Source organism: Muscardinus avellanarius (genome assembly GCF_963383645.1).
Source record: "Muscardinus avellanarius genome assembly, chromosome: 8".
NCBI lineage: Eukaryota > Metazoa > Chordata > Mammalia > Rodentia > Gliridae > Muscardinus > Muscardinus avellanarius.
The window spans coordinates 50960203-51032291 of NC_137794.1; the positions used below are offsets into that span (position 1 = coordinate 50960203).

Genomic DNA, 72089 nt, shown 5'->3' on the forward strand with positions numbered 1-72089 from the left:
CCCAGATCCAAGTGATCTCTATTAAAAAAAAAAAAAAAAGTATTTGTAAGTGGATCATCTTGTCAAAGTTACTCACCTTCTGGGTTTCAGGATTTCATTAAGTGGGAATAAGTGTGAAAATTAAAAGAAGGACTTACAAGGAAGAAAGAAACTGTAATTGATTGGATGTGTAGAAATAGAAGCTCTAATACATTGTTGGTGGGAGTACAAGTTGGTGAAACCACTTTGGAAAACAGTATGGAAGGTCACCAGAAAAAAGAAAATGATCTTATCATATGATCCAGCAATACCACCTCTGGGTATCTACCAGAAAGAATGAAAACCAAAATACCAAACTAATGCATGAGCAACCATGTTCATAGCTGCACAGTTCACCATTGCCAAACTGTGGAACCGGCCAAGATGTCCTTTAACAGATGAGCAGATTACAAAACTATGGGATATGTACACAATGTAATTCTGCCCAGCTATAAGGGAGAACAAAATTAAAACATTTACAGTAGCCAGGCGTGGTGGCGCATGCTTATAATCCCCGCACTTTGGAGGCTGAGACAGGAGGATCATGCAGGTTCGAAGCCAGCCTCAGCTACTTAGTGAGGCTCTCAGCAACTTAGTGAGACCCTGTTTCTAAATAAAATAAAATAGGTCTGGAAGTGTAGCCCATAGGTAAAGGGCCCCTGGGTTCCATCCCCAGTACCACCAAAAAAAAAAAAAAAATTTACAGTAAAATGTCACAAAAAATAAGAAATCAGATGCTTTTCCTAATGTGTGAAAACTAGGGAGAATGGGTAGCAGGAGGAACTCTAGATGAAGAAAGGATCCTATAGAGGAGTAATTAAGTTGATCTTTCTGAGGGGATGAGAGGGGGAAGACGGAAACTCTTTAATGCACATGATGTACTTAAACATATCAAAGTTAATCAGGAAACCAAGCATGGGAAGGAGGGAGGGGGAGGGAAGGGGTTGAGGATTGAGTAAGGGCTGACTGGGTGATGTGTGAATGTATATCTCTACAACTTTTTTTTTTACCTCATTAAGATGTATGATTATAATGCACCAATAAAAATTTATTAAAAAAATAACAGAGTTCTAATAAAAAAAATTAAAAGCTAAGAGTAAGTAGAAAATAATTTACAGACCTAAAAAATGGAAAAACAAAAACTATCTGGCCAAGAAAGTGTAAAGACCTACAGAATGGTTTAAGAACCAGAAGGTCAAATATCTGTTAATGGAGATGTAAAGTTGTTCATGGAAAGAGTGAATGTCAGTCTATGTAAAATGAGTTTCCTCCTTCTCCACTGAACCTATGCCAAACACACAGATCTACTGAACACTAACAGAAGATGGGTAGAGCCCAGAGACTCTAAAGAATCTGAGACAGAGAGGCTTGAGATTTGGCCATAATCTCACAGATGAGGGCGAGAGGTAAGATGTGGTATTTGAAAGAATAAAAGCAGCAAAAGTCTTCATTGTGAATGGTGAAACCCTAGTACCATTTCCCATCTTAGATATGAGAAAACTGGTAATCTAGATCACATCCACCATCAGTTGATAGCCCAGCCTACACATGAAGAGAGAACTTCTGGTCAGCTTTTTCTGCCTCACTCTGGAGTGTGAGCATCAAAATGAGTTAAGTAGGTCTTAAATATTTTCTAATTGATGTGCTTGAGAACCAGTCGAACAGCTCTGAAACCCACATGGAGAGTACTGATGGGTACGTAGTGGGTTAGGAGAAAGGGATTAGGAAGGGAATTCTTTGGAAAGAGTTGCATGGTGGCGCATGTTTGTAATCCCAGCATTTGGGAGGCTGAAACCAGAAGCTCACCGTTCACAGATAGCCTCAGCTACTTAGTGAGGCCCTCTGCAACTTAGTGAGACCCTATTTCAAAATAAAGAATAAGCCCAGCGTGGTGGCGCACACTTGTAATCCCCACACATGGGAGGCAGAGACAGGAGGATTGTGCAGGTTTGAAGCCAGCCTGGTTTAAAAGACCCTGTTTCCAAATAAAAATATAAAATAGGTCTGGGAATGCAGCTTGGAGGTAGAAGGGTTTCCAGGAAACCCAGTACCACCAAAAAATTTTTAAAAAGAATACATAATAGGGCAGGGAGTGTGGCTCGAAGGTCAAATGCCCTGGGTTCCATTCCCAGACCCACTAAAAAAAAAAAAAAAAAAAAATGGAGTCCCTGGGATGCTTTAAGAAACAAGCCATGAGAGCCACACCAAAGGTTTGGTCTCCAAAGAACCCACTGAACTGCTCAAAAAGGGAATAAAATCAATATTAACCCATTCCAGGCCTACCAATATGAAGTCATGTTGGGGCATGACTAGTAATAAAATGATCACTCAGTTTCACAGAGATTACAGGCAAGATGCTGATACCTTTAGTGTTGATATGACTGTATGCTACTCTTCCTATCATGTAAATTTCTCCAAAGGATGATTAAATTTCTCTTTCAGACAGCATTCCCACTGCTATGATTCAAAAAAACAGGTGGCAACACTTTAGAGAAAGATTTATTTTTTCACAGTTCTGGAGACTTCAGGAGATTAGTCCATGTTAAGTCAAGTAAAATCTTCGGAGCTCAAGATATGACTTCAGGAACAGAGAGAGAAAATACAAGGGCTCTGCTCTCACACGAGGGAGACCAGAAGCATAAAAGAGATAGTGGAGGGGTTTCATGGACACATGCATAGTCCTCAAGGCCACACCCCATTGACATCTCCTCAGCAACCAAGCCCAACCTCCAACATGCTGTCTTGTCTCCATGAGGTCTTGAGAATATTCTAAACTCAAAATTTAGAATATCAAGATTTGTGTATCTTTATGAGAAAGGATGGAAGACCAAAACCTAATCTAGTGTTTCTTATATTCCGGCACTTTCTATGAACTGCATATTAATTCATTTCATCTTTACAATCCTATGAAATAGATAATATTATGACTATCATTTTACAAACAAGGAATCTGAGGTCCTGACAGGTGAAGTACTATCACAGTCACATAGCTGATGAGTGGCAGAGGTAGAACCTTATTCTGGCTTCAGAGTCCATTCTCATAACTAATGTATTTATAGTTCGCTTTCTCATTCTGTAAGGATAATTTATTCCCTGGAATATTTTTTATTACAACAAATAGTGCTAATAATATTCTGACATGTTTTCAACCTCATCTGAAACCATGTTTTAAGAAAGTAAGGCTTTGTTGTTTCCACTGCCTTTATATTCATTGACTTCCCTTCAGAAGCAGAAACAAAAGAAATCTATGCTGCTCAAGGACAATTGCTATCATTGAGATCAGCCTCTGGGATACAGAAATGCCAGCTTTGTCATGTTATGTTGAATTAAGCCAATAAATCAATTCTTACTTTGGTCAACAAGATTTTGCTTGAGACCATATATAGGTCAAGTCCATCATCATTTCCAATTAAGTTTGATAAGGACTGTGTTTTAAACATGTAGGTTACTTTTAAAAGTAAAACGTGGCTTAAGAAGCCCATACAAGGAAATTGATCTTCTTAAAGGTCACTATTTCAAACGTGGCTGAAAAGGTCTTTTGTTTCTGTTTGCTTGTTTTTGTGGTGTTGGGGACCAGACTTAGGGCCTTGAGGATGTTAGGCTAGAGCTCCACCAGTGAGCTTCACCTCTAGTCCTGAGTTTGTTTTTGATCTAAGTAGTTGCCAATATTCTCAGTTAGAAATTTTACAGTTTAGATCATGCAGGCAGAGTTGGCAAACCTGGGGAAGGGTGGAAGGGGAATGGACCTCCACTCCAATTATCTCTAAAAGGCTCTTCTAGCATCATGGCTAAGTCTTTTCAGGATTCAGAATGTATATATATATATTACAACATAGACTAAACCTAGATTTCCTGATCACTCAGAATTTATTTCCTATAAAGCAGGCAGGATTTATGATAAAAAGTCTAAACACTGAGATGTTCATTTTCCTTTCTCTTCAAGCTATTTTTTTTTTTTTTTTTGGTAGTACTGAGGATGAAACCCAGGGGCATTTTTCCTTCAAGCTACACCCCAACCCTATTTTTTATTCTTTATTTTGAAACATGGTCTCACTGATTTGCAAAGGGCCTAAGTAGCTGAGGTTGTCCTCGAACCATGATCCTCCTGTCTCAGCCTCCCCAATGCTAGTATTACAAACGTGCACCACCATGCCTGGCTCATACTATTTTTATTTATGTCTGTACCATTTTTAGGAAACAGTAACCTTTGACACACCCATCAGTAAAAATAAAGCATCTTAGGTCCCAAAACCATATTTTGGATGAGTTTGTCTGTCAATTTTCAGTTACCCCTTTTCAGGTACTTTTGTTTTTCTCATGAGGTAGAATCTGAAGCAAGGGCTAGAAGAAGCCGGCAGCAGCTTGCTTTCATAGGATTAGCATCTCACAACTGAGAGGCTGGGAAACGAGTGGCTTCCTTGAACTGCCTAGAGCCCACTTAAGCTAAAGAGTCCTGAGAAATTTCAAGTGAGAAAAAACAAAAACAAAAAAAAACCCAAATCTCTTGGCCCTGATAACATTTTAGCTGGAGCTAAAATCTAACTCATTCTAATTCTCTCTTTCTTTCAAAACAAATACTGCAATGATAAAATAGCAAAAAGAAAATATTGGCAATCTATGAAATCCTCAGTACCAAAATTAAATGCAGCCACAGAGTTAAATCAGGCTCTATATTACCTAATGTTCTTCATAAACTCCCCCGGAGGGGCACTAAGCAGTTTGCAGCCTCCAGAGGAGCTTCGTCTGCCAAAGGGCTACGAGAGATGCCAAGAGCTCTGGATCCAAACCCGGGCCTGCTTCCTTTAGCTCTGGGCACTTCTCAATTCTAACTCCCTTACCAACCCTTTCTGGAGATTCTTTCTCCTTATAATCTTTGAATTTTTCAATGTGTAAGACTATTTTCCTATCTTGTTTACTTTTTCCACTCATTTTACTTTGTATTGGTGTAAATCCTCATCATTTCTCTTTATTTTCTGTCTTATTTCAGGATCTCCTGAACCAAAGTATTTTTTTTCCCCCATGTGCAACCTGCTGTGAGTGAAATCAACAAAGACCGCTCATCCATACTTAATTTTCTTCACAGCAGGTGCCGTGGTGCAGCAGAGATTCTGGACAGAAACATGATAGGGCTCTTGCCGCAGCTGCCATGCTACTTACTGGAAGATCGATAAATGATTAGGACACTGAAGGCAGTGAGTGATTCCAGTGGCACGGAAATGATGGTATAGGAAACCGCTTGAAATTCATACAAGCTCTTCTTCTTTGGCTGTCAAGGCTTCAAATTTAACAAGCACCATACCTAACTAGTTTCAGAATATTTTGTCTGGGTTTTAAGTCTGATTTTGTTGTTGTGGTTGTTCTTGTTGTTTATACGTACACATAGAGAAAAAACAATTTAAATCTTGACAATAAGTTTATTGCTATAATAAAGCTATAAAGGAAAATAAATTTAGCAAGAGTTAATTTGCCTAGTGATTATCAATATAATTTTCTGGACAACTAATATTTACTATTTCTGACATAAAAACTTTAAAATATTTAATCATTCAACTTTACAAGAGCTTTCAAAGCCCCTATTTATACATAATACTATTCTTTCTTAAATTCTGTTTTTTTTTTTTTTAAACTTAGGACTTAAGCCAGGGGTATTCTACTTCTCAGCTATACCCTGAGCCCTAGTTTTTTAAGGTCTAAACAAGGTCTCATGAGTTGCTGAAGGTTTTGCTAAGTTGCTGAAGCTGGTTTCATACCTGTGATCCTCTTCTCTCAGCCTCCCATGTCCTGAGATTGCAGGCATGTACCACCCTGCTAACTTAAACTTTCAATACTGATCAGTATTTATTGTCTTTTAAAAAAATTTTTTTGATGCAAGAATTTCAGTCACTTATTTGCTTTTGCTTTAAAATTGCCTTCTGTTAGCCGGGCATGGTGGCGCACACTTGTAATCCCCGCACTTGGGAGGCGGAGACAGGAGGATCGTGCAGGTTCGAAGCCAGCCATGCTGGCTTAAGAGACCCTGTTTCCAAAATATATTTTAAAAAAAAGTATAAAATAGGTCTGGGAGTGTAGCCCGGAGGTAGAAGGGCTTCCAGGAACCCCAGTACCACAAAAAAAAGAAAGAAGGAAAGAAAGAAAGAAAGAAAGAAAGAAAGAAAGAAAGAAAGAAAGAAAGAAAGAAAGAAAGAAAGAAAGAAAGAAAGAAAGAAAGAAGAAAATTGCCTTCTGTTAGCCAGGCGTGGTGGCGTATGCTTGTAATCCCCGCACTTGGGAGACTGAGACAGGAGAATCAGGCAGGTTTGAAGCCAGCCTCAGCTACTTAGTGAGGCTCTCAGCAACTTAGTGAGACCTTGTTTCCAAATAAAATAGAAAATAGGTCTGGGAGTATAACCTGGAGGTAGAAAGCCCCCGTGGGTTCCACCCTCAGTACCACCAAAACAAACAAACAAACAAACAAACAAAAATTGCCTTCAGTTGAATTGTTTTATAGTTTCTTCATCTTCCCATGGCTGATAGAAATTCCACAACCTCACAGAATAAATGTTATTCAAATTTGCATGTCTATATTGCTCTTAACACTGGTCAGCTATCCATGTACCTTTTCTTGTTTATTTTCTTAGGTTCTCCATGAAGAACCCAAAATTTGAGCCATGTCCTCAAGGTTAAAATTCATCTACCCCTCTCACCTCCTTCACATTTCTTATTCTATTGAGAAAAATAAATACAATTCTTTGAAATTGTAATACATTCCTCTTTAGCATTCTGACATCACAACTAGAGATAATTAGGCCTTTTCTCTTGAATCTTTGGTCCTCATCTTCTCTCTCCTGTTCAACTCCAGGATTCCCATCAATTGTTCCCCTGACTCTTCCTTCTTAAATCTGTTTTTCTCTCAACTTATAAACATCCTTAAATATACTCCATCTTTAAAAAAAAAAAGCTGTCACTGATGCTGCATAGCATTTCTAATTCTAATGTTTGCTGTTTATGCTGATTCCTACTAATGAGGCTTGTTTGATCATTTTGAATTTTAAGTTCAATCTAAAACTATTCAAGTAATTAAGGAACTGAGTTAAATGTGGTTGTTTCTAGATTTAAAAAAATTATTGGTTTCTGACAGACACCTTTGGCCACATTAAACTATGTTCTAGTTTGAAATTAAATACATTCAAATACTAATTTCACATAAAGTTAGAGTTTTAGGTTTCTTAAAACATACCGTATTTTTATGCAATCTACTTTGTCATGTCTCTTTGCTACTGGGAGACTTTTTTTTTCTTTGCATGACCTTTTACTGAGAAAATGTCCTTTGGAAGGTACTAACTAGATTTACCATCTTTTTCATAGGCACAAGATATTACTGAGCAATGAAAACACAAGTTTTCATGTATGAGAAATCATCTGAAGGGACCCACAATATATTATTGACTTATGAGCCAGATCTTAAATTTTTCTTTATTTCCGGACAATATGATGTCCATTTGTAAAATTTAAAAGTTGCTGTATTGTATACATCATGTTTTAATATAGGGGATGTAGTCCTCTACATTGCTGAAAGTAGAAATCTCCAGGTTTTTCTACCAGTGAATATTAGAGTCTTGTTTGTCAAAGCAATATCAAAATGAATCACTATGATTACAGAATTCTGAAATATCAAGTTCTATACCTACAAAACAAGAAATGCATATTTGAACTCATTTCCTGGCAGAAAGAAAAAAAACAATCCAAGCTCACTCACCAATCATATTAAAAGAACAGGTTTTCAAACACTATGTTGCAGTTAACTATGGAAATAATATTTACTATAATTTTTATTTCAAAAGAATGAGAAAATTAAACCATACAATATACTCAAATTGTCACATGAGCTGGGTGTGGTGACACCTGTCTGTAATCTCTGTACTTGGGAGGCTGAGGCAGGAGGATTGCAGGTTTGAGGACAGCCTCTGCAAGACCTGAGACTTCCATCCACCTAGCAAGACCCTATGAATAATATCAGGCCAGGGGTGTAGTTCAAAGGTATAATGCCTCTGGTTTCAATCCCCCATACCACCAAAAGAATAAAATAAAATTGTAACATAAAAATTAAGGGAAAGTCTAATATATAAACTTAGCACTTTCTTCTAAAATCTCACAATAAACAATAGGATGACATCTGCCCAAAACATATAATAATAAAATTAATTGAGTAGACAGTATAAAATAACTTTCTAATATATTCTTTTTTCTAAATATCTTCTTTTCTAATATCTTCTTTTTCTAAAAGCCTGACAGGCTTGAATTAAAGTGATCTGAGCTGTATATCCACCTACAAGAAGATAATATAAGTCTTCTCTGGTAGAAGATAGTAGTTTCATATACCTACTAAGTTATCCTTAGTACTGTATGTGAAATATGTTGTTTATATTAAAAATAAGCAAGATAACAAGGATATAACACGGGATGATCACAATCAAGAAAAAGAGGAAAGAGACAAATAAACAAGAGATAGTTAATAGAAAAATATATATTAAAATAAACAAAAAGCACAACTAAAATATTGATGACAATTAAACTTTTTAAGAAATCATATAGAAAATGCAATAACTGAAGTCAATAACTCAATATGTGACTTTACAGTAAATTAGTTTCAGATGAAAAGAGAATGTTATATAAAAACACATTAGAAGAAAATGCAATAAAGTTTAGAGAGATAAAAAGAACAGTAGAGATTACTATTTATATAGGAGAATAAGGGATACAGGGAAAGGTTCTAACAAATGTGTAACTGAAGTCTCAAAAGAAGGGGAGAGGAAACTCGAGTAGAAACTGCTCCAGCTATGGATTTTCCAAAACTGGCCAAAGATTTAGCCACAGATTCAGGTAGCATTAGAAATCCCAAAAAGTATAAATATAAAGAAAGCTATAAGTAGGCAAATAAGTGCAAAATCAATGAAGAATAAAGAAAAACTTTATAAATGATAAAATCATCTATAGAGAAAGAAAAGGGTGTGAATCAGAGAGGGACTCACCAAAGACTTTTCTCTAAGAACAATGAAGCTGTAAGACGTTGAAATGTGTTTGCTAGATACCAAAGCAAGATAACAGTCAACCTTCAATTCTACTATCAATAAAAAAATGTCCTGAAGAAAGAAAGTTAAATTAGGACATTTGAAAACCAAAACAAGAGAATCTGTCATCAATAGACCCATTGAAAATTCTAGTGGATTTCCTAGAAAATGTTAAAGAAATAATGGTTACCTTCCTCAGCCAGATGTGGTGACTCACACCTGTAATCCCAGTACTTGAGAGACTGACATAAAAAGGATCTCAGTTTTGAGGCTCACAGTTCGGTAGTATCTCGTGCTCTGAGGATTAAGATGTGGACATGTTTAGAAAGCCATTATTCAGCCTAGCACAAAATATGCATTTCTGTTGCATTTTACCTTAGTGTGAAATTATCAGAGTAAAAGATATTATGTTCAGCATTAGTTGATAATGGGTTTCTAAACTGCTGTACCTACTTACATTTTCACCAGCAGTGTTTAACATACTTGTCAACACTTGGTGCTGCCAGGCTTAGCTGGAGCTATTCCGGTGGATTTGAATGTGGGCAAATAAAGACTCTGACCATTTTACGACTAATAGAGTTTTGCAGAAAGAACTACAAATAAGTAAGTTTTGTAATAAAGGAAATAGGTACAAAAACAAAAATAGAGATGAAAGATAAAACTCAGAGGAAAGAAAATGTTGAAACATTGATAAGTCATAATTAATCTGGGAAATAAAAATAGTGAGATGGATTGTTAAAATCAAGTAATTGAGAAAATTAAAATTTTCTAAGTTCTTTGTATTGTTCAAGAGGAAAGCAAATAAAAGCTGTTGGGAAAAAAAGGAGGGAGGGAGAAACTTTGGCTGGGTAAAGAAAAGGGAGTATTTCAGAAAGGGAGACCATCCTGTATAAATAAGCAGAACTCTGGAGGAATCTGGCACATCTCTAGAAGGGCAGCAGTGTGGTGTGTCTCTGAATCTCAGCCTTCATAGGCAGTGCTGAGGAAATTTAGACTGTAGCTTAGGCAGTGATTTGGAAAAATACTGTGTAGACCAACTACAGGAGATTTTTAGGAGTATGTACTTCAGGGATGTTTATGGCAAGGAAAGAGCCATTAACAAGTTGAAACACATAAAACATTTTAAATGCTTTTAAAAGCACAACTGGGAGAACTTGAATTATGTTTTTAATGTAATTAGGCTTTTATTTTTTGAGGTACCAGGGACATTCTACATTCGAGCTACACCCCCAGCCCCCTATTTTTTACTCTTTATTTTTTGAAACAGTGTCTCACTAAGTTGCGAAGGGCCTCCCTAAGTAGCTGAGGCTGTCCACTAACCACGATCCTCTGGTCTTAGCCTCCCGAATGCTGAGATTACAAGCGTGCACCACCATGCCCTGCTATATAATTAGGCTTTTTAGTATAAATATATTGTAGAAATATAAATGAATCAGCAAACCTTACTTACCAGATAACTATTGTAATAATCAGTGTGTAGATTGGCAATTTAGTTCTTCACTTTAGGTAGTGGTCATGTTCATATGTCAGTGTACAGTTGACGCTACCAGTGAACTTATAATTCAGGTGTCCACGGTTGTTGAAAGGAGGGAAAGGAAGAAAAGTATATCAGATGTTAGAGGCAAACACTCTTTGGGGATCAAAATAATGCTAGAAATGCTCCTGGTAGTTGGTTCTTTTGCACTACCTAGCCTCTCCTCCACACAAGTACACACAATGTCCCTTTTCATTACTGGCTTGTGTGTTGTTGTTGAACAAATGTTACCAGGGGCAAAAAAACAAAAACAAAAACTAAACTAAAAAACAAGAAAACATTTTGTGCTTAGAGCATGATTTCATGCTGACTGTTCAAAGCATTTCTTGTTTGTTTAAAATGTCAACTTATCAAATTTCTGAAACCATTCTCATAAAAAATTAGCAAAGCTTTAAGTACTTCTAAACATGCATTTTTCTTTTGTATGGTTTTCTACCAAATTATCTGAAGTAAAGCTATTATAGATAGAAATAAAATGTGTCAAGCCCCTATATGATTTTAATGGCTTACCCCGGTATTGTTATAGACTCAAATATCAATTCTGCCTTTATTGTTGGCATCACAACCCCAAACAGAGCCCCTGAATCTTTTTTCTTTTCTATCCTTATCTGCTCTAGTGTGTATCATTTGCTTGAAAGATGAGTGCCTCATATTGCAAGGAAAGCAGATCTCTCTCTCTCTCTCTCTCTCTCTCTCTCTCTCTCTCTCTCTCTCTCTCTCTCTCTCTCTCATCTATAATGATGAAAAACTCCAGTAAGCAATTATTTTTTGGATGGATGCCATAGAATGCCAACTCATGCATCCTTCTGTTAACAGTAAACATCACCCAAAATATGCCCCCCCCTCCAGAATAAGTATGAGGACAAAAAACATATTTAGAAATACAATGCATTTACCAAGTCCTGAGGCAGTATTTAATCATTGCAATTTCAGAGATTTTTAGAAGGAAAATACATTAGAATTCAATATATTTCAGTATATCACAATCTGGAACACTGTACTGTTCCAGCATTTCAAAGAAACAATCTTGTTATGGAAGTTGTTTTGACCTCAGGAAAAACAACTGGAAATTTCTAAAAACCCCCAAACACTATGCATACCTCAAGGAGCTGGGTATGCCATTACCAGACTCTGTTCACTGTCTGATTCATTATATGTAACAAAATACTTAGAGATGCAAAACAAGAGACTTTGCTATTCCTTGGAGTAAATGGTCAAAATTAAAAAAAAAAAACCTCAATGCTTTCTACTATATTTGAGGTCTAATCTATAAGTTATCTGCCAAATAGAAAAGTCAGAAAAGTTCCCGAGGCATTATTATCTATAAAATGAATAGTCTCTATTTACTCAACTGTTGCATCACCACCTTCTCCAAGATGATCAGTGTCTAAACATTCTTACTTTTGTACACCATATCTGAAAGGAAGATATTTCCCTTATGACATCGAAGCTTAGTTCGCTTATACTCTCTGTCACTCCTATTTTTTAAAAAAAAATTAACACAAACTTTGTGTCTTAGAACAAGAGAAACTTGTTCTCTCTTTATCTCTTCCATCTTCGGGTGACTCCACATCTCCTTGGCTCGAGGACATATCATCACAGAAGCTGCTCACCCTTTATTTGTCTTTTCTCTGTGCATCTGTCTCAAACTGCCTCTACCTCTCTTACCAGGGTATGTGCAATTGGGTGATTTGGCCCATCCAGATAGTCCAGGATAAACTGTTCTTCCTAAACAAGGGCGTGGTGACACATTTCAGTACTCCTGGTACTTGGTAGGCTGAAACAGGAGGATCACACGTTCAGAACAATCTCAGAAAGCTAATGAGACTGTCAGCAGCCTAGCAAATTATTGTTTCAAACAACAGAAAAGAATTAAAAATTGCTGGAGGTATAGCACAGAGGAATAAATCTCCTGGGTTTAATTCCCAACAAAACATACATACACACACACAACACACACACACACACACACACACACACACACACACACACACACACACACATGCCCACACACACACAAGCTTGATTTATTTTACTTTATTATTATTATTATTATTATTATTATTATTATTATTATTTTGGTGGTACTTGGGGTGGACCCCAGGGCTGTTTTCTACCTCCGGGCTATATTCCCAGACCTATTTTATACTTTATTTGGAAACAGGGTCTCACTAAGTTGCTGAGAGCCTCACTTAAGTAGCTGAGTGAGAGCCTCACTTAAGTAGCTGAGGCTGGCTTCAAACCTGTGCAATCCTTCTGTTTCAGCCTCCCAAGCGCTGGGATTACAAGCATGCGCCACCACGCCCGGCTCTTTATTTTACTTTAAAAACTGCATAAACTGGACAGGGTGGCACACACTTCTAATCCCAGTATTTGGGAGGCTGAGACAGGAGGACAGCAGGTTCAAGGCCAGTCTCAGCAATTTAGCAAGACCCTCAGCAATTGAGACCCTGCCTCAAAATAAAAAATAAGAAAGGCTGGGTTAGCTCAGATACACAATGTGCCTGGTATCACAACACAAGAAAAAAAAAACCAACAAACTTTTCCTCCCAAGAGCCTTGAATTTATCACAGTTTCCAGGAATTCGACATGGATAGTTTGGTGCTATGTTTCAACCCACCATAACATCTCTCTGTGATTTTATCCCATATTTTTCTGCCCTCCTGAACTTTTCTCCTTCTGTTTCTCTTCTCTCCTCCTTCTTCCTTCTCCCTTCCTCTTGGGTGTTTGCTCTTCCTTCAGTGGTTTTCTGTCCTCTCTGTTGTCAGATTGCTAGGACTGTCACAGCAAAGTACCACAGCTAGGTGGCTTTCACAACAGGCATTTATTTTGCCTTTCCTTTCCTTTCCTTTCCTTTCCTTTCCTTTCCTTTTCCTTTCCTTTCCTTTCCTTTCCTTTCCTTTCCTTTCCTTTCCTTTTTTATGGTACTGGAGATCGGACCAGGGCATTCTATCTCCAAGCTACACCCCCAGCCCTATTTATTCTGAAACAGGATCTCACTAGGTTGATGAGATTCTCACTACTTATTGTGGCTGTCCTTGACCCTGCGATTCTCCTCTCTTACTCTCCCAAGTACTGGGATAACAGGCATGCACCACCGCACCCGGCTTAGTTACTCATAGAACAGGTGTCCAGTAAACATTTATTACATAAATCAATGAAGCTGGGCATGGTGGAGTACTCTGTGCTATACAAGTGTTTTTTCTTGTAATCACACTACTTGGGAGGCTGAGACAGGAGGATTGAAAGCTCGTGGCCAGCCTCAACTACTTAGCGAGGCCTTCTGCAGCTGTTTCAAAATTAAAAATAAAATAGGGCTGGAGGCTGTAGCTCTGCGGAAGAATGCCCCTAAATTCAATTCACAAGATCACAAAAAATATAAATAAATGGACAACTTTATAGGTCAAATATCTTCATTGATATTCTTGCCTAATAATTCACTCTTCTTGCTTTTCTCTTTACCCATTTATTTTCGATTTATGTTTGATATAATAATTCATGCTATATCAATCAGTGTTTTCTATACATTATGAATGTTTATGTTGAGAAAAGTTATTAAAATACCTCTACAAACATTTATACTTTAATAAATTATCTTAGCTATATAGTTCTTGATACTTTTTGAATGAGGTAATGCCAGGGACAGCCCAAGAAAAAGACTTTTTTGCCTTAATTTACAAGTCACCGGTCATTACAGAATGAGTCAGAGCAACAGTTTTCAGTGTGTTGCTCAAGAATCTTTGATTATCTAATATCTTTTAGGAGGTCTGTGAGGTCGAACTATATTCAAAATTATGCCAAGTATTCTTTGCATATTACTTCCTCCACCTCCTCCTCCTCCTCCTCCTCCTCCTCCTCCTCCTCCTCCTCCTCCTCCTTCATACTTCTCCTTCTTCTCCTTCTTCTCTTTCTTCTTCTCCTTCTTCTTCTTTGCAGTTCTAGGGGTGGAACCCAGGAGCATTCTACCTCCGAGCTACACCCCCAGCCCTATTTTTTATTCTTTATTTTGAAACCGGGTCTCACTGAGTTGCAAGGGGCCTCACTAAGTAGCTGAGGCTGTCCACGAACTTGATCCTCCTGTCTCAGCCTCCCAAATGCTGGGATTACAAGCATGTGCCATCACGCCCGACTTGCATATTGCTTTCTTATTTTCTCATGAGTATGTAATTTTCCGGTGGCTAGATGATATGTGACATCATAAATTAAGTGAAGCAGCTACCAGTCTTCTGTTAAGCCAAATATTAAACCTATTTCAAAGAACACAAAAAGCCATACTCTTCATTCATTTTTTATTCTAGAATAAAATTTTATTCTAATCTTTTGCAAACATATTTATATGAATAGGTACTTAATGTCATTTTCAATAGATATCTTTAACTTTTTTTTGGGGGGGGTACTGAGGTTCCTGGAAGCCCTTCTACCTCTGGGCTACACTCCCAGACCTATTTTTTTATATTTTTATTTGGAAACAGGGTGTCTTAAACCAGTGCGACTGGTTACGAACCTGCACCATCCTCCTGTCTCCTCCTCCCAAGCGCAGGGATTACAAGTGTGCGCCACCACGCCTGGAAAACATTTTCATTTTTAATGTTTATCATGATAAATATTGGTAGATATCACCTATATAAACAAAATCTTTTTTGGGATATCCTCACAGTGAGCAGCTTTCTTGAGATAAAAAAGTGAGAATCACTGGATTTAAAAAGGGATCTTCCAGGGCATGGTGGTGCAGGCCTGTAATCGCAGTACTTGAGAGGCTGAGACAGGGGGATCACAGGTTTGAGAACAGTCTCAGCAAGTAGTGAGATTCTCTTCAACCTAGTGAGACTTTATTTAAAAAAATTTTTTTTAAATGGCTGAGAGTGTAGCTCAGAGGTAGAATGTCCCTGGGTTTAATCCCTAGTATCACAAAAAAAGGGGAGGGGAGGAGCTTCTTTTTCTCTGTGTTGGAAAACAAAACCAAAAACTAACACTTCCCCTTTCACTATTCCATTGGATTATTAGTCACAGAGAATATCCATGATATCACAATTACACATCACCTTAGAAAACACAAAAACCCACTCAGCAGGATGAGAGGACTGTGAACGAGGGCTGCCGAGAAAGACAACCTATAGACCAACAAACATGGCTTAAGGTATATTTTTTCTTTTTCACATTCATCCTACTTCTACTCCCAGTCCAAACCAGAGTTATCATCTCTCAACTCCTTGCTTCTGAGAAAATAGGGTATTTTTGTCCGACTTTCGTGAAATTGTTCCCTCTACAGCGATCCCTGACATACTCGTCAGTAAGCCTTATGTTTGCGATGCCAGTGCCCAGAGTGGGCTCACCTTATGCCTCTATTTCTCAGCGGCATGACCTTATTGTGGAAAAACAAATATATTTCATCCCAAGTGCCAACTCTGATATATTGTTAGCATCTGGCTGGAGCATTGTTTGAGAAGGATTCTGAAGCTGTTTCCTGACTTAGCAAGACAAATGCCATAACTGATTAGTGGCCTATCCTAGATGCTAGGAGAAAGAATGCTAGCTTCTGTGTTACGAATTGGCTGGCCCTGTGAAATCAGTTTAAATTACTAAGGTCAAACAGATGTAGAGCAAGACAATTAATGTCTAGTCCAAATAAAAATTAAACAAATGCAACTACAGTGTTGTTTAATAACAGACACTGGCAATAATATCTCATATGATCTAATATCACATTTGATTTAGTTAAAGTGCAAGCATTCGTTTTATGATTCAAAGAAACAAATACATAAGAATACGTAAATTGCCTCGAAAGTTTGCAATAAAATAGCCTATACATCTGTACTTGTATTGTTTTTACCTTTTGCATGAATTAGGAGAGATGCCAACTAGACTTGATGTTGTCACCCTCAGGAGCTCGGTTGGCTCTTTCTTTCAGAAACAATCTTCTCAGAATGGAATGTAGAAAGATGAAGTTTAGGAATGCCAACGGTGGCTCTTGACAACGCTCAGATGTTGACACCACTGCTGTGGTAGTACAGCATCTGGTTACAAGTGCTCAATTTCACCGTAATATATTCCTCAGTGTAATTAATAACTAGTACGCGCTGAAAAGGAGACTTTGGGAAGATGAAGGAACAGGGAATGAAGAAAGAAGAAGGGGCAAGAGACAGAGAAAAAGGACACAAGTTTTTCTTGGAGATATTCAGGAGTCTGGGTTTTACATGCTTGGCAGAAAGCAGATACTATTTCTGTAGAATGTGCTTCTGGGACCATCAGCTCTTCACCACTGCAACAGCAGTAATGTGATACAAGCTGGCCAGGTATTCCTTTAAATAATATTTTGTTGATAAAATAAAAGCAACTTTGGCTTCTGAGAATAGGGCCCAAGGACTGACAAGAACACTAACTTGCCCCTTGTGGATTTACCTCTGTGTCATTTTGCCTGGGAGTTACATTGTGGAGGCTTACACAGGAAAGCAAGTGACCTGCAGCTAATAAATCTGGCTGTAAACACAGCATTGTGAAGGAATTTTTTAAAAAGTAAAAGAAAAGACTAATGTAGAATTTGTTCCCTTGGAAACTAAAGCCTACTTGCTGTTTTTTGGGGGTAAAATTTATTTACAGCACAAATTTCACAAAAATGTAGCTCTAAAGTGAAATTCTGACAATCAAATTACAAACAACACTAGTACAACATAAGTGGAGGCAAAACTATACAAAGATAATTTCATCATTTTAAAAATACTTACATACAGCTAAAAGTAGTGGTGCAGTCCCAGTACTGAGGAGGCTTAGTACTGGGACTGCATCACTAAGTACTGAGGAGGCTTAGTACTGGGACTGCACCACTAAGTACTAAGGAGGCTTAGTACTGGGACTGCACCACTACTTAGACTGTTGGATCTCAGGTTTGACACCAGCCTCAGCAACTTAGTGAGACTTTTAGCAAACTAGCAAGATCCTGTTTCAAAATTAAAATAATAAAACAAAACTAGAGCTGGGCGTGGTGGTGCACGCTTGTAATTCCAGCATTCAGGAGACTGAGACCCGGAGGACTGTGGTTTGTGAACAGCCTCAGCTACTTAGTGAGGCCCTCTGCAACTCAGTGAGACTCTGTTTCAAAATAAAGAATAAAAAATAGGGCATGGGGTGTAGCTCAGAGGTCAAATGTCCCTGGGTTCCATCCCCAAACCTGCAAAAAATATATAATAATAATAATAATAATAATAATAATAATAAAATAAATAAAACTGGGCTGGGGGTATAGCTCAGAGATAAAATACCTCTGGGTTCCATTTCCAGTACACACACACATACACACATGCACGCGCACACACATACATACAAATTTACACGCATTTGACTCCATGGGTCAGCCTTTGAAATTTATACAAAGCGATAAAATGTTCTGAATCAAAAGTAATGCTAGTTGTCACTGTACTAATAAAGGCTGATGTCACAATGAACAGAACCTTTCTCTTCATCCCTCAGCAAAACCTAAAAATACCAATTTCTTACTTTTGAAGTTAGAAAAGGAAAATATAGAAAAAGTAAAAAAAGAAGTTCTAAAAACAAATTATTAAAAGATGCCTTTGTAGGGTTTAGATTAAGAAAATAATGTTTAGGAACCAGCATGAGTTACTTAAGATTAAGTCTTTAAAAACCTACTCCTAAACCAGATGTGGTGGTGCAAGCCTGTATTTGGGAGGCCGAGACAGAAAGATTACAGGTTCAAGGCCAGCCTCAGCAATCTAGCACGATTCTCAGCAACTTAAGGAAACCCTGATTTAAAATAAAAAATAAAAAGGGCTAGGGATGTAGCTTAGAGGTTGAATGCCCCTGAATTTAATCCCACTACACACACACACCACACACACACACACACACACACACACACACACCACTTCTTGTAAGACTGACAAATTTGAATTCTTTAAATAAGACAGCATTATATAACCTTCCTCTTGAATTAAGAGGGAAACTTAGTACAGTCATATTTGAAAGTATGTATTAATTATCTTCTATAAAAGAAATGAATCTTATTGTTAAATTTCCTCCAGTTGCATTTTTTTTTCCATCTAGGACTCAAATGAATCAGGATCACTAGCTTGTCACAGGAAGATGTCCTTGATTTTCTTTTAATCAATCTTGTTACTCACTTGAATAAACACATAATCACATCTATCAAATTTATTATGATAGGTGATGGTAGAAGTAACTACTCAGAATGCCAGATTTAATTTCTGAAATAATCTCAGTTGGTTAGAACAACTTATTCTCCAAGGTATCCCCTGAGTATAGCATAAGGACAGCCACACATTGAATCTCAAAAACTGTTTATTAAAAAATGAATGAATAGCCGGGTGTGGTGGCACACTCTTGTAATCTCCGAGCTTGGGAGGCAGAGACAGGAGGATAGCACAGGTTTGAAGCCAGCCGTGCTGGCTTAAGAGACCCTGCTTTCAAAAATAAAAAAAAAGTATAAAATAGGTCTGGAAGTGTAGCCCAGAGGTAAAAGGGCTTCCAACAACCCTAGTACCACCAAAAGAAAAAAAAATGAATAAATAGATCAAAACCAACAAGGCAAAATTTATCAAATAAAATTAATCTGTTCAGGTATAGAATAAAATAGACCTGGTTTGATACCAGTCAATAGTCTAATTAAAAGGTAAAATATCTAACAAAATTAATCTGTCACCTGCTCTCATCAGACTATATGTGATATACTAAATTCTATCTCAACATCACTTTCTAAAGTCAACACTAGCAAACTATCATTTAACTAATCTCTCCAGATCAGATATTCAGGAATTAAGAGGTCTGGATATCTTGCCAAGAGATATAAGTGAAGTGTCTTGGATTTTTAACTTGGCAAAAGAAAACAGGAGAGACATACTTCAAATATTTGGAAAGCTGTCATCGGAAAGATGTATTAGTCATTCAGTATCTCCCCTAAGGAAAGTATACAGGGAAACAGTTCTTGCTTTAGTAAAAGGAAGGGATTTCCAACAGTTGTATCTGCCCAAAAATGGATTAGTCTACCCTGCAAAGAAACACTTCATCCCTTTAAGGACTGAAGCAGGAGCTCTCTCATCTGCCAGCGGCTTTGCAAAGCAATTACTCCTATGTCGGGTTAGGCCATTAGTGTGGGTGATTTAAAGAGCCTTTTCAGGCCTGATTTTCTGATTCTATGACTCCTGAGGGTCCTTCTCACTCCTCCCCCCACGTGATCATAATCACTGCTGTTTCCATTTTTTATCTTCTTCTAATTTAATGCCTGACCAGGTCTGCCTTTGTTCTCCTTCCAGTTATTCTTATGTACTCCTAAGCTAGCCCTTCTGTTGTGATGCTTAATTTTACATGTCAGTTTGGGCTAAAGGATGTCCAGGCTGCTAGTGAAACATTAGATCCAGGTGTGTCTGGGAGAGTGTTTTCAGAAGAGATTAGCATTTGGGTAAATAAAGAAGATGCCAAGCCCGGTGTAGTGGCACATGCTTGTAATCCCAGCATTTGAGAGGCTGAGACTGGAGGATCGCAGTTCAGGACAGCCTTGACTACTACTTAGTGAGGCCCTCTGCAACTCAGTGAGACCCTGTTTCAAAATAAAGAATAAAAAAATAGGGCTGGGCCGTAGCTCTGAGACAGAATGCCCCTGGGTTCCATCCCAGCACCGCAAAAAAAAAAAAAAAAAAAAAAAAAAGATGCCTTCCCCAATGCAGGTGGGCATCATCCAATTCCTTGAGGGCCTGAATCATGGAACAGAAATAAGGAGGGAGAATAAGTTTTCTCTCTTCTGGATCTGGGACATCCGACTTCTTCTGGGTGCTCTTGGTTTTCAGGCTCTTAACTTGAACTAAAAGACAGCACAGGCTTCCATGGTTGTCCAACTTGTATATCATGGCACTATGGGACTTCTCAGCCTTCATAATTGTGTAAGCCAATTCTCATATGTATTCTCTGTCTCTCTCTCTGTCTCTATCTCTCTCTGTGTGTTTCTCTGGTGAATGCAAACTAATTGATACTTCTCTATAATATTCGAATCTGATTTCCACTGCAGCCAGGGCAGGAAAAAATTTTCTCTTAAAAATTATAGCTCTTTTCCTATAATAGTCAATGGTCATGAATTTATTTTCATTCACTTTGCTTTGAAGGGATATTGTTAATTATTTCTTTCTCTATTATTTTTTATCTTTTAGTTTCTGGTTTCTTTTTCTCCTTCCACTCAGAATTCATAGTTGTTATTCTTAGTTGTTTCCTAGGAACTGATACTTGCTTTTTATAGGTTATTACTTTTTTTTTTTTTTTTTTGCGGTACAGGGGATGGAACCCCAGGGCAGTCTACCTCTGAGCGACACCCTAGCCCTATATTTTTATTCTTTCTATTTTCGAAACAGTGTCTCACTCAGTTGCGAAGGGCCCCACTTAATAGCTGAGGCTGTCCGTGAACTTCAGTCCTTCAATCTCAGCATCCCGAATGCTGAGATTACAAGAATGTGCCACCATGCCTGACTAATTACTATCCTTTTTGATGTTAGGAATTTTTTAAAATTCTTAATCATGATAAATAAAATAATGTAAGCAATACAAATAACACTGTCTATATCTTTGTAATTCCTCTATATGCCAAACGGTAAATACCAGTTTGTCAACACCCATTTACAGTTGTTCTATTTTCAGAGTGGAGTTGGAGAAAATTCTTTAAATACTATTTTACTTTCCTGTTAGACAAAGGAAAATGCTTCAAACTTTATTTATTTATTTACTTACTTATGGTATTGGGGATGGAACCCAGGGGCATTTTACCTCTGAACTACATCTCCAGCCCTATTTTCTTTTATTATTTTGAAACAGGGTCTCACTAAGTCGCAGAGGGCCTCACTAAGTTGCTGAGGCTGGCCAAGAACCAGTGATCCTCCTGCCTCAGCCTCCCAAGTACTGGGATTACAAGTATACACCACTATGCCCTGCCAAACTTTATTTTTTTTTAAATCCTATCTTGCAAAAACTTTATAATGATCTCATCATTTGATATCATATTAGTGAAAACATCAATCCACATTATAGATGTGAGAAAGTGTGATTATCCTTCACACTTAAAATTGTGTCTGACTTCCATACTAATTGCACCACTATTCAGAGTAGCCAAAATAGTAATCAGTGTCCATCAACTGATAAGTGGATAAGGAAAATATGGTGCATATATACAATGGAATACCATTCAGCCATAACAAAAAATAAAATCCTACTATTTGAGACAGCATGGATGAAACTGAAGATTGTCATGTTAAGTAAAATAAGTCAGCCCCAGAAAGACAAATATCACATGAGCTCACTCACAAGTGAAATCGAAAGGCCTGATTTCAGCTGGGCATGCTGGTGCACACCTGTAGTTCCAGTTTTTAGGAGGTTGAAACGGGAAGATGTCAGGTTTGAAACCAGATTCTGAAATTAAGTGAGATTCTCAGCAACCTAATGAGATCCTGTTTCAAAATAAAAATAATAATAGTAATGATGATAATAAAAATAAAAAGGTTTAGGGTATAGCTCTGAGGCAGAATTCTCCTGAGTTCAAACCCCAGTACCACACACACAAAAGGCTGATCTCATAAAAGCTGAGCATAGAATAATGGTACTGAGAGTCCTGCAGAGGGGTTATGGAAACAGGCTGATCAGGGGTAAGCTACAGTTATATAGGAGCAAGCAACTCTTGAGTTCTCTTTCACAGAAGTGTAACTATAAATAGCAATTGTGCGTTTTGCATCTCAAAAAGCTAGGAGAAAAGATATTAAATGTTTATACTATGAAGAAATTACAGATGATTCAGGAGATGGGTATGTTTAACATGACTTAAATACTATTACAACTTATACATACATACATAACATTGAAACATACATGTTAAGGTATTATGTATCACATTTAACTTTTAATGTACTAGTTAAAAAGATTTAAAAATGAATAAAAATGTGTCATAAATCATGTACACAGGGTAGCGGAAGACGTAAGTCCTTTGCAGATCACCTACATTTCAAAATTCAACTTAAATTTGTCGACACAATCACAGCTGTTAGAAGATTTTGTAGGAAACAGAAGCTCTATTTGTAGATTTGAGGAAATCTACACCAAGCTCATTCTTCAAAGAAATTTCCATCTCTTATTAAATAGCCACTTGAGCTTTTTACCATTATTCTAGTGGTACACTGTATTGCTTAAAACTTCTCTAAATTCTACTAGATCTCAGCCAACACTGAAATATTCCCGTTTTCAAATGTTATTCTCCGTGCAGTTGGCTGGGGCGTGTGGCTGCCAGGTGGAGCTCGCTTATTCAAGTCACATGATCTCAGAGACTGAGAAAGTATGCATCTTCATCAAAGGCCTAGACCATATCTATACAATAAAACTTGCGGAGAACATGAAACTCGTTTTCTCTACTGTCCAATAAATGACCGCAGCTATATGTGATTACTGAGAACTTGAAATGTATCTAGTACAACTGAAAGGCTAAATTTTTTGCCAGCTGTGGTGGCACATGCCTGTGATCCTTGTGCTTGAGAGGCGGAGACAGAAGGATCTCAGGCTTGAGAACAGCCTCAACAGGTAGTGAGACCTGCACCAAGCTAGTGAAACCAAGTAAGAAATAAAATAGGGCTGGGGGTGTAGCTCAAAGCTAGAATGCCTTTGGGTTCAATCCCTAGTACCATGAAAAAATTAATAAATTTTCAACTTTGTTTAATTTAGAATTTAAAAGCCTCATAAAGCTTGGGACTACCATACTGAACAGAATTAATGGAGTCTCCAGAAAATATAAACATGGATTATCACCGTGGTCTTTTTTAAAGAAATAAATGTAAATGCTGACAATATTAACATAATACTAAGATGCCACAGATAATGCTACACCCAAACTGACTTATCCTCATAAGGAACATTTATAAAAACACCAGGTACTATGAAGCAGTTGCCATTCTAAAGGCCAAGGAGCTCAGAATTATTGAGAGATACAGTAAATCCGCAGACTATGATAGAGTTGTGCTCGCTACTAGAGACATCTGAATAAAGAATTATGGGTATATGGCATATAAAAGGTCCGTGGAAGTTAAAAGCTTTCATTCATGAGTTTTATTTAATTGGGGATATCATAGGAGAATATGCTAGACAATAACACGGAGGAAAAGAGGAGCAAAGTGGATGGGCATTCCTGGAAAGGCACGCAGTACTCAACAGGCTTTGCGTCTTAGACTCACAAACTGTTTCACACGTGACCTGCAGCAGGAGGTGATGTGGCTGGAAACAGGACTCCTAGCTGACTGTGGGAGTCTCTTGTGGTAGGCAAGAAGTGTGGATACCTAAGGGTCACACAGTATTATACAACACTTTCAATATCATGGCGCACAGTCGGGAGGCCAAGACCCGAGGATCTCTGTTAGCCGACAGCCTCAGCTACTTAGTAGTGCCCTTCGCAACTCAGCGAGACCCTGTTTCAAAAATAAAATGATTTAAAAATAGGGCTGGCGAGTGTATCTCGGAGGTAGGATGTCCCTGGGTTCCATCCCCAGTACCGCAAAAAAAAAAAAAAAAATTACTTTATTTTTAAAAAATCCATTTCATTTGACGAGGATTTGTTACAGCAAGACCATGTCTGCCTTATCCACCAGTTTACTTCATAGAACATCTACCAGAAAAATCAACATTTGTTTTATGAATAAGTATTTCTGCTTGTTCTAAAGTTTCGTGTCCTTGGAACCATACCCCAAGATACCTGTGACTTCCAGTTCCCCCTCTTTGTCCATGATCCAGATTGCCAGGCAGTGCCTTATTTTGTACAGTACTTAGTGATGGGATTTTAGGATGATTTCTACATGTTTTAGTAAAGCTGGTAACTTTAATAAACACATACATTTGTGGCATTGGGTGTGAATTATACAAATTATACACTTAGATGAGAAAGGAGTTAATGTAACTCCCCGTTACCAACTCTGATTCTGATTTAAAAGGATAATGTCAATGTCGTTTAATGTATAGAGTGAGGTATAGCTGAGCATACCTGTAATTCCAGTATTTGGGATGCTGAGACAGGAGAGTTGCAGTTTTGAGGCCAGCCTCAGCAACTTAGTGAGACCCTGTTTCAAAAATACCCCTGGGGTTGAATCCCCAGTATAAAAACAATAAAAGCACATAAAAGCGGGAAGTATAAAAGTAAAATGACAAGAGAAAGGTACCCCAGAATAAATATCTGCTCTTTACTGATCCTGAGGTACAGTGATCACGAGGGAAGGGGAGGTCCTAACCATGTACGCCTACGTTTGCATTGCTTCATTACTTGAGAGAGCTAATCTCTGCAAGAGAAGAAAAGCTCTAGAATACATAAAAGTAATCTGTCAACATTTATGACACCCAAGCTTATTCATTTTGTGCAGACACAACAAAGGGATTCTCTTCAATAGAGTGCCCTTGCCCTTCTTGTCTTCGGTTTGGGCTCATGTAAAAATCAACTGGACTCTCTTTGTAAACTGGACTGCTCAAGGTTGACAACAGCCAGAGAAAGAGAGGATGCTAATTGCAGGCACTGGCCCTTCGCCTTCTGCCCCTCCTTCCAAAAAAAAAAAAAAAAAAGAAGATAGAAAAGTGATTAACTTATCACTCGGCAGAAATATTAGAAAGAATGCAAGAATCTTGAAACAATACGTTACTAACTCAGTCTTTCTCCGCCATCCCTTCCACATCCCCCAGCCCCCGCGGCCTGGCCCGCGGTCGGTCCCCGCCCTCCCTTGCGCCTGGCCGGGCGCCGCCCGGGGCGGTGGGCGGGGCCTCGGCTGGCCGGCGTTCGCGCGACGTCGGGGCGGGGTCTCTTGTCCCTCCGCGCGGCCCGTCGCGTCGCGCCGTCTCGCCTCCCGTAGCCTCTGCGCTGACGTGTCTGCGTTTCCTCCGCGTCTCGGCGAGTCAGGCCGCGATGGCGGACGCCTGGGAAGAGATCAGGCGGTTGGCGGCTGACTTCCAGCGGGCGCAGTTCGCCGAGGCCACGCAGAGGTGCTGGACCCTCCCTGTCTCCTTTGTGGGCCCAGGCTAGGCCCCGGGTGGACACGCCCGGAACCCAGCGCTCAGATCCCGGCCCCGGACTTTCTGCTCCCCCGTCAAAGCTCTCGCCTTTTCTCTTCTCCCCGAGCCTGGGTCGCAGCCCCGAGGCCGGGTCTCGAGGGGAAGCCCGCGGCGGGCTGCGAAGCCCTGGAGCCCCCCATCCCCTCTGCAGCGGGGCGCTGGCGAGCCCCGTCCATAAGTGTCCTCCGCCGTCGCCCACCCGCACCCGGTCGCCTGCCCTCCTCCTCTGTTGTCCACGTCCCGACCCAGGGTGAGCCGGAGAGGCTACCGAGTAGAGTACTTTGCAAACAGCATGTTGGTCCTTTAAGATTTTGCCTCTCATCTGTCTGCCATAACAGATCTAGGCCAAACCCGTGATGCCATCTGTCACTTTTAGGGACTCCGGGCCACTCACATTTTCTTCATACCCACGAATCTTTGGGGGATATGACCAGAGCACCCTGACTCTCCCTTTCAGAATTACAACGCATAGATACAGTGCTGGTGTATATAATCCTTTCCCTCAGTTCATTGTTAATTACATGTGACGTTTTAATCCTTCGGATCCCAAAGACAGTAGTAGTCCTTTTGTGGCACCGAGAGCTACAAGTACACACACACAAAACTAGGGCGCAGTCACTGCGGAGGTAACCAACAAAGTTACAGCTTTACTAAGCCAGAGCCCATCTGTCTGCAGACCTAGTGTGTGTGAGGCCAGTATGCACTTCCTTAAAGGAAGACTTGGGCTAAACTGGAAATTGAAGTACAAGTAGAGCAGGATTTTCCCTATCCTAATTACATGTCCTCAGTTTTCTATTTAGCAGCCCTAAAGGCACATTTGAAATCTGTAGTAAAATGATGTGTATCAATCAAGTCAATGATTTGAGTGTATGTAAATTTGCTTACCCTCAAGAGATTTTTTTTTAAAGTAATCGAATTGCTATTGTTACACTAGTGAAAGAAAATTTTTGTGATGTAAAAGTTAGTGACTCTTTACCCGAAGTTTTTGGAAGCTTGTTTTCAAGCATTTTGTTAATTTTATTGAGCACCAGTGTGTCCAGTTCGCTCTCAACACTTCTTTTCCTCAGGTTGTCCGAGCGGAACTGCATTGAGATTGTGAATAAATTGATTGCTCAGAAACAGCTGGAGGTAGTTCACACACTTGATGGAAAGGAATATATTACTCCAGCCCAAATTAGTAAAGAAATGAGAGATGAGCTGCATGTCCGAGGTGGTAAGTAGGTTGTTTTTTTCCCCCCTCTGGCCTTTTGGAAGAAAAAGTCATTTAGTGCAAAGCACTAAATTAGAAATTATAAGACCCCCATCTTAGTTGTTAACTTGGTAATCAGATTTAATATTTTTACTAGGTTCATGCAAACATGTTTATATAATTTAAATGAACTCAAGTGATACCTTTTTAAAATAGAATATTATTATGAGTTGTTTGTACTATATGTTAATTAATTCTTTTCACAATTCATTAATTTATTATCTGATCCAGGGTTGGATTCTTAGTTGCTAATTATTGGGCATTAATTGTGAAGGAGTAATACAGATTTTAAAAGACTAGATTATCAAAAATCTAGGCTATGTTACCATGCCTACTTTTAATTTAATTTTATTTTGGTGGTACTGGGGTGCCTGGAAACCCTACCTCCAGGCTACACTCCCAGACCTATTTTTATATATATTTTTTATTTGGAAACAGGGTCTCCTAAGCTAGCGAGGCTGGCTATGAACCTGCCTGATCCTCCTGTCTCTGCCTCCCAAGCGTGGGATTACAAGCATGGGCCACCACGCCCAGCCATGCCTACTTTTTAAAACATTTGCCTTGTAAATAATACAAATTAAGTAACTCAGCACAATATAGTGTTAAACCATCACAATATGTGAAATACTATTACAGCAAGAAGCACATATACACAAACAGTTTTGTTTGTTTTTTTTTAATTTGAACAAACTGCTGAGCAAATTGAACATAATTTGATTAAAATAGAAGCAACTATGAAAGTAACTCTTTTAATAAATGGTATCAGAGTATAACCTTGGTGCTTGATTTATCTTCCCAATTATCTGTAATAAAACATAAGCTGCAATTTGAATCATTTAACAGATTTTCTTTTGCCCGTAGATAGAAACCTACCTTTCAGTTTCATATAATTGGGAAAAAAATCACATTCATTTAGTTATCAGTATCTCTTTGGTCACAGTAGATAAATTCTGAGTTGAGTTGAATATCCCCCCATAGGACTAGCCAACTCCAACTTGTGTATCAGTTGATGTTCATGACTGGTCTCCTGTGATAAAATCAACTTTTAAACAAACTCTTAGGCTTATGTCATGAAGACTTACTCAACAAATGGCTTACATTTGAAGACAATTATTGTGACTCTGTGTTCTTTATAGAAGGAATTTGTTCAACACAAATCTGTTAAAATTTGCACTTTTGAGCTGGTTTGTACTTAGCTGTAATTTGAAATAAGTGAATATCTTTTCTTTAAAGGTCGAGTAAACATTGTTGATCTACAACAGGTAAAGCTTCAATTTATAAAATGTTTGTTTATATTCCTATTTTTTAATGTGATAAATTTATCCAGTACTCTTAAAAGCATTGACTATACTGGTATCATTTTTATATGTTTATGAAGGAATGGTTACATAACCTTCACTGATTAAAATCATTTTAATAATTTTTTTTTTTTTGTGGTGCTGGGATTGAACTCAGGTATTCTACTGCCAAGCTACACCCTCAGCCAGATATTTTTATTCTTTATTTTGAAATGGCCTCACTAAGTTGCAGAGGGCCTCATTAAATAGCTGAGGCTGGCCAAGAACCTGCATCCTCCTGTCTCAGCCTCTCAAGTACTGAGATTACAAGCGATTACAAGCGTGCACCACCACGCTTAATAAGTTCTCTCTTGCTTGACTTACTTATTCTTTGCCCAATGAATTCAATTGTTATGATGTTGTATAATTGTAGAGCTTACATAATTCAAAAGAAAAATCACTAGCATTTGTGTTATGTATTTTTAGTGTATAGAGGTAATAGAGAATTAGTAAAAAGTTGAAAGTATTTTCTAAAAATATAAATACACATGGAGTACACCAGGAAATATGGTGTGAAATGATTTCTATTATGTGAAAAGGTGGTTTACTAGTATAAAATTCCTTAGCAAGTTAAAGTGGAATTCTTCAGAGCTGAAAGTAAACAATTTCTTATTTTTTATTTGACTCTTTTAAGAGTATTTCAGTTAATTTAAAAAATTTAAAAATAAGTCATTTCTTAATGTGATTACAAATGTATAATTTTAAACTTAAGAATCAGTAATACTAATCATTAATAGAATTTCTACATATTTTCCAGGCGATTAATGTGGACCTGACTCATATTGAAAATAGAATTGGTGATATTATTAAATCAGAAAAGCATGTCCAGCTAGTGTTGGGGCAACTGATAGATGAGTAAGTACAGTATTTAGGAGTTCGTTCTTTTTTATAGTGTTTAAATCCAGACCAATTATAGGCAATTAGGCATTTTGTTTATAGCTCTTATAGGGCTAATTTTCATTGTAAGAATCATTTCACTTAAAAATTAAATGCTTGCGGGGCATGGTGGCGCACGCTTGTAATCCCCACTCTTGGGAGATAGAGACAGGAGGATCACGCAGGTTCGAAGGCTTAAGAGACCCTGTTTCCAAATAAAAAAGTATAAAAAGTAGGTCTGGGAGTGTAGCCCGAAGGTAGAAGGGTTTCCAGGAACCCCAGTACCACCAAAAAAAATAAAAAATAAAAAAAATAAATGCTTAATCATGTGGAATTCATACTTGCAAATATTACATACTTGTTTTCCTATTAAAGCAATACAGAACATAACTTTTACAGTATTTTCAGTATGATCTTAACTATGAAAGCAAATTGTTCCAAAAATTTTAATGCTGAATGACTGCAGAGTTTCCACTATTAGAAAAAAAAAATCCCCAAATTTATCATATGATTAACCTTGCATGTAGTTACATTGATGAGAAAAAATAAGCTTTAGAATATAAGTAGTGAATGCTTATCTGCCTGTATCCTGTTCATTACTTTTGGGACATGCTTTATTCCAATAGAAATTAAACATAAGAAAACACAAGAGAATATAGAGAAAAACATTATTCCTAATTTTTTCCATTACTTTTTCTCAACCCCCACCCCAATATTAGGAACTATTTGGATCGGTTAGCAGAAGAGGTAAATGATAAATTGCAAGAAAGTGGTCAGGTGACCATATCAGAATTGTGTAAAACCTATGACCTCCCTGGAAACTTTCTGACGCAGGTACTTCTTTTTTTTTTCTTTTAATAATGTTATGTGTCTTTTTAGCAAATAATTTTAAACCAAGAAATTTTTTGAGAGGAGAATCACTAGCCGTTCTTACCATCATTTTATTTATTGCAAGTGTATGCCTTAATACATGTAGCAATATAGTTTTGGGATAATCCCTATATATTGATGGCTCTGAAGAGACTTTAAGATGATTACAATCTTCCTGAACCACATGACACCTTAAACACAACTAGTAGACTATGCTCCAGGAGTGTCTTGATACATTATCAATTATACAATGGATGCATGGATTTTTTTTTAATACTTCATACTTCTTTTATCACATATATAGAAACTTTAATCAAGATCAATACAGATTTTTCTTTTTTAAGTTTTTATTGGTGCATTGTAATTATACATTGTGAGAGTCAAAATGATACAAACATATATGCACACATCACTTATGTATTTCCCCTCGAATCATACCAGGCTCCCCTCTCTTCCCTTTCCATACACATTAGGGAGATTGGTAGTTATATCTTCATATATGGATATAGCATTATTTTAATTCTTTTCTTCTTCCTTCAGCTTTTTTTTTTACCTTTCTACTTTCCTTTTTAATCCCCTTCCACTATTCTACTGGTCTTTCTCATGTAACTAAAGTTCCATTTATTTCCTTTTTCTCTCTAGATTCTAAATATGAGGGGAAAAAAAAAAACATGTTGTGATACTGGCTGATCTCACTTAGCATAGTATTCTCTAGTTCCATCAATTTTCCAGTGACATAATTTTGTTCTTCCATATGGCTAAATAAAAGTTTGTATTGCCTAGTTATAATTTAAGAAATAACTATCAGAGATTTTAATTTAGAGGAAGTATTACTGGCAGCTATGGGTAAGGAAGGCATTCTACTAAACATCCTACCTTGCACAAGACAGACTATTCATCAAAGGATTTTCTTGTCTAAACTGTCAGTAGTGGTGCCATTCTCTTCATGTCATCTATATTCCTCTTTTAAACTGCCACTATGCTAAGAACCAATGAATCTCACATATTCTCTTAACTGTAGATACGTGTGTTATAAATCGAGTCAAGTGTTTTGATTTGTGGTGTAATAGCAGTGCTACCTGAAAACAAAGGCTATTTCCCTGTTGCCATTTGTCATTTATGTAGTTTGACATTTAGAATCAAGGAAATCTATTTAATAGAGTAGAAAGCACACAGGCAAAAATCTTCTCCCATTCTGTAGGCTCTCTCTTGAGGTTCTTGTTAGTTTCCTTTGCTGCACAGAAGCTCTTCAGTTTAATATAATCCCACCTATTAATCCTTGTTTTAATTTCTGTGTCTATGGGATCTTGTTGAGGAAGTTTATATGTCTTCCTATACATTGGATTATTGGATCTGTGTCCTCTTCAAGTAACTGCAAAGTCTGATCTAATTTCTAGGTCTTTAGCCTGTTTTGCCTATTCTGGGTTTTTTGTTGTTCCAAATGAATTCAAGGACTAGTTTTACTAGTTCTGTGAAGAATGAGCATGGTATTTTATTGGGAATTGCATTGAATCTGTAGATCAGTTTTGGAAGGATGGTCATTTTGATAATATTTGTTCTGCCTATCCAAGAGCATGGGAGATCCTTCTACCTTCTAAGATCTTCAGTTTCTTTCTTTAATGTTTTATAATTTTCATAACAGCGCCTAAGCTTAGTGTCTTTTACCTCCTTGGTTAGGTTTATTCCTAAGCATTTTATTGTTTTTGAAGTTATGAGTGGAAATGTTTTCTGGATTTCTTTTTCAGTGGATTTATGGTTGGCATATAGAAGAGTTTCTGATGTTTTTAGATTGATTTTGTATCCAGCCACTTGGCTGAATTTGTCAATCAGTTCTAAAAGCCTTTTGGTTAAGTTTATTGGGTCTTCTAAAAGATCATCTGCATCTGCAAATAGAGATAGTTTCAGTTCTTCTCTGCCAATTTGTATTCCTCTGATTTCCTTCTCTTACTGATATGGCTAGAATCTCAAGTACTATATTGAAAAGGAGTGATGATAGTGGGCATCCTTTTCTTCCTGATTTTAAGGAGATTTCTCATAGTTTTCCCCGGTTCACTATGATGTTGACTATGAGTTTATTGTATATTGCATTTATTTATTTATTTATTTATTTATTTATTTATTTATTTATTTATTTAGTGGTCTTGGGAATGGAACCCAGGGGCCTCTACTTCCAGGCTATACCCTCGACCTATTTTATATTTTATTTTGAAACAGGGTCTCACTAAGTTGCTGAGAGCCTCACTTAAGTAGCTGAGGCTGGCTTTGAACCTGTGCAATCCTCCTGTCTCAGCCTCCCAAGCGGGGGGATTACAAACGTGTACCACCACACCCAGCTGTATATTGCATTTATGATGTTGAGGTAACTTCCTTCTATTCCTATTCTCTGCAGTGTTTTTAGCATGAATGGGTGTTGGGTTTTGTTGAATGTTTTTTCAGCATCATTGAAATGATCACATGATTTTTGCCCTTAGTTCTGTTTATGTGGTGAATTACATGGATTGTATTTTCTATGTTGAACCAGCCTTACATCCCTGGGACGAACCTGACTTGGTAATGGTATTTAATTTTCTTGATGTGGTTTTGAATGCGCATTCCTAGGGCTTTGTTTAAAAGCTTAGCATCTAAGTTAATTAAGGGTATTGGTCTGTAGTTTTCTTTTCTTGAGCTGCCTTAATATTCATTTTGGGTATTAATATGATGCTTCATAAATGTGTTTGGGGGAGTCCCATCTCTTTATATTTTATGGAACCGACTGAGGTATTAGCATTTGGTCTCCTATAAAGGTTTTGTAAAATTGTGCTGGGAAACCAGAGCTGACAGAATGGGAGAAGATCTTTGCCAGCCACTTCTCTGATAGAGGACTAGTATCTAGAATATACAAAGTATGCAAGAAATTCACCACAAAAATTAAAAGTATAAAAACCCAAACAAAAAATGGGCAGGTGACCTAAGTAGACACTTTACAAATGAAGAAATACAAATGGCCAATAAATATATGAAAAAATGTTCAACATCATTAGCAATCAGAGAGGTGTAAATCAAAACTACCTGGAGATTTTACCTAACCCCAATTAGAATAGCAGTGATTAAAAACACAAACAATAAATGCTGGCGAGGATATGGAGAAGTAGAAACTCTCATACTTTATTGGTTCTGATTGCAAATTATTACAACACTTTGGGACATAGAAGAATGAGAATGAACCTACCATATGATCTAGCTATACCACACCCAGATATCTACCCAAAAGAATTGCATGCACATGTGTTTATAGCTACACAATTCATAATCACCAAACTATGGAACCAGCCAAGATGTCCATCAACAGATGAATAGATTACAAAATTATGGGCTATATACACAATCAAATTCTATTTAGCCATAAAGAACAAAATCCATTTGAGGGAAATGGATGGAACTGGAGAATATTATCCTAAGTGAGATTAGTCAGTCATAAAAAATGAAGAGTTGGATATTCTCCCTCATATGTGGAAGCTAGGGAGAAATTGGGACATTGGAGAAACCTTAGTGGAGTGAAGGAGGGGACCTAACTGGAGGAGATTGGAAGGGGGAGGAAGACTTGAACAGGGAAGCACTCAACTCATCAAAGCCAATCACTGTGATCAGCAAAGGAAGGTGGAGAGAGTGAGGTAGGATTGGAGGAGGGCTCAACAAGTGCTTTATTCAGGTATGCCCCTATCACCCTGAACTGTGTCAAAATGTATGATTACAGTGCACCAATAAAAAAGAGAAAAAAATAGAAAGCACACAGGCTCCGGCATTAAGCAGAGCTTGATTTGGGTCCTGTGTATGCTACTTTATATTGCCATTTGTGTTTCAAGCATATCTCTAAAGTAGGAATTATAATAATATATTTTTCATAGGCCTCAATAATGTATATCTATCTAGTGACATGTTAGTTTTGTATTTACTGAAACATGGGAAAAACCAAATTTCAATTTAGGTATATATAACTTTTTTTTTTTTGCGGGTCTGGGGATGGAACCCAGGGGCATTTGACCTCCGAGCTACACCCCCTGTCCTATTTCTTATTCTTCATTTTGAAACCAGGTCTCACTGAGTTGCAGAGGGCCTCACTAAGTAGCTGAGGCTGTCCTCGAACCATGATCCTCCAGGTCTCAGCCTCCCTAATGCTGGGATTACAAGCGTGCACCACCACGCCCGGCTAGGTATATATAACTTTAAGACAACTCTACTTGCAGAAATTACTGAACCATAATTACGTGAGATTATTTTGTAATACAAACAGACTTACTCAACCATATTAAGAGAATGAGCTTCCCAAATTGCATTTAAAATTCTATTTATAGATTTGTTTTGCATGCATTTCTGGAGCCTAAGTTCTAATTTACCTAAGCATATGTTAATAACAGAAAATTAAACACTATTTTAAAAGGTATTTTTAAAATATCAGGCTCCAAATTATTTCTTATAAAACTGCTTTCAAATACTTTTTAGAAATATATGGTTTCTTAATATTTTTAGTTATGATTTTTCTGAATATCACAAACTGTATTCTAAAAGCTTGTTAAGTTTCTTAAAAACATTTTTCTATACCATGAAAGTATCAACCAAGCTGACTTAAGTAGATTTAACTTGTTTGGGGATGTGAAATATGTTCAGGCTTATTTTATATGTATCTGACCCTTGGCAGAAAACTACTTAATCAAGTTTTAAAGTAGGTTATTAAGAAACTAGATCATCTTCCAGGCTAAATCTTCTGAACAGAAATCACTTGTTAATGTTCATATCAGAGAAGATCATTTTTCAGGCCTTAGGTATCCATAAATTATTGAATCTTGGAATAATATTTATTCCTCTCTGTTAATGTTTTAAGCTCCAGATAAGGTCTTCTCTGATACTCATGTAGATGTCTTGGCTCTTTTTATATAGAAAGTAGAAAATGGAAGGGGATAGGGAGAGGGAGCTAGGGAGCAGAGCAATGAGGACTAAGGAAGGAACAGTTCAAATAAGGTTATTCTTGTACATGAAGGAGTCACTGCCAATTTCACTAACTTATATGGGGATGCTGGAAGAGGAAGCAGGGTGGCATACAGAGGGAGATACACCAAATTATGTGTACATGTATATTTGTCACTTTGAATCTCACTGTGAAATATAATTACAGTGCACCATTAAAAGTATAAAAAATTGGAAAAAAACAAATAGACCTTATTATTAAGGGCTGATACAATAACCAAGCCCTTTATTATGTAAGCAGTTTGGCTCTTTTTTTTTTGGCTCTGCCATGAGATAATGATGTTTCCTAGATCTTGAACATTCATTTTAGTTATATATCTTGTGGTTTATGCTTATTGAAATTTTTAGTCATGAGGTGGGCATGGTGGTGCAGGCTTGTAATCCCAGTACTTGGGAGGCTGCAAAAGGACCACAACTTGAGGGCAGCCTCAGCAAGTAGTGAGACTCATCAACCTAGTAAGACCTTGTTTCAAAATAAAAATAAAATAGGTATGGGGGTGTAGCTCAGAGCTAGAATACCTATGGGTTCAATCCCCAGTACCACATAAAAAAAGGAAAATTTTCAGCATGCAGCATGAATTGAAAATGAGTACACAAAAGCATTTATGTAATTCTTTCAAATAAAAATTTCAATAAAAGTATATTTCTTTACCCCTTAGGCACTAACTCAGCGATTAGGTAGAATTATCAATGGACGTATTGATCTTGATAACAGAGGGGTCATTTTCACTGAAGCTTTTGTAGCTCGACATAAAGCACGCATCCGTGGATTATTCAGTGCTATTACTCGGTAAGCATGTTTTAAAGTAGATGGATTTGTATGTTTCTTTGATATGGTTTGCATTTTTCCCCTGGCCACTGACTTTTTTTTTTTCATAAACAAAATCTCATTGAGGATCCTACTATATTAAACAGATATGTAGGGAGCTTCTTTGAAAACTAGTGGGAATACCATACTCTCTGAACACAGCCTCTGGGACCCACATCTCCTTCCCCTCCCTTTCTTCGCCATCCTCATGACTCCAGATCATTTCTATAGAATGCAGTTTAAAACTTTTGCCCAAATTGGTAAATGCCACTTTTTTTTTTTCCCAGTATTGGGAATGGAACCCAGGGGCATTCTACCTCTGAATTACACCCCAGCCCTATTTTTTATTCTTTATTTTGAAACAGAGTCTCACTGAACTGCAAAGAGCCTCACTAAATAGCTGAGCGTGGCCTTGAATCATGATCCTCCTGTCTCAGCCTCCCAGGTGCTGAAATTACAAGCATGCGCCACCATGCCTGGCAATAAATGCCACTTTTAGAATCAGAGAAAGACTGTGCAGTTAATAAAGTCAGAAGAATTTGAGTTCAATGTTCTGTTGTATAGTAACCATGTGGTAAGTCAGCCACCTCATTTTGTTGGTCCTCAGATGCAGTTTGATGATTTTAGTGCCCTTTTTACTAAGTTAACAACCTATAGTAAATTGAATACAGTTTTAAGCTTTCAAAATTACCAACTTTTCTAAAATAAGTCCTGAAATGTTTAGATCTATGGAGACAAATTTCTGCATAATAGAATTCAGAAAACTTACATTCTCAATTATCTCTTCTGTGACATCAACTTCATATCAGTGGCTTTGTGTCCTGCCAGCACTTAAAATGTCCAATTTTTTTTTCTATTTTAATAAGACAAAATGTCTGAACCCTGTGTTCTATTACATTTGCCATCCTGTCTGTTCCTTTCCTTAAAGTGAACCTTCTTGAGATTGATGTTTACATTCACTGTCATAGTTTCTTACCTTCTTTCACTTCTCAACTGACCCATCTGGCTTCTACCACTTACATAGCAATGATGTCAATATCATTTAGTCTAAGACAGATAGAGTGGCACAGTTCTGTTATCCCAGCTACTCAGGAGGCTGAGGCAAGAAGATCACAAGTTTTAGGGCAGCCAGGGCAACTCAGCAAGACCCTGCCTCGAAATAAAAATGAATGAATGAATGAATGAATGAATGGATGAGGTTAGGGATGTAGTTGAATATTAGAGCATCACTGGATTCAATCCCTAGTACTGCAAAAACAAAACAAAACAAAAAATATACATATTAAATCTATTTTCTATCCTTATTCTACTTGGCTTTGTAGTAGCATTTACCTTCAATTCATTTAACTCTAGACCTGTTTTACATTACAGCTATACTGGTGTGTATGTGTGTGTGTGTGTGTGTGTGTGTGTGTGTGTGTGTGTGTGTGTGTGATTTAACAGACCAGCAAGCATTCTTTTAACACAAACTACAGTGTACCAGACATATAAGACACTAGAAGGATAGGAGGGAAAACTTAAAATCTAATGAAATGTTTTTTTTTCTTTTTTTATTAAATAATCTGAAACTTATAAGTTGCCAGCAAACTTTTTGACACATATAAGAAATTGCTGAAATGTTGTTCTATTACCAAAAACACTTTAGTCTGTATTATCCATAAAAAGGAGCATTAACCTATATTACTATAATACAATCATCCAAATCACAAAATTAACATTGACACATGCTACCATCTGGTCTTGTGATCCCATTTATGATTTCCCATAGTTGCTGCAGCTTCCTTCCCATTGTGGATATACTCTTTATCCTTTATGGGCTCTGACAACCCATATCAGGTTGACAGGATTGGAGGGGAATTCAATTTTGTTGTGCCCTGTATATTTATTACTTATTCAAAAAGTAAAAATTAAAAATATATTTTTTCTATTACCAAATATACTGGTCTTTTTTTTTTATTAATAGTAGTATAGTGAGTGCGTCAGTATCAATTATGTATTTTTTTTCTACTTAAAACCCGAGTGTTTTTGTATGGAGATACTTTAAAAACCCAAGAGAAAAACAGGCCATGAGCCTAAAAATATGACACTAGTCTGTATTACTTCCTGTTAATTCTATTTAATACACCATATTTTTATAATGGCCTCTTAAAAGACCCACTTGAATTTTCTGGTTTTACTTCAAATAAAATACCTACATCTCTGATGTTGAAAGGGTTTATATTTATTATTATAGGTACTCAGAATGAAAAGCAGGAAACATTAGTGAGAAGAATGAGATATATAAGTATCTACATTCTATTACAAAATGAAATATAAATTCAGTTGAAGGTTCATCAAACAAACAAACTAGGAAGTTTATGCAATTCAATACAACATTTATTTAATACCCACAATAAATTATACACCCAGAAACTTAGAAGTAAAATCCTGAGCTGGGTGTGGTGGCACACACCTGTAATTCCAGTACTTTGGAGACAGAAAGATCTCAGGTTTAAGGACAGCCTAAGTAAGTAGTGTGACTCTCATCAACCTAGCAAGACCCTGTTTCTGTCCAAATAAGAAATAAAACAATCAGGCTAGGAATGTAACTTGAAGATAGAATGCATCTGGTTTAATCCCCTGTACCACACACAAAAAAGTAAAATCCTTTAAGAGACCTCAACTTTTTATAATGATGTGTTTAGGTAGATGTAAAATAAAATAAAACATGAGAAAGTCATAAGTCTCTAGATCCTTTTCTTTCTAACTCCCTTAAAAAAGTATGTATAGATATGTGTTATATACATAACATATAAGGCCATATATATGTTATAGTTATAGAATACTTATGAAAAGAAATAAAAATATATCTACACAAAGATAGGAACATAAATGTTCACAGAAGCATTATTCATAATAGCCCCAATCTGGAAACAGTCCTAATGTCTATTAATTGATGAATATATAAACAAATATATGGGATGCTATTTGCAATGAGAAAGAATCAACTGCTGCTGCAATGCTTCATCGTAGATTACCTCAAAGACATCCTGCTATATGAAAGAAGACAGAAACAAGAGACTGCCTGTTGATTGCATCCACATTAAATAACTATAAAGACAAATTTTTTTTTGTGTGTATATGGCGCTGGTATTAAACCCAGGGGCATTCTACTTCTGAGATACATCCCCAACTCTATTTTTTATTCGGTATTTTGAAACAAGATCATACTCAGTTGTGGAGGGTCTCACTAGTAGCTGAGGCTGGCAGTGATCCTTCTGTCTCAGCCTCCCTAGTACTAGGATTATAGGCGTGCACCACCATGCCCAACTGAAAGACAAAATGTTAAATATAATTGCCTACATGTAGGGGTGGCCAGGAATTAAGTGCAACTGTCAAGGAACTTTTTGGGTGATAGAAATGTTCTAGAAATGGATCATAGTCATGGTTACACAACTCTAAATTTGTTAAGATTAAGACCATTAATATATATACCTAAAATTGAGTGGATTATATGACAGGTAACTTATACCTCCTTAAAGAAATTTATAAAAAAAAATGCATACCTGGGCATGGTGGCGCACGCTTGTAATCCCAGCATTTGGGAGGATGAGACCGGAGGATCGCAGTTCGTGGACAGCCTCAGCTACTTAGTGAGGCCCTCCGCAACTTAGTGAGGCCCTACTTCAAAAATAAAGAATAAAAAATAGGGCAGGGGGTGTAGCTTGGAGGTTAAATACCCCTGGGTTTCAACCCCAAACCCGCAAAAAGAAGAAATGCATAGTCATTATAGAAAATACTGGTAAGTTTAAAAAAAAAAAAAGCATTTTATTTTAGATGGCTCTCTTCTATTCACCCTAATCTAGAAATATATCATTCTCAGTACCTTAAAGTACTATATGATTTAATTTTTCTCTAAAAATGGAGTCATGCAACATTCACATGAATACTCCCAAGTGAAGACAAAGCCTCCCAAACACAGTGAAGGAAAACAAATATATTCTGCCCTACATTTCTATGGGTTCTGTATTTGTAAATTCAATCAACCACAGATTAAAAATATTAAAAATTGTACTAAACCTATACAGGCTTTTTATCATCATTATTGTTCAACCAGTACAATATAAAATTATTTTCATTGTATTAGGTATTACAAGTAAACTGAGGATTATCTAAGGTACACAGGAAGATATGCAAAGGCTATAGGGAAATACTATACTTTTTATATAAGACTTGAGAATCATGGATTTTAGTGTGGGTGGGGGGGCAGTCCTCGAACCAATTCTCCATAGATATCAAGAGACTATATATAAAGGACAAGGGAAATAATCAAGTATCGTGAAAATCTGAGGCTAAAATTTAGTAGAATTGATCCTGAAATGAAAAAATTGAATTTCTTTGTATTCACTAACCTAAGTCTGATTTAAAATTTGGTATAGTTTTTACCCTTTTCATTTAAATTAACTGGTGTTCTTCATAAACTCTATTTCTAGTTATTTTTTAAATGCATGTGTAATTGTATAATGACTGTTTCCTTTCTTTTAACCTTTCATAAAGGCCTACAGCCGTGAATTCCTTGATTTCAAAATATGGATTTCAGGAGCAGCTTCTTTACTGTGAGTTTTGTTTATATTATATGTCAGTTAGGTGCTTGTAACTTTCATCACCATAAAAAATGTCTGACATAATTTACTCATAAAAATAAAAGCTTTATTTTGGTACATAGTTTTGGAGATTCCAGTCCAAGATCAAGTAGACTCGTTGCTCTGGGCTTCTGGTGGCGTGCCGGATAATGATGAACAGGGAGTTTGTGGCAGAGCAAAACAGATTTGATCCCTCAGTCCCCTCAGCGCATATCCTCCCTGTCCTGAGGACCTCCTACTAGGCCCTGTGTCCTGCAGGCTCTACCACTTTTCATCTCTCTACCCTGGGAACTAAGCCTTTAACAAATGGAACTTTGATTATCATCCAAAGTGTAGCACCCGTGAAGAGACTGTTGATATATATAAAACTTGTAATTTTAATGTTTCTCTTCCTTTAATCCTACAACTTAATATTAGTAAAATATTTTGTGGTTTGAAATTGTTTCTGTTTAACAGTTTTCACATATACTTTTCTCTGGTATACCTACCAGACATTTAGTATTGGCTGCTACTAGAGGAGTGGAATGAAAATAATACAATTTATATATAAAATAAAAAATATGTATATGTGCAGTCATACATAAAAGATTTAAATTTTTAAGATTAAAAATAATTTAAATGTTTCTTTTTTTACTATATTTTTAAATATGAAAACAATTGGGGTTTCTCTAGCAAAATTTTTACAGAATTCATAGCATAAAATATTGTATTTGTAGCATTCAAACAATATAGTATCTCTAAAATAATTAGTTTGTCTAATTTGTATATTTGTGAAGCTCTTATGAGTTTTGGAGGGTTTTTTAATGCTTTGCTAGAATAATTTTTAAAAGCAATGACTTAATCTTTCAATCCAGATACCTATACAAATATAAAAATTAAAATTAAAAATGGAAAAGATATTCAAGTATGGCACTAAAAATTTTCATTCACTGAATTTTTTCAGAATATGAACTTTAAATTTAAAAATTTAAAGCCAGGCATGGTGGTAAACATTTGTAATTCCAGTACTTGGGAGGCTGAGACAAGAGGATTATAGGTTTGCAGCCAGTGTTAGCTACTTAGTGAAGCACTCTGCAATTATTTGAGACCCAGTTTCAAAAATAGAGAATAAAAAACAGGACTGGGAGTGTAGCTCTGAGGTAGAATGCCCCTGGGTTCAATTCCTAGCAGCACACACACACAAAAGAACTAAAATTTTAAAGACAAATTTAAAATTTAACTGTCTAGAATCTATCATTGAAATTTGGTGAAATTGTAAAGTTCTTCAAGTAATAATGAATTTTGCATAATTGCTCGAAATTAAGAATCATGTGACCTGTACATGGTGGTGCACACCTGGAATTCTAGTACTTGGTAGGCTGAGGCAGAAGGATTGCAGCCGCAACTTGGTGAAACTCTCAGCAACCTAGCCAGACCCTGTTTTAAAACAAAAACAAAAACAAAATCATGTCTTATAATCTACTGACAAATTCAAGGACAATTATATTTAAAGTATACCTTCATTATATATTTCTAAACTTTAAATTGGTTTTTAAAAGGATAAGAAATAACAAAGTATTTTTACTTTTTAAGATGTATATCCACCCTGATTTATTTGTGTTTGTATGGGTTTATTTTAAGCTGTTCTTGAAGAGCTTGTTAATAGTGGACGCTTACGAGGCACTGTGGTTGGTGGGAGACAAGATAAAGCAGTGTTTATCCCTGACATCTACTCCAGGACACAGAGTACTTGGGTGGATTCCTTCTTCAGACAGAATGGCTATCTAGGTAACTATGTTTGTTTGTTTCAGTTCCTTTCTCATACTAAAATATTCTTAAAAGGTGTTTGTATTAGTACTGAAGTCCAAGTGTACTTTCTATTGTTGACATTATACTTTTTTCCTTTTGCGTGTAAAACAGTTATATTGCATGTTTCTGTAGGTCTTAGAACTGAGCTTAATTATAAGACAGCTAAAAGTTGATAGTGATTTTTCTAACTTCTAGTTATATTAAGATAGTATGTTTTTAATTTATAAAACTAATTAAATCTTATATTTTATGGAATTTCCTAATTTTTACCTTCATTTTAGGAATATTATATTGACTCTCAACTTTATGTTTATTTTTATCAGTTGTCTAAAATTTCAGATACATTAAAGTTAATTCTAAATTCTGTTTCTGAGATTCTACTGTATTTGGACAAAGTAAATTGACTTCAGTCATTAAAAAATAGTCATTCTCAGAAACCTGTAATGAAGTTTAAACATATACTTTTGCTGTTTTCTTGACTTCTTGTGGTATACATTTGAGTTTCATCAACCACAGAATTGGATTAAAACTTTGTTATAACTTATTTTCCTAAGTATGATAAACTTGGATTGGAGTTGGAGAAGGAAGTTAGGGATCTTCAATAACTATAATGCCTGCAAATTTAAATCTTTTTATGCTAAATCTTTTTCTAGTTTAAATTAGATTGGAGACTTTGTTGTAAGTTGTCTGATGACATAGTTTGAAAAACAAATTCAATTTCTTTATAATAAGTAAGATAAATTCCAGTTTTGTTTCTTTATTTAAACCATTACCTTCTTCATTCTCATTTCCTTTTTTATTGTTCTGTAGTCCTCATGTTCTCCCTTGGCCCTTTCAATTGGAGAGGAACTAACACTGCTGGTATTAGAGAAGTACTTGAACTCATTTTTGTACAAGTACCTTTAGATTTGCATTAGAATGACAACCATTAAGAAGTCAAACAACATAAATGCTGGCAAGGATGTGGGGAAATAGGAATTCTTATACACCTTTGGTGGGACTGAAAATTATTACAGCCGCTATGGAGATCAGCATAGATATTCCTCAGAAAACTGGGAATAAATCCACCATATGATCTAGCTATACCACTCCTGAGTATATTTCCAAAGGGACTGAAATCATAGTATTATAGTAATACATATATGTCCATGTTTATAGCAGAATAACTCACAATAAACAAATTATGGAATTAGCCTAGGTGTCATCAACAAATGAATGGATTACAAAATTATGGGATATATACACAATAGAATTCTCAGCATAGCCGGGCATGGTGGCACATGCTTGTAATCCCCGCAGAGACAGGAGGATTGCGCAGGTTCAAAGCCAGGCTTGCTGGCTTAAGAGACCCTGTTTCCAAATAAAATATGATAAAAAAAAAATATAGGTCTGGGAGTGTAGCCTGGAGGTAGAAGGTTCCATCCTCAGTACCACCAAAAAAGAAAAAAAAAAAGAATTCTACTCAGCATTAAAAAACAAAATTAGGTCATTTGCAGGAAAATGGATGGTTCTGGAGACCATTATGTTAAGTGAGATTAGCCAGTCACAGAAAGTATAGGGTCATATGTTTTCTTTTGTATGTGGAAGTTAGGGAATAAGCCTGGGAGACAAGAGGGACTTTAGATACTGAAGGAGAAATGGGGAGGGGGGGGGTCTGAGGATTATGCGGGCCAGGGAAGAGGGAGATTAATGAAGGAAACACTTCCATTGACATCTACACACACGTGAGAATACCAATGCCTGTCTTAATATCTTGTACGGGGAAGAAGGGAGGCAGAGAGCCTGCTGTGCTGTGCATTTATGCCCTTATCACCATGAACTACATTATGATGTGAGACTATAATGTACCAATAAAAGTATAAAGAAACATTTTTGAGAAGCTGAGATAATCAGAGAATAATGAACAATGCATCTCTATGTTTCATTCCTCAAAAATATTAGAATATACTACATTTACAATAAAGATTAGATGTTGGTAAAACTTAACTGTTTTTGAGATCTCTAAGAATTGTGAGTGATTGACAGTGTTATCCAATTTTGTGATGTATTTCTAGAATTTGATGCTTTGTCCAGACTTGGAATCCCAGATGCTGTAAGCTACATAAAGAAAAGGTATAAGACCACACAACTCTTATTTTTGAAAGCAGCTTGTGTTGGTCAAGGAATTGTGGATCAGGTGGAAGCATCCGTAGAGGAAGCCATCAGCTCTGGAACCTGGGTTGATATTTCAGTATGTCTTATCTTTTTTTCTTAATTTTTCTTTAAACCAATGTCCAGTTATATTACTAGTGTATGGCCATTTAAGAAATCAGGATATATAAAGGTAATCTTGGTATTAGAAGTAACAGTCGTGTTATAATTGAAGTTTTTCTAACTTTTGAAGTGAAGAATGACCTTTTGCATGTACATGGTCAACATCCAAACATCTGTAAGTCTCAAAACAAGTAAACAGTATGATACTCATAAATCCTGATACAGAAATTGATGAGATTTTTCACATCGTATCCAAGCATTTACCACCATACTGGCATCAGGCTTTGTGTAGCATTTGTTTATTCCTTATCCGCTAATCTCTTCTAATATATTAACACAAGCTACTTTGGCCCTGATAGTGTTTTACTTTGTTATTCATTGTTGACCTTCCCTTTCTGATGCCAAAAACTTAAGTGTAGATAAACAAGAGGCTAGTCCATTGTTTTCTTTTTTTCGGGGGGGGGGGTGGTGGTGATGGTGGTACTGGGGTTCCTGGAAACCCTTCTACCTCCGGGCTACACTCCCAGACCTATTTGTATACTTTTTTAAATTTGGAAACAGGGTCTTTTATGCCAGCATGGCTGGCTGGCTTTGAACCTGCAAGATCCTCCTGTCTCCGCCTTCCAAGCACCTGGGGATTACAAGCTTGTGCCACCACGCCCAGCTAATCCATTGTTTTCTAATCGAGGCTCAGAACCTCTATACAAAGCAAAAACTTCCCTGTTTTGAATATGAAAGTTCCCAAGTTTTGTTTTGTTTTGTTTTGGGTTTATTCATGCAACAAAATTTACTAAGTACTTTCTCTTTGCCAGGCATCATTCTATTTGTTGGGGATGTGGTAGTCAAAAAAGTTTCTGGTCTCTGGAGGGTACTTTCATTGGGAAGAGTTAGTCAAAATGATAGTTTCAGATAGTAGAAAAAGCTGAGAGGAAACTCATTTTCGAAGGTAACTGAGGGATTTGGGATTTGTAAGACTAAGTGTGACAAATAGGTCTCACCGTTTTTTTGGACAATTTAGATGTATTAAGCTTACAAGTAGGCAAACTAAGTAGAAATAAGATAAAGGATTCCAGAGCTCAGAGTGGTGATGAAAACCGGAAATGTAATTTGGAAAGTTCTCAGCATATATACAGTTCTGAAAGCACTGGACTTAATGAGATTACCTATGGGAGAACATAATTACATATGTATACATTTACATATATTTTAATACATAGAAAACAAATGCTATTTCTGTATTATACTGCATTTTCACTTCACCTTCATTTTGTTTTTAATTCTAGCCTTTGCTACCCAGCTCTTTGTCAGTTGAAGATGCGGCCATGTTGCTTCAGCAGGTGATGAGAGCATTCAGCAAACAAGCTGTAGTCTTTAGTGACACTGTTGTAGTTAGTGAAAAATTCATAAATGACTGTACAGAGCTATTCAATGAACTGATGCACCAAAAAGCTGAAAAGGTATGCCATATTTCCTTTCATCTCTTAATCTTAGTATTTATACATTAGAATCATCTTTTGAAAAATGGGATAAACAGTCTACCCCATATGAACACTTTGAATCATATATTGTTTTCTTTTAATGGATCATTCATTTTTATTTCATCTCTCAGATTTTTTCCCCCTTCCTCTTAGAATATTTGGCCGGGCATGGTGGTGCATGTTTGTAATCCCAGTATTTGAGACACTGAGACAGGAGGATCACAGGTTCACAGCTAGCCTTAGTTATTTAGGCCTTCCACAACTTAGTGAGACCATGTTTCAAAATAAAGAATAAAAAATAGGCTGGTCCTTTTCAGTTAAGTCACTTAGGGATATTGGTCCAATTTTCAAACCATTAAAATAGATAAAAACAATATCTGTGGATATATATAAAAATATGTATACTACACACACACGCACACTAAATCTAGTGCGAGAGCTTCATTAGTTTAACCCAGTTGGTTAGTAAACAACAATCATTCATTTGTACAGCTGCTATCAAAGTATTTTGCAGTAGAATTAATGCCAGGTCTGTCTTAATGATTAGTAAATTGATATTTTTAATTAGCAACACCACCATCTCTCTTTTTTTTCAGTGCTGGAGATTGAACTCAGGGCCTTGCACATGCTAAACCAAGTGCTCTACTACTAAGCTATATTCCCAGCCCAATAGCACCATTTCCTTAGAAAGCCTGCTTTCAAGCAGGTAAAATAAGACTTCTGTCTTAGTTGTTAATAAATCCATGGAGGGCTATTAAATATATGAGCAATTTGTGTTTAGCTATATACTTTTAAGCTCTTTAGCAATCCATGAGTTTTTCATTATTTAGTAATATATAGATCCAAGAACAAGAGACAAGACTGATTTTTAGCAAAGAGAGTCTCAGAGTGATAATTTTCTCCTTAGCAACAAAATGAAACAAGAATAATTAAAATGTGAGTATAAACAACTTTTATTCAATGCTTCATGAAAGTTATATATATTTTTGTATACCAAAAATTGTATATTTTAGGAAATGAAAAATAATCCTGTGCATTTAATCACTGAAGAAGATCTGAAGCAAGTCTCCATTTTAGAAAGTGTTAATACAAATAAAAAGGATAAAAAAGATGAGCGCAGAAGGAAAGCAACAGGTAATAAATTTTTAATGAGGCAGATTCAAAGAATATTTTTTGTTTTAGTGAGTTTTGTAGGTTCATTTTACCTTTGATTTGATTGATTCACCTTTAATTTTAACTACTTATATTAACCATATATTTTACTAATGAATTAAAAATAGTTATACAAAAAAATATAAGTGATTATGTATTTTATATTTTCTTTGCCAAAAAACCTAACTTAATTTTATAACTGTTCCCATCTCCTGTTTTCACACTCATATTCCATCTCAGTAACCTTTTTTTTTTTAAATTGTCAAACTTGCCAGGTTCATTTTCACCTCAAGGCCTTTGCACTATCTACTCTTTACCTAGAGTGCCCCCTCAGGAACTATTAGTTCTGTTTGAGTTGTTGTTCAGAGCTCCACTTTAAATGTCACTTTCTGGTCTTTCTAACCCCTCAGAATAATAGCCGTAGCCTCTTTCTATCACGTTATCTTTTCAGTTTCTTTCCTCACTTTATCACTGTGATGTGTTCTGTTTGGGAACTTTGTCCATCTGATTTAGTGCTATAACTAGTAACTAGAGTAGAGTTGGTATATGTAAAGTGATCTCTAAATATATATTGAATGAATGGAATTTCCCAAGAAGTCATTATTTTTTAATTTTCTAAAATTTAGAATCACTGGAAATTATTCAAGGTATCCCTGGTATACTAGTAATTTGCATTTGAAAAGTAACATGTATTTTCTATACTTTTTAATCCTAGGAACAGTAATTAGTGCTATATCAGGATTTTAAAAATTGACATTCATTTTTTTAACAAATATAGTTACATTGGACATATATTAATAAGCTTAGCTCTTCTGTAGGAATCCACTCATTCTTTGATAGCTTCATTGCTCTTCCAAAACCTTTTCCTGCAAAATCTTTAAGCAGTCTGGATATTTCTCACAATTCTTCCAGAACTATAGTAAATTGTTATAATAAATCATAGTGATATTCATAGCCATGCATATTTTATCATATTTAAAGACATAGTTTAAATGTACCTTATTTAACATGTCAATATACCTAATCTATTTTCTTTCTAAAAGTTAAGAACATTTGGTGTTTTGCTCTCAATAAAAGCGCTATTATATTGTACTATTATAGCACATGAAATCACATCAAACATGAATGTCCTTCCATAAGTAACTTATTACTGAATGTTAAAAGCATATTAACTTTGAACGTGCTTTTGACAATAAAATGTTCTCATCACAAAAGCAAGTGAAGAGTAAATGAATTAATAGAAGATTTAATTTTGTTATATGATATAATCTAAAGGAATTATAATTTAGAAAGATTATCAAAATCTATTGTAGAAAAATAGGGTTTTAATAAGCTATTATCAGTATTCTATTTTATACAATAGATATTTAAAATGTAAGTATCTAATATCAGGAAAACACCAATAATATTTATTGACTGTATTTAAGCTTGCTTCATAATTTTATTTTTAGTCTTTAGCCAGCAGGTTATTGATAACTATATATTTTTTGATATAACTGATTTAATATTTATGGTCAACATTTATTGAGCAACTTGTAATGCACCAAGCATTGCTGTAGCCCAAGAAAACAAATATTAGATGTGCTCCTTATGGTCAAGAAATTCATAATCTGAGTGTTGATGAATCAGTATGTTTCCTCAAAACACAAATAATAATCTTTCAGCCAAGAAGGCAAAACCAAGTATAGTTATGTTTGTGAGGTATTATAGTACAGTATACTGATGAGAATGTGGCAAAAGAGATAAGCAAAGGAGGGTACATTTCTTTTTCCAGAGGTAGAAGAGGAGGTGAAGGAATGGATTTGGCTAAGAAAAAATCAGATAGGGCTACAGAAAAGAGGTGACATAAGAGGAAGAATGGGAAGGCTATCTAAAAATAGTGCTTAAATTTAAGAGATATCACATTATTTTTATTGACTGAACTTACTGCTTTTAGTTTAAAAAATGGAATGCCAAGCTTGAAAAGAGTCAGAAATAGTCTTTAATTATTTTACCTTTTATTTTTCTGATGTAAAGTTAAATATGGTAATAGATGTCATCATCTAGTATTAACTAACTAAATAAAATCGTTTTCCATCAGAGGGCAGTGGAAGTGTGAGAGGAGGAGGTGGAAGCAATGCCAGAGAGTACAAAGTTAAGAAAATCAAGAAGAAAGGAAGAAAGGATGATGATAGTGATGATGAGTCTCAGTCATCTCACGCTGGTATGCAGCTTTATTGTGTGTGTGTGGGGGGTGACTTTTAAAACAGTTATCTTAAGATTCATATAATTCATTTAATTCGGTATAATTTTATGGTATAAATCTTATCCAGAAAGCACTTGCTTTGCATAGTTCGGGTGGGCACAATTTTCAGTTATCACAGTTTAGTTAAATATATCAGCACACCAACAAGACTCACATTTCATTTATCAAGTTGCCATGGTATATTAACTGATATAATTGCATAGAATACAAACTGCTGCAAGCTCTTCAGACCACAAGTCACTACATTTATAACAGATGTATATCATGATCCATGGCAATCAGGTCACTCGTTTTAGGGTTTGTCAGTAATTGAGCACTTCACGTGCGCATCCATTGTTCTTTATGCAAAACAACAAAGCATATAGCTGTCTTGCCTCTTGGTCTTTCAGTGACAAAGCCATGTGACATTTTATAAAAATTGATAATTAAAAGAGGGAATTGGCTAACAAAATGAAAGTACATCAAGGAAATGAAAAGTGGTAACACTGGGAGTAAAATTGGAATCAAGTGTAATGGGATACTAGAAAGAATGGCTGACTGGGAGCAGCACTGCTATTGTTCAAAAGACTCTAGCTGTACACAGAAAGGAATTCAGTAGAGGCATACTTACCCAAATGAGAAATGTGGTTGTGACAAAAGGGATGAAAATGTCTTAGAGGATATGAAATAGTAAAAAAATTACATTAAAGAACTCTTAGAAATACCTCGACATTGAAAAGGCAAAGGATAAAATGTTGGGAGCTTATCCAGACAATTTTAAGCATGTTTAATTTTTACAGTAACACATAACTGGTTGGTTGCTTTGTGTATTAAGTGTATCTTTTCTTTCCTAGACTTCTTAGTGTTTGGCAAGGTTACATCTGCAAGAGACATATTTCGTTTATCTAAATAATTGTTTATTTTTATCTTTTTAAAAAATTAATGAAATCATGATGTTGACCTCATCATCCCCAGCAAAAAGAAAATTAAAAACACACTTCGAAGAATAATTTGAGATTCTTCGACTCTTTCATTGAGTTCATTGAATATGAGCTATAGCTGGAAGATGCAATATTAAATGATGTAACTACAGCTGTTAGTGTGCTAGTGTTTATAATAGCACAGTTGCTGAGGATCTGTCTCTAAAATACTCTAAGCCAGGTGTGATGGTGCACACTTAGTATCCTAGTATTTGGGAGGCTGATAAAGGAGGATCACAGGTTAGAGGACAGCCTCGCAATTTAGTAAGGCTCTCAGTAACTTAGTGAGACCCTGTTAACAAATAAGAAATAAAATTGGCCTTAGAGTGTAGCTCAGAGGTAGAATGCTCCTGAATTTAATCCCTACTACCCCCCAAATAATAAAAATTTAAAAGATACAATATTATAAGAAGGAATCAAATAGCTACTATTCTTGATGTGCATAAAAATGTTAAAGAAAAAGTCTCTGTAGAAACTGCTCCCGCTACCTGCCCTTATTTTAAATAGTATTGAAATTGTCTTCTTTGTGTTTTAATTTTTTCACTGATAAATTTCCCTCTTATCCAGATATACTACGAATGGGGGTAAAGAAACATTAAAAATATTTCTCTAGTATCTGTAATCTTAAATACATGAGGCATGTGATATTCCTTTTGTGCTTAGATTATTGAAAGGAGCTATAAAAGTAGTAAAACCATTCTACCTTATAAATGTAATTTTGGTGCTTTAGAAAAAGGTTGTGTTGTAATCTCTGAAATGGAGGATGAAATTAGGTTTTCAGCCTAAAATATGGGATCAGTTCACTATGAAAGATTACAGAAAGGAAATATAATTTGTAAAAGGTATGCAGTATAAACAGAAATATTCATAGACCATTTAGTGTAACCAATGAGAGGTGGACAGTGAAGCCAGAAAGGGATAGAACTTACCTATTTACTTTAAAGTTGTGATTTCATCTGCTTAGATCTTCATACTGAAAACTTATTTTTGAATTATTTTTATTGCTGAGGTTTTACTTCTAGAAGCAATAATCCAATTTACCTGGAAATACTTTTATACATTTATAATTTCTAATGGAAATATTGTTAGCTTGCTTTGTCTACACGTGTATTTTTCCAATTAAGTGAGTAGGCATGACACTTTCACAATTAACGATTATTACCATTTCATTCATTGCATATCAGTTTCTCTTAGTTTAGAATTATTTTCTCAAGAACAGAAATAAATCATGTGTGTAGAATGAGGTACTTTTTCCCTCTGCACCTTTCCAAAAGGTAAATTTTAGCTTAAGCAATTGCACTGAAATTGTGTTTCATATGATTATAAAAACTTTTTTTTCAGGCAAATTACAGATCTGATCTAACTTTAGTAAGTGTTTGTTTTCCTAAAAACAAATTCTTTTTTTTTTTCATTATTTTTTTAAATTTTTTATTGGTGCACTATATTCATACATCATAGTGGGATACAAAGAAAACTTTTGTAGACATACATGCACAAATCGCCAGTCAACCCCCACCCAATCCCCACCCCATTCCCTTCCCATGCTTGGCTTAGTGGTTGACATCTAGTATTATAGCAATTTATCCAAAATTAAAAATGATAATCTCACATAACAGTTTCATTTGTCTGATACCAAGCTTTTGATGACTTAAAGATAACATTTCAATATTTATTTTTGCTTTCTTTCTTACCAGAGAATATTTTTTTCTTTTTTTTTTTTTAGGTGAAACTATCATATATTTATATATTTATTTTTCAGAAACAGAAATTCTGTTTAGTACCATTGTTCAACAAGAAATTATCATTTCCTAAAAGATTATTTTCTATTAATTTGATTATTTTCCAGGTTTTTTGCATCATCTAAGTTACATGAGAAGGAAAACATCTTTCATATTTGTAGAAAACATTCATTTTAAGTGAAGTTACAAAATAATGACTTAAAAGAAAGTTTACTACATATTTTTTATTTTTATTAGTTATTGGTATTTGACATTATAACTATATTAACAGTGGTATCAGAGTCTCTGTAATAAGGAATGAGTAAATTGCTATTTACTAAATATATGAATGAGCCTGATTTGATTTTTGGTTGGTTATGTTTGATTTTGGTCATTTTTTCCTGTTATTCATGTCTTTTCTAGGAAAAAAGAAGCCAGAAATCACTTTTATGTTCCAGAATGAAATTGAAGACTTTTTAAGAAAACACATACAAGATGCCCCTGAAGAGTTTATTTCTGAACTGGCTGAATACTTAATAAAGCAAGTATAATACTTATTTTTTCTGTGTTATGATGTAAAATCTTGACCAAGATCTTAAGAAAAATATATATATTAGGTGTCTTCTTTTTAAGGCTTATAATTTAATCCAGCCACCAAATACCCTATTTTATTTTCTTTTAGAGGCAATTCAATCCAATGGACAGTTATTAAGAGTTTTAGACAAGGTAGTATGGGCAATAAAAGACTAAACCTTTGGAAATATTCTCTTTCTCCAGCCTTACAGTCTTAAGTCATAGTTGGGGAGAAAAATACCAGTATTGAGCAATAATTGGTCTAGTACATAGCATGAAAAGTAAAGTCTGAAAGGAAGAAAAGATCATTTTCTATTTTATTTGATAGAAAATAAAATGGCCTACTTAAGGGAGAAAATTAATAAGTAAAAAATTGTTACTAAAAAGAGAAAGTTTAGGCACTACCACTTTTTGAGTGAGTCAGGCTTACTTTGTTTATATATAAGAGTTAAGAAAAGTATATATAACTTGACCATTATTAACAAAACCAAATCATTTCTCAAGTTAGTCCCAGGATATGTAAGCTTCTATAATAGTCCAAGAACCCAGTATATCTAACTTTATATTTTAGAAATAAGCCTTTTGTAGTGGGAACTTTTTTGTTTAGGTAAATATTTGTCATACACAAATGCATTAGAGAATGTATTTTTTACACGTAAAAAAGATAGAATAGTTACTTCCGATCATTTACCATTGCTTTTAAAAATAATCTATTATAAATTGAACTTAAAAGATTTTTTAATTGTGTTGTAGTTTATAAATGGAGAATTTGCTTTAAGCTTTAGTTTCTAAAAAAGGAACAGGTTTATAGAGGTACTGTTCTCCAAATTGACTTTAAAAGCTATTTTGATTTGTGATACTGTTGTTATCTACAAATTAATGACTTTGAGTACTTTAAAATTGAGATAAACGATCCATTTAAGTCATGCTTCCTGGGGCAAAAGGACAAATTCTTAATGAACTCTCCTCCAAATTAATTTTATCTTTTTGTAAAATAGATATTTTCTTTAGTCTTATTTCAACAGACATACAACTTTATATCTACATAAATTCAGTACCTTTTAATAAACAATAGTTATCTTTTGCATAGGCCTCTTAATAAAACCTATCTTGAGGTGGTACGTTCGGTATTCATGTCTTCAACTTCTTCTGGAACTGGCAGAAAACGCACAGTAAAGGACTTGCAAGAAGAGGTTTCAAACCTATACAATAATATCAGATTATTTGAAAAGGGAGTGAAGCTTTTTGCAGGTATACTTAATATTGATTTTTTCATTCATTCTCATATTTTTAGGAGAATGTTCATTTTAATCTAAGTGCCTTTCTTTTTCAGATGATACACAGGCTGCTCTGACCAAGCACTTGCTGAAGACAGTGTGTACTGATATCACTAACCTCATTTTCAACTTTTTAGCTTCAGACTTAATGATGGCAGTAGATGATCCTGCAGCCATTACAAGTGAAGTATGTTAGTGATTTGCTTGTGTTTTGTGTCTGAGCATATTTTATTTTCTACCATGTAAAATAACATAAAAGGAAAATGAACTATAGGAAACTGAACTATAGGAAAGAAACTTTTTTTAGAATTCTGAAAGCTTTTTAGTTCAGATAGAGCACATTGTATATATGGTTGCTAGCAGGATTGGTAATATGATCTGTCTATTAAAAGTAGTAATGGTTGATTACTTTAGAATAAACAAGTTGTTTTCCTAATTATGTCACATCTCTACTTTTTATGTTGATTTGTAAGTCTCTTAATATTCTGAATAGTTTCTATAACTTCATGGTCATTTTCATTTAATGGTACCATTTTATTTCAATTTTTAGAAAAATTCTAGTGCTTCTTTTAAAATTCTAATATGAAACCAAACTCAAAAACACACCTTTTTTTTTTTTTTTTTTTGCAATTTAAGGTAGTTGACAATGATGACTAATTCTCTTTCTCTTCCTCCTCCTCACTCTTCTTGGTCCACTAATATTGGAGATAGAGGGTAAATGAGGGAGGTAAATGACCATCTTGTGACTGGCTGCATATAATTGACTTTGAACTAAGTCAGACAAATCAGTCTAATGCTTGTGGCCTCTAATAATGTGGTTGTTTCCACATAGGTGGCATGAGTTCTACTTGGGATATTTAGATTTATGTGACTCCCTCTCATAGTATAGACCACCCCCCAAACCTCAAACAGAGGTACAGTTTTTTTCCCTCTTCCCTCTGTACGGTTACTAGCCAAATTCTAACCATCTGGACAGTCTCATGCCTCCTGCTCCTGTACCAACTTCTGCTGTAAGAAATGCAGGAGGTCTTGTTCCATGCCCTTAAAGGGCCACAGAAGGATTGGTGCAAGGTACAGCAAGGAGGCACTAAGTTACTGCTGTCTTCCCAGATGTACCCTTCAGGGTTTGCTGTGAAACCATGTCAGCAAACCTTTTCCATAAATTTTGCATTAGAAAGAACTATCTGACTGATCAAGAATGCCACCAAACCTCATGAACTATGTATATATGGGGAAGGGTGCTGAAAAGTTCCCCATACCATATAGTATGAAAAACATCTAGCCATGGAACAAGATTCCAGCCTCTAGGCATCCCTGATCTTTGTGAATGGGGCTCTTCTCAGCTGGGTCTGGGGAAAGAATAGCACGTTGTATCCACTCCAATGGAAAAAAGAGGGAGTAGCCTCATACCCCAAACTACTTCCCACAAGTTCAGCAATTTCCTAGTCGTCGTCTTCTATTGCTGAGGCAGGTAAAGAGGAATGGTAGTGTATTGTAGCCTTTCAGGCTAGCTATTGGCTAGGTCTCTGATTTTAAAATGTATTTAAGTCTTAGTCTTACCTTTAAGATCTAAAATTCAAAAACAATATAAAATCTACTCAGCATACTCTTAAAACAATAAATGTACTTTTTCATTTGTTTTACTTGGTCTAATGTATACCACATGTCAAAGGCACAGTGCTTGAAAGAATTCTTTTTCCTCTACAGGTAAGAAAAAAAATTTTAAGTAAATTGTCAGAAGAAACCAAAATAACTCTCACAAAACTCCATAACTCTCTGAATGAAAAAGTAAGTAAAATGTTAGTTAACTGTAGCTAGAATTTTGTGTTACAAAGATCTTTTAAGTTATTTTTGTTATGAAAAAATGTAAACCCAACCTACAACTAAAATATTCTGCACTAGGATATCTCTTTTGGAGGTGAAGGAGAAGATCAAACTGGGAACATTTTACTCTTTTTAGTTCTAAATCACATTTTCTAATTTAATGCTGAAATGAACTTTTAAAAAATTACATTTAGGGTATAAAATTAGAAAACAGAATTAAGTGACTATATTTCTTTAGGCATCTATTTATGAAAGTAAATTATGGCCGGGCATGGCGGTGCACGTTTGTAATCCCAGCATTTGGAAGGCCGAGACCAGAGAATCGCAGTTTGTAGACAGCCTCAGCTACTTAGCGAGGCCCTTCGCAACTCAGTGAGATCCAGTTCCAAAACTAAAAACGACTAAAAAATAGGCTGGGGGTGTAGCTCAGGGGTGCAATGCCCCTGAGTTTCATTCCTGATACCAAAAAAAAAAGTAAGCTATGGCCCTGCATGATGGCACTCACCTATAATCCCAGTACTTGGTAGGCTAAAGCAAGAAGATCACACGTTTCAGGCCAGCATGCTCTAACTTGGACCCTGTTTCAAAAAATAAATAAAAAGAGCTGGGGATGTAGCTAAGTGGTATAGTATCTATGGGCTCAAGCCCAGCACTACACACACACACACACACACACACACACACACACACACACAGTAAATTATGCCATTAAATATCGTTTTAGAGCATAGAAGACTTTCTTTCTTGTCTGGATTCTGCAGCAGAAGCTTGTGATATTATGGTGAAAAAAGGAGACAAAAAAAGGGAAAGGTAACAATCAATCTGTTATTAATATGATAAATGTGAGACATTTCCTATTTAAAATTTGACTATAGCTGACTTGACCTTGCATAGAGAACTATAAGTAGCTGTGGATCTTCAAGTATATTCAAAATCTTAATATGATAAAATATTTCTGTCTGAACCACTTGATAATGTAGCAGAATCCTTTAATCCCATACTTGATAAAGACTGGATCTTTTATTAGCTTCAGAACCTTTCTTACAAAAAGACTTACTTAAATCAGTGTAGTTGTTTGATTCCAACAACTTCAAACAAAAAGTATGCTTTAAATATTCCCTAGTCTATAGCTTTCTCTATGATTTTTTAATATGCTAGTCTATTTGTGCTATGGAGACACAAATATATTCCCATATTTTTTGTTATTTATTTATTTATTTTTATTGGTGCATTATATTCATACATCATACTGGGGTAAAAAAAAACTTGTGTGTAGAGACATGCACACATCACTTATTTAACCTCTACACAATTCCCACCCCATTCCCTCCCCTCCCCTTCCCTCCCTCCCTTGCTCGGCTTAGTGGTTGACTTTGATATGTTTAAGTACATTGTGTGTTTTAGAGATTTTCCTCTTCCCCCCTCCTTTCTCCTCCTTTAGGTTGTCTTGTTTGCTCCTCCATAGGATTTCCTTTTTCATCTAGAGTTCCTCCTATGACCCAATTCTCCCTAACTCTCACATATTAGGGAAAGCATCTGATTTCTTATTTTTTGTGACTGACTAATCTCACTTAGCATAATGTCCTCCAGTTCCATCCATTTCCCTGAAAATGATGTATATATCCCCATATTTAAAGGATTTCTTAAAATGTTGTGAAATTAGATCATTAGAGAAGCTACAAATGAACAGTGAAGGGAAGAATTGAGAGAAGTGATTTCTTGTTAAAATATATATTTGCTTGATTTAATTTTTGTTTAGGCAGATACTATTCCAACATAGACAAGCCCTGGCCGAACAGCTGAAAGTCACAGAAGACCCTGCGCTTATTCTTCACCTCACATCAGTCCTGTTGTTTCAGTTCTCAACCCACAGCATGCTCCATGCACCTGGAAGATGTGTCCCACAGATCATTGCTTTTCTTAAAAATAAAATTCCAGAGGTATTACATTTTCACTACATTTGAAATTGTCAAGCTTTTAGGCTGAGAATTTTTGAATTGGACAAATGAAAATCACTACCTACATTCAGAGATAAAGCATATTACTTCTAAGAATGTGAACAGTGAATTAGGAGATTGGTTTTCAAATTTTAATATAGCCAAGGGCCTCTCAAGATCTTATACAACCCATGATAAAGACTATTCTGAATATGAAAATTAAGCTTTAAAAAAAGATGTTAGGTCTTTGATTTCATCTTCTTTAGTTTTAATTTATCCTTTAAAGACCAATTCAAAAGCTTGTTCTGTACAGATTTTTCTGTTCAGATATTTTGTCCTATACCCACACCTTAGCTAAAAGTAATTTGGCTTTGAAACTTGTCTCTTTGACTGTACCTTTGGTGACAGATCCTAGCTAAGTCAACTTAAAATTAATTTATATTCGTGTTTTATTTCCTCTAAGCTATAAATTCTTTGAGATCAGGGACCCTGCTAAATTCAGCTTTCTATATGACCAGTGTTTTGTAAAGATGAAGACCTTCAATGCACATTGGGAAACAAATTCTACTTTATCTGTTCCTCAGGAAATTAAGTTGTGTTTGTTACCTTTTCTTCTTTTTCTTCACAGGATCAGCATGCTCTTTTGGTAAAATACCAAGGTTTGGTTGTAAAGCAGTTACTTAGTCAAAAGAAGACTGGGCAGGAAGAGGAACCCTTGAGTGATGAACTAGAGAAGGAACAACATGATATCACTAATACTACTCGTAAAGAACTTCAAGAACTTTCTTTATCCATTAAGGACCTTGTTCTCAAATCCAGGAAATCATCTGTGACAGAAGAATAATAACCTTAGTTTACTTTTGTTATATGGTGAGCATTTTCCCCCAAAGTTAAAGGTGAGTGGGTACAAGAATTAGTCACTCACAACTCCTTATTCCCCTGTAAGCCCCACCACCCACAATTCCATTAAAAATAGTAGAGTTGTATTTAAATGTAAATCTTATAAAGGTGTGAATTTTTGTAAGTTGTGTTCTCCATGGAAGTTTCTCTTTTCACAAAAATTCAATGTGGAATTTTTCACATAATAATTATTTTCACACAGTTCTAAAACATTATATATTTCAAGTTTATTTTCTTCCAGATACTAAATAAAGAATAATATTTTCAATATCTTTTCATTTCCAGGAAGTATTCAATCATTTGCTTTGATGTTCAAGTGACATTACTATACTTATATATACTTAAGTAGAAACTTAAAAACATGGCCATTTTAAAAAAGGAAAAAAATGCTTTCAATTTGTCAGAGATAAAAATAAATTACATACCTTATTTTAAAATTAATAGATAATGCTTTGAAACAAAGATGCAGAAATTTTAAGAATATATTTTTTAAACTACGAAGGCCTTGCTCTTATTTTTGGCAGATACAGGGCATTCTACATAGGTTTACAGGGGCTTCAGGGATGCTGTCACAGGTGAGAAGAATACCCCCGGAGCCCACATTGCTGTGCTTTGTTATAAAACAAGCTGCAGACAAGAGCAAGAGAAAACATGAAGTTTACTGCTAGTGGGTACAACACATATTTTATATTAGAATGCCAGAGTTTCATACAGGGACTCTTTGTTTAACTCAACTTACATTTCTAAATTTTGTTTTTTATTTCAGTATCAACACCTAATTCTTTGTAAATATTTGGGCAACAAATAGGCTGTTTTTTCCAGTGATAAGAGGATCTGTAAAGGCATTAAATCGTTGAAACCTTTTTTCCAAAAATAGAAACTCATTTTAAAAATAGGTATTTTTGCTTTTTGAAGATTATTAGTTAAAAGTAAAGTCATTTCTTGGAGTAATCATTTCAACCAAATAAATTTTAAGCAACTATTTATTACTTAGCAAAATGGAATTTAGTTATTTGAATATAGTAGTAAAATAAGTCTCAAATATGAAAATACTATTTTATATAATTCCACATATAGAATTTAAAGCTTATATTTTAAATTTTTGAATACAAAGATCAGTCTACCTCTACTCCATTTTGGACAAAGTATTAATCCTGAGTTGAGTGAAAGTAATTTAATTGGTAACTAAACATTGTTAAAGTTAATAGAACTATAACATTAAATTTAAAAATGTTTACCATGGCTAATTTTCTATTTCCATGTGAGTAAAGGAAGAAAAATGACAAATCCTCCAATTTAGTTGTTTATGCATCTTCCAATCCACTTTTTATTCAACCTTTATTTAAGAACCTTATCATTTGTTTCAGCAGATACCAAAGTAATTCGTGTTTGTATCAAATTAGATCATAGAAAATAAACAGAAGAGATGATGAAGCAAATAAAATTTTGACTTAATTTGTGAAAATAAAATAGAAGAGACATTGAAACAAATAAGTAAAAAAATTTTGTCTTAATTTGTTTTGATTAAATTTCATTATTAGGATGTTTTTTTCCATAGTAAGTAAAGAACATTTTATTTTCTTTGTAAATAAAATCACATAGCTGATTTTGTATGTAAAGATTTAATTTCATTAATAAAATAGAAATTGCTAAATGTCCACTTTGATCTTAATTTGTGGGGTTAGGAATATTTAAAATAAAAGTTAGCTCTTTTAAATTTTATGGTAGTTTACAGCTTCTGTTTATTCTAAATTTATTTTAATCAAAAATGAAATTTAGTTGATGAATACATTCTATGTAATGTGTTTATGATTTGAATTTTCATTCTGGATTTTTTAAAAGATTATTTTTCTTACACAAAAAATAATTCTATACTTGTCATTGTCTTACATTACTTTAACATTTACCATTCATGAACCATTTCATCTTAGTAAATAATTTCTCAGCCAGATTTCAGCAAATATTTACCTATATTTCCATATTTGAGAATATGCTAATTCCTATCATTGCAATTACAATGAAGATATTGGAAGACATGCTCAAGTATTGATGTTCAGGTGTGTACATCTAACACCCATTTGTTTTTAAGAATCAAAGGAAGTGCATTTGGCCACTGCATTCTGAAAGATGCAGTGAAAAGTAGTATATGTATTATCAAAATCACAGCATATTTTGAGGAAGCCCTTAATGTTACATTGGAACAATGCAAGCAGCATTTGCTTAACCTAAATATAGAGCCACCTCCCAACTTTTTAGAGAAGTGCTTTAATCAGACCAGAAAGCTCCAAGGATGAGTTCAAGGTACAGGAGTGATCTGATGGAGTGCAGCCTGTGGACTGAGAAGGAACTTTGCTTATTCAGAAATGCCACTCCAGCCAGGCTCAGAGGGGACTTTTTCTATCAAGAACTAACTTGTGTGAGCTGGGTGAAGGTGGGAGAATGGAAGGTTTTCTTTCTCTAAAACTGAAACATTTACACCAATTTACATGAGAGGTGAGATTAAAAAAAAAAAATTAAGACTCTGGAATATATATTTTGCTTACACATCTGGAAACACTATAAAGTGGCTATTAAAAGTGACCTACAGAGTCACACAAGTTTGTCTACCTCGAGAGTCACACTAAGCAAATGGAAGAATGGAAGCCAGAAGAGACTCCATATTTTATTGATCAGAGTTCACTAGAGTAACAGAACTCACAGGATATGTATATGGTAAAGGGGGATTTATCAAATCAGCTTATATTTTCATAGCAGTGTGGTCCGAAGTGGCCACCTGCACTCAAGAGCTGAGGAATTACCAGCTGGTCAAGGAGTCCAAGAGCTACAGACTCAGAATAGGAGCAACAGATAATGCCGTCCCAGTACAGGATGGAAAGGCCTGAAACTCTGGAGAAATGATGGTGAAACTCCAGTGCCAAGAGTAGATGCACTTTCCTCAGGAGCAACCACACATTGTTCATACAGCTTTCTTCTTTTTATCCAGGTCCTGGGCCTATCACAACAGTGCTGCCCACATTCAGGGCAGGATTTTCCCTTTCAGTCTGCTGTCATATATGCCTGTCATCTCATCAACATACTCAAATTCACAATCTTAGGTGTTTCATAATCCAATTAGGTTGACAGTCTAGACTAACCATCATAATATTGGAGGAAAAAAAACCTCAAGACTTTCAGAAAATAAAATTTTTTATTCCACTTACATCACAATACTTTAAAGATTAAATTTCTGGCTGGGTGTGGTGGTACATGCTTGTAGTCCCTGCACTTGGTTCGAAGCCAGCCTCAGCTACTTAGGCTTTCAGCAACTTAGTGAGACCCTGTTTCCAAATAAAATATAAAATAGGTCTAGGAGTGTAGCCTGGAGGTAGAAAGTCCCTGGTTCCACCCCCAGTACCACAAAAGAAAAAGTAGGCTTAACCCAGAGCAAATGGGAAAAGGGAAGGAAGTTAATACTAGGCAGACAAAAGGAAGTATAAAGGTAATATGACATGAATATTCACTACTAGTAAGACATTTGGGGAGCCCTAAAGAATGAGAAATATGAAAAAATCTAAGAATGGGTAGTGTAAGATGAAACAAAGAGACCAGAGAGGGATCGTGGAATTCTATGTGCTAAGTTAAAAAGCGCAACCATCATCCTGAACATATGCAGACCCTTTAAAAGATTAAATTGGGTGATTAGATTTGTCTTTTTGAAAGTTCACTTCCTTTCTGGAAGACAGTTTGATAATTTACCAAAGTACTTTTGAGAAATAACATGTGGATTAGTAAAAGAGGAACAGGGATAATGCCTTGCACAAAGGGAAGCAGTTCTCTTGGCAAATATTTTTGTTTATTCTGATGCTAATCTACCAAAGAAAACCCCTTTGACCAGTCAAACTGAAACAAAAGTTCCAAATTTTGTCTTTTATGTTTCTCCTTATTCAATATGAAGAAGTAAAGCACTTTGTCAAATTGTTTTACTACTGAGCCTAAAGAACTTGACCTAATGCTATTATGCAGACTTCAAAACTGCTAAGTGCTTGATGGCATGACATGAAGCTAATATAGAAAATAGTTATTTAAATAGAGCCCAATAAATAAATGCAAATGGACTTTGAATCAATATGCTGATTTTTTTTTCTTCTTCCATTTTTCTTACCTAAATCTATCCTTCTAATTTATGTCTTATAAATGCCCACTGTACCTTTGGTTGTTGAAAAAAACACACACAAGGGGAAGGAAGAGCATTCTTCCATTATATGTAATAGTTACTTAAGTGGGGGAAAAAAAGGATACAGAATTATGATAGGAATCACTACCCCCAAAATATGGCACCTTAACATTTAAGAAAACTAAAGAAATAGAAGGGGCTCTCTCTCACCTTCTACCCTTTCCTCACTGAAGCAGGTCATAAGCCCTTCATTTGAGAGGTACCCTGTGTTACTTTGCATCATCGATACCAAGTACTTGACAAGAACTTAGAGGAGAAAAGGCTTATTTCATGATTTCAGAAGACTAAGTCCATTGGTTAGCTGGCTTCAAGGCAGAAACATCATGGGTGCAGAGAGTGGTAGATGAAAGCTACACAACTCTTCGCAGGTAGGAAAGAGAGAGAGACAGACAGGAATGGGGCTAAGGCCAGTAATAGTTCTCAAGACCCTGTCCCCAGCAACCCACATCTTCCAGCCATGCCCCATCTCTGAACCTCGATGCTCTGGGAACTGTGTATTCAACATACAGGTTTGGAAGGACATTCCAAACATGCCCTTTCTGCACCTGCAGAAAAAGCACCTCCTTAACTCTGAAGACTTTGAGACATGGAAAAGAATCTGGACAAACAAGCCTTCCTTACTAAGCTTCCCCAGGCTTTTATGATTTAGTCAGACTCCCTCTTCATCCAATCACACTTCACAACTACCCACTCTTCATATGAAAGCATAAATGTATCCAAGCTCTGTCTTTTTGAATCTTCCAGTTTTTGAAGTCTACAATGTCACATAAAAACTTAAATAATTTTATGTTTTTCTCTTATTACTGTGTGTCTTTTTAAAAGAGACCTCAGCCATGAACCTGGCAATGGGAAAGAAAGATTTCTCCTTCCCTCTAACCATTTGGTTTGGTTTTATGATTATATATATTGTGCACCTATGAAACTATGTCTACTTATGTCAATATTTATACAAATACCTAAATATTTACTCATGTAGTTCACATAAATATATATACATAAAACTTAGTCAAAAGAGATATTTAAATATTTTGACTAAGGCTGTCTTTTAGATTACAAGTCATTTTAAATTTTCTTTATATGGTTTTCAATTCTGGCCTGATTTTCTACAAGAAGCATGTTTTTATATAATTCAAGCAAATGATATTTTTAGAATAGATATTGTTCCATAGTTAAGTAGATAAGTTTAGAGAAGGAAACCAGACTGGGAAGGATGAAAATGGTTTTAGGATACAACAATCAATATAAGGAATGTGAGAACTGGAATTCAGGGATAATGACAAATTTGAGGTATCATTTAACAAAGTAGAATCAATGAAAGTTGGACAATAGTGGGGATAGCAGAATTTGGAGAATTGTATGAGAGTCCTCATTTGGGAGGGTCATAACATATAATCCTCAAATCATTTGATTTGGAACACCATGGACAGTTCATAGAGAACTATTACTGAACAAGGAGAAGCCAATTAGAGTGAGGGGAATAAAGGCCATGGGGGGAGCCTGAGGATGCTAAGAGCAAGGAAGACATTAGAAGATTGTAACTTAGGAGAATTAAGGGAAGAGAATTTCAAGAGAAATAGGCATAACCAGAGATGTGAAAGTCTCTATATGATCAAACTTAAGATTTTCTATGGTGTGTGTGTGTGTGTGTGTGTGTGTGTGTGTGTGTGTGTGTGTGTTTTACTGGGGGTTGGACTCAGAGGCACTCTATCTCTGAACTACATCTCAAGCCCTATTTTTTTTTTTTTATTTATAGTCTGGGTCTAAGATGCTGAGGGCCTCACTAAGTTGCTGAGGCTGACCTTGAACCTGCGATTCTCCTGTTTCAGTCTCCCAAGTACTGGGATCACAGGAATGTACCACTATGTCTGGCTATCTTCTATGATCATAAGTTTTTGGTGAAGTGGTCCAAGTGAAAGACAAATTGCAATAGATTGAGAAGGGCAAAGGAGACTCAGACAATAAACTTGTGAGGGTAGATTAGCTCTCAGGAAGCAGGATACAAACCAAGAGTGCAACGGCCTCATAACAACATGGGCACCCACGCATTACTCCATCTCCTGGACTCTTCTTTGCCTCTACAAAGAGACAAATGGTGCCTGCTCATCAATGGAGCCATGAAGACGAAGATCTATTGCTAATGAAATATATTTGCGCCCTTTCACTGAGTCAAACTTTGTTGTTAATCATCATGTTTTTATTTCCACAACATCTTAATTTAAAAAAAGCCTAGAGTTAATTGGCCCTGCGTTTCTCTAATTCAAATTATTGGATTGTATGTAACTGAATTTGACATCAGAAAATATTAACATATGTTTTAGTGCTTACAACAAGGGTGGTTCAAGTATGGCCTGGGAATAAATGGAGTTCAGGCAGAAAACTTCTGCCATCATCCCACCTTCTTCCTGTTGTGGGTGAACTTAACGTCAAAACTTTTCTTCAAACCCAACTCTTGATATCTCTGGCCACTTTTCATGTTTTGAACTGAAGACTTCAACAGACTAGCTGAGTCTGTGCTTAAATGAAGTCATACAGCCATGGATATGACATAACAATAGTTGCCAGCTCATAGGCGAAGAGGCAGAAGTCCACGCTGGCTGGAGCAGAAAGCAGGAAACTAGCTTGAGTTATTCAATTCAAATCCAACGTTCAAAGTTTTCTAATTTCCCAAGAAAGAAGTGATATAGCCCACAACCCAGGGTGCATCTCTCAAGCTACAAAGAACTCCACAGGTGAGAACATGGGGCCTCATCTCTCCGAAATAGTTCAACAGAAAAGAGCTGCAGTTTGACCATTTCTAACCTAAAAGAAGGGTTCTGATAGCCACCAGGAAAAACAAAACCCAAAACAGATTAATCAAGAAAACCCCATCACAGAAAATGAAAGGCCATTTGTTTTCACTCATATGTAAAAGCTACAGAGACACTGGGAAATAAAGAGGACCTTAGAAAAATGAGGGAAGATATAATAGGATGAGGGAGGAAATCAGGAGATATAGGGGAGGGGAGGAAGAGCGATCTGATGATGGTAAGTACTCAAATAACTGGTGTTCATACATGAAGTTACTTGTACTGATGTGAAGAGTATGGGGAGGAAGAGTAGGATAGGAACCGAAGGGAAACACACAGTGAATGATGTGTGTATATAGATTTGTCACTCTGAACCTCACTATGTTGTATAATTAAAATGCACCAATAAAAAAAGAAAGAAAACCCCCAATACATCATCTTTTTAGAGAATTTTTATGGGCCCTTATTTTAGCCTAGTCAGAGGAAATTTCTCAAGTGTGCATGCGCCTGTATAAATGCTGTTATTTTAAACGTTTGGAGCCTATCCAGATATTTCAAATACTAATCCTGGCAGAATTTCCCTTTAAGGATGTCCTGCAGATAAACTGTTACTTGTAATTTTAAGGAGAGATTGACAAGAAGTGCTTTTTCAGTCCAGTAGGAGTCAGCTTTGTGTATCTCATCAAGCTTACGGGAACCCCAGAGATCCTATTTTCTCCTATAAAATCGAAAAGGGTGCAGTTGGGAGGGATCCTCCCCTAGCACTGGTGGTCCATTTTGCTCCTTTGGAGTTTACATATGTATGTATTGGAGGGGAAGAGTCATCCTATATTCTCCTTTAATGCTGTTTAAGTCACAGGAAGAAGCCGTTTTAAGAAAAGGTGAGTCTCCCTTGCCAATGTTTCCTCTATGTTTTTTTTGGGGGGCAGGCTATTTTGACTTGGTGAATTTTTTTCAATGATGAAAATTTTTTATAAACTTCCCAGTGACTGCTTAAGAGAAACTTTTGCTTGGCAAACAAGTATAGATCTTAAAGTTTCTTAATCACTCGGACAACAGCTATCAAATTGTATATACTGAGCTTTCCAGATTGCTCTTTTTGAGGATATGTATCTGGAAGCAACACAATGGCCAAAAAACTCTGTAATCGCCTCCCGGTTTTCTGTGATGTTCTTACTATGTGGGCATAGCATAACTGTCGTAAAAGAAAAGAGAGAAAGGATTCTGGGTTTTATTTGGCTTAATTTATTTGACTGAATAACATTATCACTGGGATATTTTAATACTGAATTTCAATTTCCAGAGTACATTTTAATGTAATTTTCATAGATATGAAGTAAAAGAAGTTAATGAGATTCTTGCTATTTCAAGAAATATCTGCCTACTTTCCAGAAGCAGGCATATGACAATTCATAATTCTGGGTTTCCTATTGTTGAATTAAAATATCTGTATGTCCCTCCCACACAGATATGTAATATGCTACATTAATCTAAAGTGCTACTTTCTGAAACTTAGATAGCGTTATTTTAGGCAAAAAGCATGCATCCATATGTGTTAAAACTTTCTCTATTTTAGTCATACTCTCTCCAGTGTCATCTATTTGAAAACCACAAGCAGCTCCTGGGCTATCATTTTGGATTTTGGAAATGTGGAAACTAAACAGAATCATTGATACAATGTACAATTCTTATGCATTAAATGCAAGAAAATCATTGAGTTATTTTTGGCCCTCAGAATGTGAAAACTTCTACTATATTGTCACGTGTAAATTCTAGCCTCTTTCTTTCTTTCTTTCTTTCTTTCTTTCTTTCTTTCTTTCTTTCTTCTCTCTCTCTCTCTCTCTCTCTTTCTTTCTTTCTTTCTTTCTTTCTTTCTTTCTTTCTTTCTTTTTTTGCAGTACTGGGGATAGAACCCAGGGGCATTCTACCTCCAAGCTATACCACCAGCCCTATTTTTTATTCTTTATTTTGAAACAGGCTCTCACTGAGTTGCAAAGGGCCTCCCTAAGTAGCTGAGGCTGGCTGTGAACCACAATTTTTTTTGTCTCAGCGTCCCAAATGCTGGGATTACAAGGGTGTGCCACCATGTCCGGCTAAATTTTAGCATTTTTATTGGCAAAGTATATATGTAAAATTGTATTGGAAATACCACAAACAAGTATCATAGAAGATACTTCTTAACATATGCATTATGATATGTGCCTGATGCCATGACCCAAGTTGCCGGATGGAGAAGTAAATTTTGATGCTTTGTTTTCTACACTTGTTTTACATATTGCCAAATTGCCCTTAGTGCCACTTCTGGGGCTGTTTACCTAAAAGTGAGGAACAGATGTGTGTTTCCATGTAATAGCACCTCACTGACAAACTTACTTCCCATTTTTATTATACTTGCCAACAATATTTTAAGTAGAGCTGGATTAATTTGGGTTTCTTAGGCAAGCCTTGGTACTTTTATAATATTGTATTATATTTTATTATATTATGATATATAATATACCATATCATTATATTATAATATATTACATTGTTATAATGTAATATACATTATAATGTTGGAATTTCACTACAAGGTATAATTACAATGTACAAAAAATAAATTATGTTGAATTATTTAGAACATTTTAGAGAAGCTTTGAGTGTGTGTGTGTGTGTGTGTGTGTGTGTGTGTGTGTTTCAATCTCAAAAATATAACTCCTTTAGAAATGAAAAACCAATACTCAGGCTCACAGGGGAAGTTCTGAATCAGTTGTCAAACAAGCTTTCATTTCCATGTTCTTATAATTATCTCTTTCCTCTCTGATCATCCACCTTTTTCAACCCTTTAGAACTCTTGGAGGGGCTTTGGAGATAAGGAGAGGGAGGAAGAATTCTTCCTACCAAAACACCTCAAATCCTCTCAAAATTATTTTGAATGTGTATCTATCCATATTACACTACTCTGTGATAACAAACCATCTTAATAAGCTGACAGTATCAATGGACTTCTTGCTCAGTAAAGAAAGGAGAGAAAAAAGCCAGGCGTGGTGGCGCACACTTGTAATCCCAGCATTCAGGAGGCTGAGACTAGAGGATCACGGTTAACCGACAGCCTCAGCTACTTAGGCCCTCTGCAACTCAGTGAGTCCCTGTTTCAAAAATAAGGAATAAAAGAAAAAAATAGGGCAGGGGGTGTATTTCGGAGATCGAATGCCCTTGAGTTCCATCCCCTGCCCTGCAAAAAGAATAAAATAAAGGAGAGAAAGAAATAATAAAGAAAAGGGAGAAAGAGAGAGGGAGGGAAGGAGCAAGGGAGGAACTAATCAATGACTAAATGGTAGGAAGGGACATGAAAAACAAGTCAGTTAGTTAAAAATTCTGGCTAAGGCTTTGCCTTAGGACCCTTTTCAAACTGCCCAAGTAATTTAGATGATTTCTCCCCTTCTCAGAGAATTCATTCTTAAAGAAACAATATACTTAAAATCTCATCAAACTTTAAGGTGCTGAGAATCACTTCTGGGTTTTTGTTAAAATGTAGATTCTGTATGCAGGTATGTCCCTAACACTGTGAACTACACAATGATGTAAGATCACAGTGTACCTGTAAAAATATTTTTTAAATGCAGATTCTGAGCCAGGGTGGTGGCATATGCTTGTAATCCCAGCATTTGGGAGGACAAGACAGGAGACAGGAGGATCATGGTGGTTCACATACAGCCTCAGCTCCTTAGTGAGGCCCTTTGCAACTCAGTGAGACTCTGTTTCAAAATAAAGAATAAAAAAAATAGGGCTGGGGGCATAGCTTGGAGGTAGAATACCCTGGGTTCCATCTCCAGTACTGCAAAAAAGGTAGCCTTGATACTATTGGTCCATGGACCACTCTCAGGAACAATGTTTTGAAATATGCTTTCTGTGGCAGACTAGCTGGAGGTCAGAATGCAGTTGTTACACCCATCACTTCTGTGAACTTAGAGGAGTCATTTGGCCTTGATGTGTCTGCCTTTGTCTATAAAATGGGGATCATGGTGTATCTCTCTCTTAAGTTTGATATGATGGATAAATGTATTGAAAATTAAAAACACTTGAAGAAGCCAGGCGTGGTGGCGCATGCTTGTAATCCCAGTACTTGGGAGGCTGAGACAGAAGGATCACACAGGTTCAAAGCGAGCCTCAGCTACTAAGTGAGGCTCTCAGTAACTTAGTGAGACCCTGTTTCCAAATAAAGTATAAAATTGGTCTGGGAGTATAGCCTGGAGATAGAAAATCCCCTGGTTCCACCCCCATGCCACTAAAAAAATAAAAAATAAAAATACTTGAAGTATTGTCTGGCATTTAAATGATATAGTTCCTATTATTAAAAACCAAGTTTGTAGCCGGGCGTGGTGGTGTACGCTTGTAACCCTGCTCTTGGGAGACGGAGACAGGAGGATCGCGCAGGTTCGAAGCCAGCTGTACTGGCTTGAGACCCTGTTTCCACATTAAAAAAAATATATAAAATAGGTCAATAGGTCTGGGAGTGTAGCCTGTAGGAGTGTAGCCCAGAGGTAGAAGCACTTCCAGGAACCCCAGTACCACAAAAAAAAAAAAACAAAAAACCAAGTTTGTATAATATAACATCTACATTTTTCTCCAAATGAGTTTTCGCTACTGCACGATATTTTTTCCTCTTCTTTCTCCTCCTCTTCCTCCCTCCTTCCCCTCCTTCTCCTTCTCTTTCTCCTCCTTGTCCTCTTCCTTCTCCTCCTCCTTCTCCTCTTCCTCCTCCTCTTCTTCCCCCTTCTGCCATGATGAATGGCCTTCAGCAAATGAAAAACAGGGCAGATGTCTCTTTTCTGTGAGGCCTTCTGCCAACCATTCTGACACAACCTCGCACCTTTCAGGTCTCAGCTCAGGTGCCGCAGTCCCTGGTTGTACTGACCAACACCTCACACCCAATTATATATTTGGTTCTATTCTTTTGTATTCTCACAGTACCAGTGTGTCCCACTGGAGACCTTATAATCTCATTTCTTTAGCATTCTTTAAGATTTTAAAATCCATCAAAGCAAGGGATTGTCCCAATTATCATTAAATTTGTAGCATCTTATGTACTTTTCAGATCAAGGGTGATCAATAAAAAAAGAATGTATTTTATGTACACATTTTACAAGGCCCAGAAAATAAGTAATACTGACACAAACAGAAATCTTTAAGTGTTTAAAAATAGGTTTATAATGGGCACATATATATTTTTATTTATTATATGTTATTTGAGTATTTATATATATGTGTATATATATATGTTAATCCTAAATGAGACATCATTTCTTCTATTCAGCTAATATTAGGACACTAAAAGAGAATGAAAATAGTGTGTGTAGCACCAAAATGGCCATGCTCTGAGCCTAGTTTGGGTTTCTTATTCTTATCAGGGTAATTAGCTTATCTTGCATAAATTTAGATATATGGGGAGGATACAGTGAATTCAAACCTATAATTCCTTATTCACAATTACAAGAAGTTGTTAAGTTCACTAAATAAATAAGCAAGGATGGAGAGTCAACATGAGAGTGACAGTGTACTATGGAGAAGAGAGTCATAGTGGTGGCTCACACTTGTAATCCCAGCATTTGGGAGGCTAAGACTGGAGGATCGTGGTTCGCAGACAGCCTCAGCTACTTAGTGAGGCCCTTCACAACTCATTGAGACCCTGTTTCAAAATAAAGAATAAAAGGAATTGGGCAGGGGGTATAGCTTGGAGGTCAAATGCCTATGGGTTCCATCTCAAACCCGCAAAAAAAAAAAGAAAAAAAAGAAAAAAAAAATGGGAGAGAGTCAGGGCTTTGATGTCTGCACCCTGCTGAGTTTTCTGTGAATCAGACAAATTGGTTTCTCCATTCTTTAAAGATGGAATAGAAACCTCTTAAAATTTCATATTAGAGTGATAGTAACCCTGTTCATTTTTAGTTTTCTTTTTAAATTCTTCTGCTCTAATTCTGTCTCTACTACACCTTAAATACATCTCACTTGATATTTAACAAAGTTAGAGATATTTCTTTGCCTACTAATTTTCCCAGAGCAGGATTCATCAAATAGATGCTCAGTTTTATTTTTCATTAGGTTATTTTGAGATGTCTACCCTCCTATTAATTAAGAATACATTTTTGAGTATTATTTATTTTTATACTTATATTGATAAATTATAGTTTCTAATTTCATTGAAATTAAATAGTAAAGATGGTAGAATGAAAGTGGAAAGGAGAAATACATTTTGGGTGGGGAGTTCTGTTTTCTAGTTTGGTTTTATTCTATTAAATGATCACTTAAAGTTATTCATAAAACAACTTATATACCTTGTCATAGTCACATGACTCCTAATGCTCTTTTAAAAAATACTAACAGTTCTGATAAAGGTATCAAACTGTCAATCACTTTTAGATAGAACATGAAAACTACCTACATGTAATTTATTCATTCATTTATTCATCATTATATAGAAAAAACAGTTAAGGTATTCAGTTTTCTTTTGAAATTCTGTTATGCTAATCACTAAAAAGTCAGACAAGAGCTGTCTATCACAAATTTTGGCCAAATATC

At 35.9% G+C, this 72089-nt stretch overlaps 1 protein-coding gene across 2 annotated transcripts; it reads left to right on the top strand.

Annotated features, from left to right (window-relative positions):
• Window positions 1-25522: 25522 nt before the first annotated feature.
• Window positions 25523-58479, top strand: UFL1 (UFM1 specific ligase 1; the record flags this gene model as incomplete). 2 transcript variants are annotated; one of them, XM_080700279.1, is made up of 19 exons in its annotated part: window positions 25523-25599; window positions 26736-26881; window positions 28151-28179; window positions 29012-29109; window positions 29850-29964; window positions 35661-35791; window positions 40346-40404; window positions 42052-42198; window positions 44274-44449; window positions 45756-45929; window positions 46964-47084; window positions 49183-49305; window positions 52448-52569; window positions 53692-53848; window positions 53931-54061; window positions 55582-55662; window positions 56423-56508; window positions 57458-57638; window positions 58264-58479. In XM_080700279.1, 19 exons carry the CDS (start codon window positions 25523-25525, stop codon window positions 58477-58479), a joined length of 2370 nt encoding a protein of 789 aa, XP_080556405.1. The 2 variants fall into 2 exon arrangements, with proteins under 2 accessions (XP_080556405.1, XP_080556406.1); XM_080700280.1 differs by having other exon boundaries at window positions 52448-52563; window positions 53686-53848.
• Between the last annotated feature and the right edge of the window lie 13610 nt (window positions 58480-72089).